This window comes from Lupinus angustifolius, chromosome LG16 (assembly GCF_001865875.1).
Source record: "Lupinus angustifolius cultivar Tanjil chromosome LG16, LupAngTanjil_v1.0, whole genome shotgun sequence".
Lineage (NCBI taxonomy): Eukaryota > Viridiplantae > Streptophyta > Magnoliopsida > Fabales > Fabaceae > Lupinus > Lupinus angustifolius.
Window position 1 is genome coordinate 17,788,347 of NC_032024.1, and position 69,248 is coordinate 17,857,594.

Here is a 69,248-nt window from a genome sequence, read left to right on the forward strand (position 1 = left end):
ATCAAAATTTACCAACAATCTACTTTTGGTTCCGACCACTAGAGTGGAATAACAAGGGAGTGCATGAATCTAATTTCAAGCAGATTTCTTGATTAATCACAAGTTCACTATATATATATATACATAAAGATTCAACTGAGAATAATTCTCATAACAACTGTGAATGATAAATCTGCTTAGAATTAAAAGCTAATTGATAGTAATATGATCTATTAAAAAGTAAAAGAGTCATGTGTAATTACCTTTTAATTTTGACTATTCAAATCAAATCTAATAGTTTATATTAATCATTATCATTTCTCACTACAACAATTCTCACATGTGCTGCTTCCCCTCTCTCTCTATATATATAATATACATTTGGAATTACACAAAATGGATTATAGAAATAAAATGTAATCATATATGCCACAAGTTATACTACTAGTGTGGAAAACAGGGTGTCAGAACCATTCTATCATGCATCTTGGATAGAAGCCTTTATCTGCAGCAACATGGGTGGCAGCCAGTAGTTCTTTCTGAATTTTCCGCCTCTCGTAGAACACCGAGCATGAAATCGACGTGCACTTCACGCTATTTTCCAGAAGCCGGTCCCCGCCACCACAGTGGTGACATATCTACAAGAGAATATGCAACAACTATCACCAGAATAGCATAATATTTAAGAACTTGACAGAGGAACAAGAAAGACAGATTATTGATATAATAGAAACTTGCATCAATCATGACCTGAGATAGCAGAAATTGTTAAACAGGTGATGTAATTCAAACGAAAACTACTAACAATAGTGATGCAAAAGCTTATAATTTTCAATCAGATTTCCTCCATGAATGAAATAACCTATATAATCTCCTTAGCAAAAGAAAGAAAGGAGAAGAACTACACAACCTCAAAAGAATCCTTGATACAATTGATGAAAAAATATAGGAGTATACTTACAGCAACAAGATGTTGCATCTCCTGCTCCAACTTCGAAGTTTTACTAATAAGTGCAGTCATAGCAGCTCCTCCATTTTCAGAACATTGATTGCATAAATGAGCCGACGCCTGGACCAACTCACCACAAAGGACACAATGTTTTGAGAGGTAGTAATAATCAATCCGCTTTCGATGGGAATTTGAAGTGAAAGTATGCTTTACAGAAGCTACCCTAATAGGGCGGGGCATCTCTGAAAACCAGTAGTTAAGGTCAGCACCGAGCAGCCCAAAAACCCGCTGTAGAGCTGGTATTATTTGTTTATTGATGTAATATAAATCATTTATTCTATATGGGGAATCAATTGCCAAAACTTCCAATGGATCGACAACCATATCAGCAAGTCGGGCACCGGGCTCTCCATGGACTACAACATAAGGTATTCTCTCAGCATAACGTGGTCCTGCCCTACGATCAACCCTCATTGCCTTAGTGGCCACAATTGCAGCAGGAGGAAGTGATGAGATCCTAGCACTGTATGTACCCAAGCGAACCTCCTTAGCAAAGACGAAATCTTTAAGGGAGAATCTGCCTGAAAGAATCCTCTTCCACTGACGTTGCAAATAAGTCTTTACCTGCAGGCAGCAAATAAAAAGGTGAATCAAGAAAAATATCGAAATTCTTTATGATGTGATTGCTTGAAAAATGAGGAAAATTAAAAGAGCATGGACCTTTTACTGACATAATTTCCTTTGTGAAACTTATAGCAAAAAAATATATCAGGATGCATGAATACAACATTGAACTGTTACATTTAATGAAATGTAAACAGGAAAGATGAAATCAACAAGCATTTATACCTCAAATAAATCCTGATGCTCAAAAAAACGTCTCAAAGACTTCTCCATTATCTTTGCAACTGCATCACATGTGTCCCTGCGAACTGTCTCAATACCTTTAGCATCAAAACTAGGTTCAATTTGATCAGGGCTTTCATAACTGTAGCCGACATATCGCTTCTTAGTAAGGAGGAAACAAGGGTGATAAACTTTCTCCATCTTCAGGGTGACAGGACTGGGATTCATAGCAGTGATAGCAGAAGCAATCTCATTTCCAATTTGGAAGGATTCTTTGACAGTACGTCCTTTAAGGAGGACAAACATACTGCAAAAAACACAACCACATTACTAATCTGTTTACTTTTCCTGTAAGCCCTGCCACTTCACTAATCATTTCTTGTATAGTAAAAACAATCATGAAAGAAATCGCGCTACAGCAAAAATTAGACATCAATGACTATCATTCAGTTGTTAATGAATCCCATCTAGTTGTGCAAGCACACCTTTGTTGGAATATATTAATAGAAAAGGAACAGACACATTTCATTTTCAAGAAATTACCAGTGAAAAAATGATTTTGCGATCATGCAATTACAAACAATCATCTGTTTTACAGACACAAATATACCCTATATGCAGGCCTTCCATATAGGTGAAAAGTTGAAAATACAGAAAATCGGTGTACTTTGTGAAATAAAAGAAGTATTGGACGTGATTCAGGTAAATCTCAGGAAGTAAGGAGAGGTTTGTATACTTTACTGTAATTAGAGACAATTAGAGATTTTGCACATCTATACCTATCAGTGTCTCCATAAATAACTTTAGCATTCCACTTTTCGTGCAGATTTACAAATGATATAGCCTTTTCCAGTGTACTACGGCCACATTGAACAATACTGTCAGCAAGTTCTGCACAAGGCATGCGACCACTAAATCCAGCAGCAGTGTAACCATAAGTCACATTTGATATGAGCTTCAAAGCAAGTTGTCTCGCATTAAATATCTGAAAAGAAAATTTTACTACTTCGTAATTTCTATTTACATTATGCATATAAACAAACCATATCATACATCACACATGAAAGATGCAATTAAATTTAGAGTAAAACGTTATATTGGTCTTCCAAAGATACAATGACCACAAGTTGGTCCAAAGAAAATAACCAATCAAGTCCCTAGAAGATAAAATGGCCACCATGTAGTGTAAATTTTAGTCCCTGAAAGATTCATATGGTCACCAAATAAGTCCCTAGAAGGACCATTGTGGTGGCTATTTTAATCTTTCAAGACTTATTTGGTGGTCATTTTCTTTGGATGGCTAACTTGGTGGTCATCATTGGAGGACCAAATTGATGTTTTACTCTTAAATTTATAAACTGCAGTAATATATGAACGTAAATATATTTAGCATGAATTCAGTTCGAAAATTTTCATAAAATTACTCAGTCTATCATTTAGAAAAATCCTGGAATTTTTAAGAAATCCCCAGACTGAAATGGGCCATAATTTAGTTAAAAATTAAAATCATTTTTGCTTTATGAAGTCTAGGCAATAAAAAATTTATAAAATATAAAAATGATACGTTAAGAACATAGATCTAAGCATTTTGCATGGTCTTTTGTCCTTACAAATACTAGGAGTATTACAAAAATATACTGGGCAACTAAGTCATTAAATTTTAATTCATATCCCTACCCGCTGAAGAACTTGCTCTGAAGGAGCCAGTTTTTTTATTGCCTGTTTCACCATTATTCTAGTTGACAAGATTTCTTCCAATAAGCGGGGCAACACACCTCTGCGAATCTGTATGAAAGTACAACACAGATTAACATTACTTTTCTCAACTAAGATCACTTGCACAACTACATGAAGGATGAAACATTTACTGTGCATAAAAATAAGTTAAAAAATCATGCTAATGGAGTTACGGGGAAAGGTTGATATAATAGTTTGAAAAGAAACAACTATTTGCACTAATCTTGAGAAAGTGAATGCTGGGAGTGGGTATGGCTTTATGGAAAGTGATAGGCTAAACAGAAACTGGTCTAATAATTTTCGGCGATTTACTGTTATGTACATTGAAATATGAAGGAGATGGATGGTGGTAGGTCAAAACTCAAGACTAATCAATAAATGTAAAAACAAAAAGAGTGACTGAATTACATTGATTGATCAGCTAATGAGGAATTAGCCCCATAATTTACATCAATTTACAGTCATGGAAAATCTGGCATTGATTCATGCTCATTACTATTAAATCCAGGAGTACAAAAAATTAAGGATTTAGTAGACTGAATCACCTTGGATGGTACAAACATAACACCATTTGGAGTCAGCAAGATTTGATCTTTCAAATTCTGCAGAACATGCTGCTCTGGTGAAAATGAACTAACCCCAAGTGTGTTAGCCTTTGATGCCACAACTTTACCAAGACATGTACAAAAGCAAAGGTTGTATGCAATTATCATGGATGGATAAAGAGACTGGAAGTCCAATACAACCACAGGATCTGAATAAAATCCTGATTTTGGTTCCATTACTAGAGGCAGGCACTCCATGGCTGGTTGAGAAGCAACCTAATTGTGACAAAAAATAAGTTGTCAAGCCCTTGGGTACTAAAGAAAAAAAAACATTTACATGACTGAAGATTTCAAAAGAACCCCTGGAATAACTAAACTGCAGCAACTACACAAGTATATGTCTTATTTTGTTTGGTTTTTGAAAGGATCACAAACAATTGACATTATAATTAGTTATCCAAAGATAAAAAGCAGAGGATGGGAATAATTTGTGGGAACCTGTTGCTTTCCAGGGGAGATAGCAAGATAATTCTGTGTATGAGCCAACCTCAAAAACATGGATTCAACACGATATTGTGAGCCTCGAGAGAGAACAGAAAAGAAGTCTATGCCAAAGACACGAGCAAGTTCTGATGTCCGATTCACCTGCAGAATAAAAATAAACAGGAAATGAGGAAACACTACTGAAGTACAACTTATCTTTTGGATCCCAAACAATTTATAATAATGCTAATTAAGTATTCCTAAGAGCCATAGGTTCATAAAAATAAGAGAATCTATTAATGTATCATCCATCAGCTTCAAAGAATGAAGCTTCAAATAACATCAAAACTATGTGTACATGTTTTACAATTTACACTAAACAAACCTAAAAAGTAGAGACTAGGTAGTATAGTCTAGCCAAAACAAGCATCCAGTCTATGTGCATATATATCCTCATCAAGAAAATCCACATTTCGGCAATAAACTTATCATGCAACTGTACCATATCAAGTTGGTTTAATATCTCAAGGTTCAGCTTTGATCTCTCCGTAACATACTTGATACACTGATATCTTGCTTGTCCAGGACCACTTGAAAACCATTTTGTCAGCACTTTGTGGTGAATTAAAGGGATTTTCCGCCGCAGTACCGCTTCAGCTACAGCTTCAATTGAATATAAATTCAGCTTAACTTCTCCACGGATCAATCGCCATACATTAAGGACAATTCTGCCACCTACATGAACTCCACTTGCATGCGTTCGTCCCCATTCATCCTCAATTATTGAATCTTCTTGTACAAAAGAATCTAAAGTAGGGCTATCAGAAATTTCCAGTTCCAAGATAGCTTTTCCAGAAGTTTTTGTAACTTCAGAAGCAACCCAAGACTCACATGGAGTGCGAGACAAACTATTAAGTAATCCTAAACCAAGATGTGAAGCCCTCTCCGCAAGAAAACCAAGAGAACCCCCTTGAATTTCCCAACCCATCAAAATATCTGGGTCAGATGAAGAGACACACTTGATAAATTCTTTTAACAAGTGCTTTTCATCAGTGAAGACCAATACTTTGCACCCTGATAAGCCATCAAAACTTCTGCAAACCAATGAAGAATAAACATGAATAACTACTTTTAAATACATGAATAGCTGCAAGAAATATAGAGTATACCAGTGCATAAATTTTGTCACCAATTGATACAGAAAGATAATGAGTAATAGCTTATAGGTGATACAAAGAAGTGACATTATCATACCTATGACAAGGTTCAAATTTACTACGCAAAAGAACAAGAACTTCAACAGTAGGCTCATTATCATTCTGAAAACCTAGAGCTACAATGTTAATGCCATCAAACTGAGGATCAGGTAAAAACTCTCCTCTTGATTCTGCAAGAACCTACAAATGTTGCAGTCAAGTCAAACCTAATGTTCATTTTGAACAAATAGCTGACAAAAAAACTTAATTTAAAATTAAAAAATCAAAGATTATACTTGCCCTGAAAGAATTAGTACATTTAATAGCAAGCAATAAAAGAAAAAAGAACCCCTAGTATGATAAAGATTCTGATATTGGTCTCAGCAGGTAAGAACAACTTGCCGACTACTAGAATAAGGTTGGTTATTGAGTTATTATTGTCATCACTTTTAAGCATAATCAGGAATGTGGATTGATAATTCAATGCTTTTTGTTTGTGTGCAATCAATAATCACAAAATATTAAGCACCTAATTATTAAAACTCCATATACCAAAAATACTTAAAATCAGAATTCAACATGCAAATTTAAGAGACAACTAAGAAATCTAGAAGATATATACACAATTTAGGAGGAACAAAAGAATCAGGAAAATACTAGCTCCAATACCTCTATACTAAGTAATGTCAATTGTTGTCCACATCCAGCACTGGCAGGGTCTCGAAATCCAATTTGACTTAGAGGGGTAAAACTTGATTTCCTATCGGGGCCTGATATCTGAGAAATATCTTGTGAGCCATCTAGGCATGCCTTCACTCGTTCTGTTTGTCCCCCACTACTGTGTGGAGATTTCTTTTCTGCACCAGCATCTTGATACAGCTTAGGCCCAAGAGGAGGCCCAGAAGCACATTCAGGTACAAACTTGTCCTCAGCATCAGTTTCTTGAAACTTTTGATCTGGAATATGCCCCCCAGGTTAGCGTAAATTAGTATAACCAGATTCAGTAGTATACCCTTGTCAAGATCAACAAGCTAAAGAAAAACCAACAAATTTTTCTGATAAAACAACAAGGAATTGGTCGGCTACATGGATCGAACGACGTCATAATATTCTCTCATAAACTATGTCCATTGACAAGGAATTGATCTCTAAATCTTTCCTAAATATTTCCCTTATGTTTTTTTTGGTCTCATTTTACCTACAGAAATTGGGCTAACCTCCATTTGATCTACTCTCCTTACCAATGCTTCTAACGGTCCCCTAAATACATGTCCAAATCACTACAGGCACAATTCTTCCATCTTTTCTATAATAGGAGCTATCCCAACATTCCCCCTAATGCATTCATTTCTAATCTTATCTTATCCAATGTCCACTCATTCAACACAATATTCTCATCCCCGCTACATTGAATTTATTCTCTTATTGACATTTGGTCTCATATAACATTGTGTATCTTATAGATGTGCAGTAGAATTTCCCCTTCAGCATGAGTGCCACCTTTGATGCACTCCATCATTTCATCCACCCGCTTGAATCCTATGGTTTACATCTCCCTCTGTTTCCCTCTTGCATTGTATAATTGACCCAAGATACTTAAATCAGGTGACTTATGGTATGGTATGGTCTTCCATCATGACCTCTAGATGATTTACCAATGAGTCACTTATATCCCAATTCAAAATTCCAAATTCATTTTTCTTGGAAAAAAATGTTTACCTTTCATATAAGAAGGCTTTGTATTTACCTTAGTGAATTTCCAAGAGCAAATAATATGGGTAAAAACAAATTACGGCCAAGTATGAAATGCAAATATGTTTTAGTGATACCTCTCTCATCTAGCCATCTATGCACACTAACTGCGGAAGGAGGCAAAATATTAGGTGTTAATAGGTACAGGGGAGAGCCATCATTTTGATAGTGAGTGGAAACACCCTCTTTCCCGTGAGACCTAGGGGCTGCAATTGTAACAAACTTGTTCCAAGTTTTCATCTCCTTCCAAGTTTTCATCTCCTTCCGGGACTCCTTTGCAGAAAAGGGGAGAAAAACATCTAGACCATTCCCTTCAAGGAATAAACAAAAGATGGTCAGAAATTTCATTGAACAGCAAAAAGATCAGACCAGAGAACATGGAAGAAGATACAAATTCAAAAATCAGTTTTCTTCTCAAGAGATGGATACTGGTTATCCTGCAGAGACCAGTATTCAATATATACTAACATTCAATGTAGAAAACAGAAATAGAGACAAAAAATATATAAAAAAAACACACAAAATGAGTTAAAGGACATAAGGTTACAACCTGGCATTTCATCACAAGCTTCCTCATCCAAAGAAAAACGGGTATTAGAGATGGTTGGCAAGGACTTGAAACTTTCAAGTTTTTTATCAGCCAAAGGGGTTATCTTGCCTATGGTTATACCCGTTAATTTCACCATGTCATTACCCTTCATGTCATCAACAATGGGTTCTGAGCCAATAGTCTCACGCATCAAATTTTCACCATGCTTTTGATTTTCAGTAAGTAGTACTTGCATGTCACTTGCAGCACTTTTGCCCATAGCATTCTCAAAATATTTTGTCTGATCATGTTCCACGAAAGGCATGCTTCCATGAGAATATTTGTCTACACCATTATGCTTGCCAGAGACTTTATGATTAATGCATGCACAGTGTACACATCTGGAATCTGCACAGTCAGATTGCTGACATGCCTCAGCGCCACTGATTCTATTATCAGCATCAGCTCTCAACAGAACATCTGAAAAGGATTTTGGAATATAGGCATCAGAAGCTACAGATTTTGCATATGCTGTATCAAACATAAGGTTTTTACCCCTGCAACCCTCTGAGTGGTCTATGGAATCAGTCAAATGTGTATTTTCAGGATTGCATGGTCCTTGGCAAGCTAAAGAACTTCTATTTGTGGGGTCCCTTAATACTGAACTTGTTTCTACACTGTCCGTTTCATGTTGACCAAAACAATCATCTTTTGGATTACTAGCCTCAGTAGCCCGTAAGAAACTATCACTGCCAGATGGATGTGGTTTCTCACACATTAAATTACCATGATTGCTAGGTTTAAGATCAAAATTATTCTGAAGTTCTGTTTCATCTCCATCAGTTTGCATTGTATTGAAATCCAGCTGTTTTTTCCAAAGGCATGTGTTTGATCCCTCATGCCTGTCTACAAGAATCTTTTTAGTTCTTCCAGACTCGCATTCAGCTTGTTCAACTCGATGGGATCTCTTTCGCCTCATCAAGTCACGTAAAGAGCGGTTAACCAATTTGTTTCCTTCTTTTAATTCTGAAGCACTCTTGCCCACATATCTTCTAATACAAGCACTATTTCTAATGTCACTTCTCATCGAGTAATCTGAGTCAGTAGAATCTCCAGATTCGCTTTCAAATAGATGAGTCACACGCAAATCAGCAAGTTCTTCATCATTATTAACCTTATTGGGTGTGAAAAAAGGCAATGACCCCCATTGTTTAGTCCTTTTAACTTTACTAGCTGTACTTGTGTCAGTACTGTGCAGTACATGGAACTCAGATGCCATTTTGGATTTACTATTTATCTCTAGTGCAGTAGAGGTTCCAGCCAAACTAGTGCATGGACTTGAGAGCTCATCAGCAGGACCAACATGGGGCATCATACTGATTGATGGAGCCTCAGTAGGATGAGTGAGATCAGATGGACTAGAAGGTTTTTGCACATCATCAATTGAATCTAGAATATCCTGACACTCCTTCTGGGACTCGCTTTCATAAGCCATATTCACTTCCTCCAGCACCTTATCAATAGTTGAAGCAGGTAAGAAGGGACTCAAGATCATTTCACAAGCAAGCTCATCATCAGAGTTTATATCCTCCACAGCTTGAGAAGTTGCAAGCCACTTGAGAAGATTTTGTGCTTCCTTATCTGCAGCCTGAATGGCAAAAAACAGAATTACAGGTGATAATTTCAAACGACAATACTGTTTAAAAGAAAGAAAAGTGAAAGTTGAATATTGCGAGACAAATCAAAAAGCCCTTTGGCTTCATTTTGTCATGTAGATGTTCCTGAATTCTTTTTAAGAAATATTTATAAACAAACACATTTTTCTTATTTCTTTGAAATTCCCTTTCAAAGAAATAAGAAAAATGTTTGTTTATAAATATTTCTAATGATAGAGATCTTGATTAATGATAGAGCATTATGGTGTCATTCAATCCATGTAGCCGACCCCACCTAGTGGGATAAAGGCTTGGTTGTTGTTGTATTTGAAAGTCTAATATGATTATTTTTACAATTCACAATTAAGTATCAGTAGATGCCATTGCAGAAAACCCAAAATATGGAAAAGGTTAATCTTTTAGGACAAAATTTAAATAACTTCCATCAACTTTCATATAGGATGTAACACATGAAATCATTGAGCCTCGTGTTCAGCATTTACTTTTTGAGTGGTGAAAATTGCATTTCCAGCTTTATTATTAATGCATATGAATGAGCATCAGCAGAATACCAAATTCTCATTAAAATTTGCACTATTTTTGTAATCAAGATAAAGACTGCTGTCAATAGGCCACATTAATGGAGATAGGTGATCTCATGCCAGCATTTGAAAAAAATATATGAAGATTTAACAATGAAGAATCCTTCTGATTAGAACTTTTTATAGGATCCTGATTGCAAGTAGAGAAACCGAATAACCGATCATGGCAGGGGAACTGACATTTTGTGGCTGTTTTGAGGGGGGGGGGGGTACTTTTGTTCTGGATAAGGCCACTCTAAGATGAGTTTATTTCTAAAGTGAGAAAGTAAGGGTGGATGGACTTAGAGACAAGCTCCAATTAGAGAAGTTTTTTCATGTTGTTATTTTGTAGATGACAGTGACACTGTAACGGATATAGACATAATAGAGGAGAAAACACTCGGTCTATGAAATAAAACACTAAATAATAAATACTCCAACCCCTGAATAATGTTATCTGCTTAAAAAGGTAATTATTATGAAATGTCCTGTTATTCATAGAAGATATTTTACTACCTTTGTGTCCAACATTCCATTCATTTCAGATGATTGCATTTCATTAACAGTCAATAATTTGAGACTGGTGTCAGTCTCTTCCTCATGGAAGTTGGCACCTTCAGATAATGAACATGGTGGTGATGCCAAGCCTATTATGTCTGTTTCTCTGCAACGATTCAAGGGTTCTCCATCAGTATTATTAGGTTTCACATATAAGACTTACCAAATTTTCAATCATGTAACAATGGCAAACCTCAAATCCTTTTGAGAAGGAGTCAAAGATAAAGAAGTTTCAGCTTCACTGCACAATCGAAGAAGTTTTTGCTCAAAGTCAAGACTACCATGAAGAAATTTCATAACATCTTCTGGGAGTGGTTTCCCAGGATCAGGAGGCATAGTAGCCTCATGGTTCCCAGACCTTTTCTGCTGTTCCTAAAACAATGCAAGGCAATTAATTTAGCTAAAATCAATATAAGATAACATGTAAGGTAGCTGTATAGAATGACAAAGAAATAGCATACCTCCCATATTGGTACAAGTGACTGAACCATTTTGACATCTGAGCATGTCTGTGAGAGAGATGAATATATCTTAAAATTCTGATTAAGAATCTCTGCAAGAACAGATTAAGCCTTTATCATCAACAAAGAAAACATTAGCAGCAGACATCATTACATATTAAAGTATATATGTATGCATGTGCATAGTGATTTGTGTCAGTATTGCCATGAAACCAAACAAACCATCTACAGAAGCATCCCCCTCAAGCTCACAGATACTTTGACGTCTAGGGCAGTGAGCCTTATCATTTGATGAAGCACCAAAATCACTAGTGGTTGGCCACGTCCAATCAGGCGGGACCATAGAAGATATCCACACCTTTGCATCTAACCATACATCAGCCCCTGGATCTGCCTAGTGAAAAGATTGTGATATCAAATTTAAAAATAAATAAGGGATATATCAAAACAGACAATAATTAGGTGGTCAAACAAAAGAAAAATGCATGAAGGGTCCTTGAAAGCTGAAAACATGCAAGTCAACTCACCCTTCTATGATGGTTATTGATATTTAATTTCTTCTGAGAAGAGTCTAGTATGGGAAGGCGGAACTTCATCTTTGATAAGTGCAAATAACCCATGCCATACAAGTTGTAATCAACCTAACAATTTAAAAAAATTAATATATCTGCAAACATGAGACAGAAAAAACTTAACCAAAAATGTGTGAAAGGATTGTGCATTTGGACAACTGCAACAGATAGAGATAAGTATTTAGCAACCAAGTCCCTTGCTATAAGGAAATCAAATGAGAGCATTGATTGACAAGCATTTAGCTTACCTAACTCAAGAAGCCATTTGAAAAGGCATAAAATAAGTTCAAAATTACCAAAATAAAATGTCATGTACTGCAACATTAGCAGAACATCTATTATCGAAGGTTGCATAGTAAAAACAGAAATCTGTTAGTCCATCATTGATTAGTTCTTTAATTGTATCACAACCAATATTTTACGACATGCAAGCACAAGACCACTTACAAACCCACCCAAGCTACCAACCATATAAATAAGGAAAAGAAAACAAAAGTAGATCACATCGAATTCAATAGGTGAATGCAGACAGATTTTCAAATGTCCAGAGAGTGATACGATGCCATGTAAACAACAATAATGATTAATTTAATAGAAAATGCCTTAATAATATTTTCCTCTTGAACTTATCAAAATTGTTCTTTTAACAACAAAAAATAGAAAATCATTTTCATGTTTGGCTACATTGTCATTTAATATACTACAATAAGCTTAAGTTATAACAATTCATACGAGGTACATACCAGAAACTGAAGAACAAAGGGAATGTGTGATTCATGAGGCTGTAAAGTTTTATCAAGAACAGCACCCTCCTGAAAAGGAAATGTCATGATGAAAGCTTGTTCACTGTAAAATGAAACTAAGATGTAATAGTTTCAATGAAGACTTAGGATCCTGAGTGATATTCTCGTATTCTGAACAAACTGAAAACTGAGGTACGAGAAGATTAGCTAAGTATAGGCAGTGTTCAGAAAGTATACCAAGAGAAGATTAGCTGCACGGGCGACGTCTTGTGGATAATATCTTAAGCATCAGTCAAGGCTTCCAATAAATAGATTGTTTTCTTTTTTCATAAAAAGGCTTCGCATAATTTAAACATACAATCATCCTAGCTTGTAGATACTAGTGGCATAAGCATGCAACTATGCATGTGAAAATATATTGCAAAAAGAAAAAAGAAAATGGGGTACAATATCTGGATACAGGTATATCTTCACAAATAACTCCTCGAATGAATGATAACCATAAAATTTCCTTGCTCGTACAAGGCTACAACCATGTACATGTTGTCTTGTGAAACCAGCACCACCTTTAAGCTGTAATAGTTGAAATGAAATTCATTGATGCCACATATTGAATATAATAAACTATAAACTATACCATAAGCATTCAAACAAACACACAAAGCACAAAATAGTTAGTCCAAAACTTATTCTAACTCGAACAAGGATACCTTCAAAGCTTTCTCAAGAGAAGCAGCTACTTTACATGTGTATGCATCACCTGGGCATCAAGAAAAATGAATTCCCACTAGTAAGTCACTAAATGAACTGAGATCTAATTGAAGCATAAATACTAAAGAAACTAAGATAAATAAAAGTCATCAACACAAGAAACTAAAGGAGCGAAAAGTGAAAATTGAGATTTGCACATACAAAAATAAAATATTCAATGTAAGTAATTCATTTGCTATAACTACTAGACAAATGAAATAAAATTCAAACAGGTTACAAAGAAACAGTTAATAGATAGAGAACAGGGTCCATAGATCCACGAATTCTTAACTTGCTGTCTATTACCTTCTTGGTCAAGTTGAAGTGTTATATCTGAACACGGCACATACATATAGGGTAAAGCCTACAAAGAACAATAAGGATAAACAATTTAAGTTTAACTTAACTATACTAAATATGAAAGATTAAGAAACAGTAACAGCATTGTATAATAATAATAACACATAGGAAGAATACAAAATTTCACAGCTAAGAAAAACTATGCCAGAAAATCTAATCCCTGAGAATTGAAGAATCTCACATGGTCCTCAACAATCTCAAAACCCGATCAAATTAGTTTTTCGATGACAAATCTTGGGGACACACTAGTCCGTGCCCGGGGACTACTTTGACCATCATTTGATATTATTACCGACTAAATTCAAATTTCATTTCCTGGAAACAGTCTCTCCACTTGCGGGCTAAAGCCGTATAATATACCCTCCGCGGACTCCAACTATCTGGGAGCTTCGTATACTGGACCGCCCTTCTCGGGGACTAAATTAGAAGTGCGATTTTTCCTACGAAGTTGACAATTTTACTCTTCACTCTAATAGTCTAATACGAAGAACTATAACTTCGATATTCTATTTAATAATTGTTATAAATTGAATTCAGTAGTAAAATATAAACAAACAAAAAATCATATATAACATAATCTCTTACTTTATGTATATGCAAACAAGTTTTTTGGCCAGAAGGAGTAGAACCATAAACTCTTATTACAGGAACCTCTTTCACTTTTCCACCTTAGCATACAAAATCAAACACAAATAAAAAAATCAACTAAACAGAAAAATTAGTGAAACTTCAAAACGCAAAATGAAGACTGAAAATCAATGTCGTTTTGATGTCGTACCATGGAAAGTGCTATAACATATATCCAATTCTGAAATTGGCGGTGCCATGTAATAATCAATGGAAACAATTCGAACACTGAAAATTTCTGGATTCAACTCTGAATCTGACATTTTTTATTTATTTTTGCTATCTTCAAATCATGAAGAAGAAGAAGAAGAAGAAAACATTCATCAAAATAAGAGAAAATTAAAAAGGGAGGGAAATTTAATTTTAATTTATTTTGGTTATAGCTTATTACAACTTAAAGCTTCTCGCTCAAGTTTCTTTTAACGCGACGGAGAAGGTTTGATTTGGGCCTGGAAATGGGCTGGGCCGTTTAGAGCCCAAACTACAATCAATTAGTTATTTGGACCTTTCATTAATGAACAATTTGAGTTTTGAGTATAATATGTATGTATTGTGAGTGTAAAGATTTATACATAATCAATATATTATCCATACATTACTACATAAATATTTTTCTCATAAAACTTTTTCCTCTTACATGAACTTCGCAAGTTCTTTTTTGGAAATTTTGAAAACAGTCATCATGGTTAAAGGTTTAATTCGAGAACAATACTTATTAAAAAAAATAGTCATGCATTCTCGAAAAGAATTAATTATTTACTCATAAGATAGGGTAGTTTTCATGCTTAGTTTCATAGTGGATTTTTTTGAAAAAAATTATTTTTTTCTTCAAGTACATTTTGATTGCCTTCAATTTTTTTAATACATGTGAATTTCTAGTTGGAGCTTGTAGTTTTTAACCTAGTAAATAAGTTATTAGAGTTATTTGATGAATAAAAATTAAATGAAACTTGTATCTTTTAAAAATGAGTTTGAACCGGATTGAGTCATGTTGTAAATTAATCACATAACTTAAAAAATAAGTGATACATATATATTAAATATGATTACAACTTATTCACAAAAAACAATACATAACTTATTTATGATTACAAATATGATAATAAGAAACACACTAGTCACTAGTGTATTTACATTCATTAAAGAATAACTATGCTCTAGCCTATATAAACACAAAAGTGGTACTCCTCCCATAATATAATTTATCTCTCTCGACCAGTAAAAATATAACATGTAAAAAATATTTTTATAGAAAATAATTAAATATGACATGTCATGATTTTAGTAGCCGAATGAGATAACTTATCTCCTGACAATACTTTATTCTCTTTTGTAAAATCACAACTCTTCAAAGTTTAGAAAACATGGACAAGGATCCGCTGTCCCGAACTCTATCTCATTTCCTGTCCCAGCCAATTGAAAAATGACACATACATAAAATAAAAATTAACAATTTTACATTATTAGATGCAATATTATTAGTCAGAAACAAAGAGACATGTGTATTTTTTTGGGACAGAAGATCCCAATCCGAGAAAACATAGGCATAGGTCATTCAAATTGTGACACTGTTAGGAATTCCCATACCAGTTAATCCACCTTCACTTGTAGGATAGAGTAAGGTATATGGTAACTTAACTTGCCCTACTCTATTTTTAAGTTCTTCATCATTGTTCCTTCTAATGATTCTTTCTTCAACTTGTGCTAGTTCTTTTCCAAATCTCTCAAATGCTTCCAATGGAACCAAATCACTTGTCCAATAAAGTGTGTTTCTTTGTCCAAGATAGACCTCATCAGAAGAATGTCTAGACAATATTTCTATAAGAGAAATTCCTATAAGACTTTGTAACTGTGCTGTGATTGTTTTAAGAAAAGCCTTGTTAGGAAATTCAACAAGTTCATCATATTCCGGTGTCCCTTTCGCTGGCATGAATCTTCGGCTTATAGTTGGTCGATTCGGGGCGTAACCCGCATAAGGGTATTGTCCGAAGTTAACTGCAGCATGGAGAGCCGAAGCGATCCATATGATAGTGGTACAAGTTTCTATTAAATCTTTGCGAGTTTGCAACTTTGGCCACCAAGGCTCATTTTTCTTATCACCGTGACCTTCTTCGCGTAATTCTTTCCACCAAGATTGTAGTTCTGAATCTTTCTTGAGTGTGTCATCATCATTGTAGTAAAAGGAGCAATAATCCTTAACCCATTTTTTTATAGCAAACCAAATCTCTAACCCATCAACTGCATAAGGGTAATCCTTAATCAATAGTTTAAGGCCATGTGGAGAAGTTGAATCTTCAACAACCATTCCTCTGAAAAATGCAGCTATATATCAGCTCATTATAATAACAAATTCATTTTGGTTCTATTCTAATGTACTTGATATATTTCATCCAAGTTAATGTTGAACCTGACCGCGATCGGGGAATCTCAAATCACCGTGAAGTTACTTTGTTATTTTTTGGGTATGGGAAGAGTAGAGGGTTACGAGTGAAGCCCCACGTCTTCAACCAAAACTTTTAAGGCATTAGTTTCACGAACCTTTTTCACTTATAAGTTTTTTAACTTTCTTCGCTCGTATCCAATGTGGGACACTTCACACTTAAATAAACCCAACGGTTAAAAGTGAGAAACTTGAGTTTTAAAAATTACATTAGTATTACATGCCACCATTGCATCCAAGGAAATTTGGTTATACACTTATGCTGATATTTTCCAAATTGGAGAAAGATAATGTTACATGTGTTAACATGATTTCGATACTCGTCGAAATTTGGAGCAAAGCTAAAAACTCGATTAAAACGGTTAATATTGAGCAATGATCAAGTGCATGTGTGGGTTTACCTCTTGATAAGATCTGCAGGCAGTGCTTGCTCAGGAAAAATCCAATCCTTATAAAGCACAGATGACATCTCCATAGCATACTTAGCTGGAAAAACTGTTGTCTCGACAAGTCCGCCTGCATTGATTAGGATTTGTCGCGCAAGTGCATTTATATTCATCGTGTCACGAAAGTGAGGATATAATAGTTTATAAATCGGGTGCAGCGCGCTAAGTTGCCTGTTTGCAGCTATAATGAATGGCTCAATCACTGCATGAGTAAGTAGCCTGTGACATATGTAAAGATAGCATCAAATTTTAATTTCGGTTATAAATGAACCAAGTTTGTGTCTAGTTTTTTCAGTAGAGATATACCAGTGGCTGATAAGTTGATGATAGCCCGAGTCGTTAACCGCTACGTAAGCTTTAGCCAATTGCCAGATGGAATTTCCGATGCCTTGTTCATCAGGCGTGTAAACGGTACTAATGACACCTAATTGATCACCTTCCGGATTTGGTAAACTCAACTCAATAGCTAATGGCTTTAAGGTCTCATTCCTTTGCAAGAAAAGGATTGTCCTACTGGCATAAACCTTTGAAGAAGTTGAGTTTATCTTTCTCAAATATGGCATCAGTGCATCATGGTAATCTAATATGAACAATTTCTTTTGTATAATTGCCTAATCAACCAAACACAGATTAATAGTGAATCAGAACACCAACTTAAAAATTAATTGATTTTGTCAAATTGGCTTAAAACAAAATATCATATCAAACTACAAAATTACCTCATCTATGGTTAACCCATCCAAATTGTTCTTAATGTGTTCTTTCCTTATAGTACTGGTTTGATCACCATAGACTTCAGGATCTAACTTTGTTGCTGGTGGGAATTCCTACATTTCAAGGGTGAAATCATAGTTAACCATCCGAGTTCGAAGTTGACTATGACTATATCGAATTCGATTCGTTTCGATTAATTAAAATCATTTAGCTTTCTTACTTCGAGACGACGAATTACAACAGGGTTTACACCAGCTAGCATCTCTCTAGCAAACTCTTCATCTGTTCTCCATGCAGACTTATCCTCTGCTCCAAATCATTAAGAATGTCATTATTTGTTTATTATAAGGAAAAAAAATAGACATGATTTATGTAGGTTCTTGTATGCAAAATAACATGTTAAATACCAACAAAGCCTTGGTCTAGTGATATAAGGCTTCACTAGATGTCGGACTTGACCGCGACCAAGGAACCTCCAACCATCGGCGAGTTCCATTGTCACCAAGATATTGTAAGAATGGAGAGACACAAATAAGACAACCACATTTTGAACCAAAACCTTAAGCATTAGTTTCATAGGCCTTTGCCGCTTATAAACTTTTTCACTCCTCCCCTCATATCTAATTTGAGACTTCACACTTAAATAAATCAAATAGTTTCGATTCCTAAAATAGATTAGTTCTTTACCGATAGGGTGAGTAGATAAGATACTGTTGGTTATACCAAAAAATTAATGAGAATTATGAAAAATACCTTTAATCACTTGAGGTAGTGGATATTTGAGGAAACCTTCACCATCATTTGGGAGAATTTCCTTGAACAACTCTTGAGGAATGTGATCCTTAATGTCCTTAAGTATACCCTTAGGTAACTTAATACCACCTTCATATAGTTTAAGGACATCCTCAAAGGTATCAAAGTCATTAACAGTGTTGTCAAATAGAGATTCTAGCTCAGGTTTGAGAATTTGAACTAGTGATTTTAGTGCATAAGCAAGAAAATCTGATAGTTTCAAGTGACCAAATCTTTCATCCCTTGGAACATAGATATCTAAGCTTTGAAGTAGATTCAACCTACTCTCAGTATTAATGTCTGTCAACATAACAACATAGTAAAGAAAAGGAAATCGAATATAGTCAGTGAAATCATGACATGTGTCATGTTTCATCATTTTTTACAAAAATATTTTAAAAAAATAAACAAAATAGCACACACGTCACATTTTTACTGGCTAAAGGAGATAAATTATCTCCTAATACGAGGAGATACATTATTCTATAAAGAAAAAACACCAAATGAAAATTTCCAAAAATAAACAAAGTATATATTCAAACACTTTTTCATATAACAATGCAACCAATATATAAAAGAAATTTATTATCTTACACTGAAATTTCACACCATATTTGCATCTGATTAATGATGTTTAAAGTTGTGTTTAATCATGTAAATTGTATGGTTGATGGATTAGTCATTAATCACTAATGTAATCATTAAACAACAACAAAAAACATGTAATCATTAATAAGGTTCGACTAACGAGAACAACATTTGTTGAGAGGAGTGGTCACGCACTTCAAAATGGATTAGTTCATCACTACGGTAAGAGAATACTTTTGGTAGTACAAAAAAAATAGTTTCATTTCCACAGTTTTATCCTCACCATAACTATATTAGGAAATGTGTTAAATGTAATACAACCACAACCTTAATTTATAATCATACTCATGATTAAAGACTAATTTGTATGTTATTAATCATAGATAAAATCATGCTATAAAAAAGAGAAAAAAAATATATGCATATATGAGTTTTATATCATTCATATTTAATTATCATTGACTCTCCAATAAAAATAATACAAATGAAATAAATATTTATACACTAACAATATATAGATATTACTAACCCGACTTTGAGGGTGGTCTACTAGTCCTTCCTCTCCTAGGGTAGGGATATTGATTGGACCCTCCTAGAATTGGACGAACATATTGTGGACCTTTATCTGGATCACCCAAATCATTGTAATATGCATAATCATAAACTCTATCCCATTCTTTAAGTTCATCTCTTCCATTTCCTCTTAAATTTTCTAGTTCTTGTTCTCTATACTTGAGCAATGGCATTGGAGTTTCATTTGGAATATATGTCTATAAAACAAAATCACTATCATTAATAACTATGTGTTACTAGTAATTAATATACATGCAAGCAACTTACAGGTACGTGTAGCGATAGAACAAATGTCAAGTATTTGATTCTTATTGGACTAACATCGGGTAGGTGCGATCATTCATGACCCACGATAATAAGAGGATCATTTTTAAGGTTTGGTGCCATAGTTTTACTTTATGTTCATTTGGTAGACAAAATTATTAAAACTTTAGCTCATCAAAATTTAAAATTTATAGATTGATAAATAGTCTCTAAAAAAATCAATTATGTTTAAAAACTGCCACACAAATTAAGTGTGAGAACCATAGCACAATTCTCTAGTACACCCTATAAAATTTTGTTTATAACTCTTTTTAGTAAATTTAGAGCCCATATTTTTTCTTGCACTGGGCCTCAAACATGTTAGCACTGACCCAGTATTTCTGAGATCGATACTTGTTAGGATAGATGAATGAGGATCACATGTCTCCATTTATATTTTACTTAGTGTACCAAGTCAATCACAAAGTTACATTCATTTAAGAAGAAAAATTATAAAAACAGAAATTAATATTTTAATATTATTTTGTGATGTTTGATTGGTCTGGGACAGAGAGACAAGAAAATTATGGGACAAGTGATCCTTGTCGAGGAGGAATAACTACACTCTAAAAGAAATTAGTTTATTACTCATAAAAGATGAAAGATATCATTGGTCACACAAAAAGAACATAACTATTTTTCGCTAAGCAAAAGGAATTTTATTACAAAAGCACAAGGGGTACTAACTCATTACAAAGGAGAAAGAAGGACATAAAAACTAGCAACAAGCTAAAATGCACATGCAAGAATCAATGCACTAGTTTGCGAAAATTAGATTATTAACACCAACAAAAGAAAACCAGGTTCAAGATCTAATATGGATTAAAGAATAACATAATTAAACTTTACAATGAACATAGGTTAAGAAAACACTAGCATTTATAATAATAGTTAATTATGTTTGTATGTTTACCTTATTGGTGAAGAAAATGCGATCTTTTTCATATTTATGTGAAGGGTATACCCAAGAGTTGCAAATAAAGTGAATATCACCTTGGCTTGGAACATTTTCAAGTGTCAAAGTTCTTAAGTAGAATTCACTATGATGATGATTTCTTATTAAAAATGCTCCAATTTTTCCAATATCTTCATCCCAATCAAATGTTACACTCAATGTTGATTCACCAGCTAACAAAGATGTATTATTTGTTGTAATCCAATCTTCCAAATATGCAGGGTTCCCTAGTTTTCCTTTCAAATCATTCCCTTCAAAATTTATCATCATCATCATAATATCATTAGAGAAATTATGTAAAAATAATACCAAACTTAATAAAATAGTTTGATGTTAATATATCCATGATCTAAGTGAATATAATTTTAGTTGATGGGAAGTAAATCAACTTTAAAAAGTGTCAGCATTGGAAGTGATCGGTTGAAAAAAAATATTTAACTTAAAAAATTAATTATTAAATATTTTTTCGACTAATTATTATTTATAATAGATAAATTTGCACACTTTATACGACGATAGATATGTTCTCAACCATGCAAGTCGAATAACTTTAACTTTAGGGGAAATTGCATTTATCACTTGTGAGGTTTGTTATAATGACACATTTATGCTTGTAGCTTAGAAAATGACATCCACCTTTCTTTTATTGCATTCAAAAAAAGGTTTATTAACAATAATTTTTAATGTATTTGTGGCAGATTTAATGTTAATGTAAAAAATAGAGGTCAATATCATTTTCTAAACTAGAAAACTTGTTAAAGTGAGAGAATAGTTTTTGTTATACAAAAAAAATATAAAATTATTAATATTACAAACAATAGGATTAAATTGAAATGGGATCTTATCTGGTCTAGGATCTTTCAGTACTAAAATATGATGAGAGTGATAAATTTATAAGTTTTTAATTTATTTAATTCAAAAAAAAGTTATACCCTTCAATTGTTTTACTGTCATGTGTTAGAATCTAGAGTTCTAGACTCGATACTTAATTATCATGTTTTTGTAAACACAAAAAATCATGTAAAAAGGTTAATTCATGCAAACATCATTCATTATAAAAGCATGTAAAAAGGTTAATTCATGCAAACATCATTCATTATAAAAGCATGTAAATTTAAAACTATTAACAAGTTGAACGTGGCTTTCTTACAAGAAGTCTTAGGTTGCATTTTTATGTGATTGAAGTTCATTGCTTGGTCTCTAAGAATGAGTGGAAAATAATCAAAAATCATTTTCCAAAGTCTAAGATGGAAAAAGTTTAAATAGTTACTCTAACATTATTCACTCAAGTCATACCTAAAAAACTAAAATAATTATTCCCTTCAAATAAAAATCTCTATTTTCGAGTTGAGTTTTCTCGGAAATTTAGAAAAAATAAAAGGCTTCAGATTCATCTTACAAGTTTATTTCATGATTCTAATATCTTTCATTTCAAATTATTTTATTTCAAAACTCAATTCACAAACAGACACTAAGAAAATGAGAAATAGATTATATTCTTCTGCCATAACCAAAGGAGCTAAAAAGTTACACCATCATGGTTATAATAAGCAAGCATGTATTAAAAATAAGAAAATGCTTATTGTCATATAAATATTCATAAGGCATACAACTTAAATAATGTGTTCATCTAAATTTTTTGAATCTTTGCAATTTTTTTATTTATCTCAATAATTCGTCATCTAGCATATGAAAAGATTGTTTCCGTTTAAACAATTAATATCAAATAGTAATTTTTATTTTTATTAAAAATAATATAATAATCATATAAATAACGGGTACACGTGGACACAGACATATCTGCTCATATGTACTACGGATATTTTTAAAACCTCATTTATAAAACATGTGGGTATCCGATTATAACTTGTACTCGTGCTCGTATGGATTTTATCCACGTGTACGAGTTTTTTTTAAGAAATGCTTACCAGGGTCAACATTGACGGCACTTATAAGTTGAAGAGAAACCCTTTTGCCCACAAATTCATGAACATCATCAAGAATAGAGGCATTGAAATCATTGAAATCCAACACATTTTTCTTCATCAACACCATTGTCCCTTTGATCTTCTTTTTCTTATCCTCACCATTGAAACATCTCATTATGTTGTGAAGCATATTTTATTTTACTCCTTTGAGAAACTAACTATAGCAAAATGTTCCTTTGAACTTTAAATAATGAAGAAAACACTTATAAAGTATTTATGTTGTAATGTATGAAATGTGAATGTAGGTGCAATCATATTTATAGAGATGGAAGAAAATTAAATAGAATCAATAACTAGTATAAGATATTAGTTGCATTCATAAATAGGAGGTTTCATGGACGTTAGTTAACATGAGATATTTTTTCTTCCCTTAAGTATTGAGTGTAGTATTCATGCAATGTCAGTATAAAGATTTATACACATTTACTATAATATTTATCATTCATTTATATTAGTCTTTTTTTTTTTGAAGAGTCAATATAATATAAATAATGGGCAATATAATGACAAAATATAAAATTTATAGTATGCATTTTTTTCTCAACTATATCTTTTATGGCACATTACAACTTTGTATTAATTTTCTTATTTTCTTTCTATGATCTCATCCCTTTGGCGTTTAACTCCTAAGGTGTTATATGGTGGTATTTGTCATTTTGCAATATTTTAGATGCAATTGTTTCTGATGAATTAATTATTAATCACTATAATATTTGACAATATTAATATAAATATTTATATAGAGTTAATATATTATTCACCATTTATTTGTATTATTATTTTTTTAATAGTTAACATGAATAATAAATGATGTAATAACGATGTACAAAACCTATACATTAATACCTACATGTTTTTCCTTCTTTGACAATTTGTACTCATTCGGACAGATGATTATTTTTTAGAGAAAAATATACGCGGTGAGTGTATGGATTTTATACACTATTATCGTATCATTTATCATTTATGTTTAATTATTCTTGAGTCTTAAAAAAATACTACAAATAAATAGTAGATGATATATTAATTATATATAAATCTTTACATTAATAATACATAAATATTATACTCTATTATTTAAGTATCCTAAGTTCAAGTGAGTATTAACAATTATTTGTTTAGCTCATCCTTATTTAATATTTTCTTGATTTAATTAAGTCTTGCAAATAAAGTAATTACTATATAAAAATATAGGACGTGTTAAAAAAACAAAGTAAATCTACTAAAATTTTGTATAATTATTACACCCATGTTTTTTTAATGTAACATATAAATAATAACAAAAACAAAGTAATTTCTGTAAAAAGATAATGGTGGGAACTTAATTTATAAGTTGAGTATCTTACACGTTCAAGTTATGTATTTATTGGTATAAACCTACTCTTTCCGTTTGGTGCATAATGTGTGGATACAACAGTGCCACTTTTCTTTTTTCTTAGCCATAGAACTCAATAAAACATGTTAGGTTAATAGGATTAAAATCTGAATTGATAATATGATTAAAGTCTTGGAAGCCGCTTAGCGTTCCCGGGGATGTAGGTACAATTGGTCGAACTTCGTTAACAAATTTTCTTGTTTCTTCTCTTCTATTTATTTTATGCACATTATTTGACTGATTGTGATCAACACTGCACAACGATCGCTTCCACTGCACAACAAGTGGTATCGGAGCCAATGGTTTAATGGCTCAACGGAGTATTGAAGTGACAAGTAGTTGGTAGATCCATGATGGATCCTTGTGTCGAAAGTCTTCCTGACGAGATGTCAAGGTGATGTGTTCTGTTGATGAAAGGATAAGCCAACAACGGTGCAAGTAGATAGAGAGCTGAACTCTAGTGTATCCAATACTCAAAGAAGAATTCACACTTGAGTGGGAGATGTTGGTATTCCAAGTGTGTGAATGAAGAAATATCACATTAAGCAAATATGAATGAGTTAAAGAGCATATAAGTGGATGGACCCATAGACCTAATGTCTTAAGGTTTTTGGTCAAGATGTGGTGTCAAGCTCACTTTTATACTTCTTTTACTTAGCCTATGAATGAACGTTGTAACCCATGGATTAATGTTGTAACTCATGGATGAAGATTCCCAACAACTACATTCTTTGTCCTTCGTATAGAAGTGATTTGACTGTAAAATTATATTTAAGGGTCGCAAGTTAAATTTTAGAAAAGAATGAAAAAAAGAAAAGACTTAAAAGTTATAAATACACTTGTAAGTTTGACGAATTTATTTTACTGATTACAAAGATTTAGAGATGCTTATAACTTTATTGTTTGTGTGCAAAGAAATGTTGTTGTTTTGTTAGATGCGGACAAGTTTATACATATGGCAAAAAAAAAGAGGATTTTAGTATTTTTTGTGGATAACATCAAATTATTAAAATACTCTCATCATCAAAAATCTTGTTACATAATGTTAATCTACTTCTTCTAAAGTAGTGTTTTACACATGTTAACAAATTCCTATAATAAATGATACCTAAATGATTCAAACTTTTAGATAATTTTAAAAATTTATACTCCATCCCTCCCAAAATATATCAAAAAATACAAAGAAAAATATTCAAAAATCAACAATCCTTTCATATAATTCTCATGATGTTACATATATCAAATGATTTGTTAAGTGTCTACAAATAAATGATTTGGGAGATGGTCCTATATACTCATGCCTTGTGGTAGTTGAGTCAACTTGGTTTCATCACTAGCCTTATCTTTTGATAACTCGATTTCTTATCATATTAAACGGTAGTACATCTTCTGTCTCATATTTTGTACCATTCTATGTGTCATGTGCTTGGTCAGAAAAAATATATTTAAGTTATAATTTAATTATTATTTTGACTACTCATATCACATAGAATGATACATAGTGTGAGACAACAAATATATACGCATATCAAACATGTATCTTAACTAAAACAATCTTCAATTCTTAATTACAATTGTTTTACACATCCAAAGTTATATACATATGTTTCATATTTCCCAACTTAATCGACTGAATTGACTTTAAATAATGTGAACTATTATTATTTTTAAAAACCAAACTAAACCTAGTTGAACCATTTGAATTAAAAATGTTACATATTATTCATTCAAATAATGTCTAATTTAACTATAGTCAAGATTAAACTATCTTCAACTTTTAAAACACTATTCTTAGCCAAGAAAGATCATTCAAAACATGCATGGAGGGAGTGTCCTACATTATCGTACTTTTTTCTGAGATTTTTTTAGTATAACCAATGATATCTCCTCACCTATATGTAAAAAACTAATTTCTTTCGAGTTGCGTAGTTATCTAAATCAATATAACAAACACAATCATCTAAATCACTAAAGTATATCTCAAGTACATTAATTAAAATGTAATTCACCAAACATTATCCAAAACTAGTTCCAAAATCTACACACAAAGTAGCTCTAGAACACAACAACAATCTTTTCAAAGATGCATCAAGATTTTAGTTAGAAGAAGTCCCTCCTCATGCATTCCATGCTCCACAATCTTCTCACCTTTCAGAGATTTTGTAAAATTTAACAGAATAACTTATCTCCTCATATCAGAAGATAAATTATATCCTATTGCCAGTAAAAGTATGACATGTGTACTATTTTGTTTAATTTCGGAAGTATTTTTATAAAAAATGATTAAATTTGACACATGTCATGAATTTAGTGGCTAGATAAGATAACTTATGTCCTTATATCAGGAGATACTTTATTCTCGAAAGTTAAACACTTAACATTAACAACATACAACAGAATATATAGGCTATGTAGCTAGCAAGAACACTAAGGTACAAGCTTCATGATTAATACAACATATGAGTAATATGAGGCAGAGAGTAATACTATCTGCTAGTGCAAACATTGCCTATGTCAGAACTCAGAACAATCCGGTGATCACTTTCACCAACCGTGATGATGTCCACTCTGACCGAGTCCATACGCGTTCATGTAATCGGGTTCGTGGATGTTAGCATCATCATGGTGATCGTGACCATGACCATGATGGTGATCATGATCATTATTTTTGGCTTCATCCAACAACTTTTGTATGTGGTCTGGGATGGCCTCTTGCTCAACTTTCCTGACAGACTTCGGCAGCGAGAAGATAAAGTTGGAAATTTTTTCAGCTATCTCATCTGCTGCATCCTCCTGAGGTCACATAAACTGCATTAGTTTCAGTAGCAAAAGGAAAAGAACATCGACATCATGTGGTGAAATGGTGATTTACGTGATACAAAAACTCGAAAGTAGTCGTGGTGAACGGAATACGAAAACAATAAGGGGGGTGGGGAAACATTTAACAGATTTTATTGATTGTAATCCCTAAGTGAGAACAATAATGTTTCATCGGCTGGATACTTCGTTTCTTGCCCATTCCTCAAACAACCTCTTCCCATCTCTTTCCAAGGTGATAAATTGTAGTGTTCGATTCCACAAGAAAAGAAAGCTCTGTTGAAGATTAGAATTCCAACTTGAGATTGAGCCATTAAGGTTATGTTCTCTACATGTAATTGATAGCACTATAGGAGAAGAACATGCTCAATTAAGCTCTTTCCTATTATCACTTTATAAGTAAAGGATTTTGGTGGCGGAAAATGATATATCCTCCTACAAATCCAACTACTACCATACGAAAAGTAACATTGCGTCACAAAGTGATACTTTGTTCATTAATGATTGGCTTACAAGTAACATGTGTCACTTTCTTGTGGGTAGGAGGATTCGGTAGGAGGATATATCATTACTCTTCGGTGGCAAGTTGAGTAGTGGCATCTAGCTTCTCTCACGAGGCATCTAATGCTGGATTTGTAGGCAAATTTTACCCCACACAGCAAAATTTGTACGCATTATGCAACACCTATTTTCTATGCATTCTCAAATCCAAAGAAAACCATACGAAAGAGCAAGAGAAGACCAAAGATGACAAGCGGATCTCTGAAGAAATACATAACTTGTCCACGATTTCAAATCAGTTTCCACTTACAACTATGCAGATGCACATATGCAAGTGCTTTGCATGTGTCAAAGTTGTAGCAATAAAATTGTTCTTCACTTCTTCCTTTGGGCGATTAGTAAAAACTTAAAAGGGAGCACAATCAGCACATGATTCATGCTTCGCCCGAGATTAGGAAAACCCCTTCATGTATTACAATATCCAAATTATGCTTTTCTAGAATGATGTGAAAATAATTGTTGGTCACATAAACTGGTTATGCAAAAAATAAAACATACTAGCTCAAATGCATGCAAAGCTTCATCACTAAGAATATAGGCAAGTTGAAAAGTTAGCGTTGATATTTTGATAGCAGTTTGCAATATTAAAAGCTTATATAGTTCCGTAAAAGCATCACAAGCTTCAGTCTTCACTCTCCGTTAAGTTAAGATGAATGCATCATTGTTACGAGTCACGCACATAATATCTTGAAATCTATGAACATATTGTACATCTGATTAAGGTTTAAGAATTACAAGGTCATGTATAATATCTCAAATTGTAATACTGAACTTATTGTAAATCTGATTAAGGTTTAAAATTCACAAAATGTAATACTGAACTTATTGTACATTTGTAACACAAAAGAGGAGAATCAAAAGTATACATTTTATTGAAGAATTCAGGAGTTAAAGGTGAAAGACGATTTAAAAAGGATGGAGAATGACAAAGCAGTTGGACCGGATAATATACCTATTGAGGCCTAGAAGGTTCTCGGATAGCAGGAGATTAGTTGGCTTACAAAGTTGTTTACCGAGAGTGTGAGGTCTGAGAAGAAGTCAAACAAGTGGAGGAGAAGCATTTTAATCCCTATTTATAATAACAAAGAAATATACAAAATTGTGCAAACTATAAGAGGATTAAGCTCATGAGTCATACTATGAAGCTATGGGATAGGATAATTGAGCGGAGGTTGAGACAAGAGACGCGTATTCCTGAAAATCAATTTGGTTTTATGCCTAGGAGGTCAATCATGGAGGTTATATACTTGCTACGGCGATTGATGGAAAGATACCGAATGAACCAAATGGATTTACACCTAGTGGGACTAAGACCTAGTTTTTGTTGATGTAAGAGTTAAGAACAACAGCAATAACCAGCTCATTCACTAGGAGGAACATGTTTGCTTCAGAATTCCTAAATTAATGTGACTAAACAATCTATTCATGACACAGACACACAAAATGAACAAGTACGGCAGCAATAAGACAAGCAATGATAAATCTTGTGCTCGCTCACCTGAGCCCACCGGCCACCAGAATGTGTAACAAAACTCGCCTGCGGCAGTGCACGAGCAACCCGATTCCCCTCATCACTCCATTCCTTAGACCAACCTTTAGACCAAAGCAATTGCATTGGCATACCTTTCAATCCATCAGAACCACCCCATTCTTCAACATCAAAGCTAGAATTCAACCTCTTCCCGATAGCCACAACCGCTTTTCTCCCGTCCATACCCTTCAAGAGCACCCTTTGCGCATCCGCATCCGCATCGTTCACACCAACCCCCTTTGAACAACACGAGTTCAACACCTTAGCATAAACAAAATTAAACCCCAAAAAAGCTTCTCTAATCAAAGGATACTCCAAAACACAAATAGGCAAAGCTCCTGAATTCGAAGTGTCAATAAGTGTCACACTCCTTACAAACTCGGAATTATCCGAAATCCAATTAGCACTCAAACCTAAAGCTGAATCATGCAAAACCAAATGAACAGGTTCCAAACCCAAAGTATTAATAACTTGCCCCAAAACCCTACCCATATCTTCAGGACCCAAATCAACAGGCTTAACAATTTTCCTCTTTGACATCCTAGCTAGAATCTCTTCATAAGGAATCTGACCAGTTTCCACAATTTGATCAAAAGCCCAAAAAACACCCTTTTCTTTAATTTCACCATAAACATACCAAAAAGTATCAAAAAAACCATTCAATGGTTCAACTGAAACAACCTCCATTGATTTTTCAGAGAACCCATTTCCCGGTAAATCAATTGCAACCACTTGCAAGCCCTTTGAGGCCATAAAGTTCAAAACTTTACGATAAGAGAATGAGCTTAAACCATACCCATGTAAAACGACGACGTTTTCTGAAGCTTTTGTTGAAGGGCTTTGTTGAAAAGTGAAAACTTGGATCGGTGGTTGATTAGGGTGGAGTTGAACCTTGACGGTGCGACCATTTGAGTAGTGGTGGCGGAGGGTGGTGGGTAATGAAAGGAACCATGATTTGGTATCATGGGAAGAGAGAGAAGAAGTGAAAAATGTGAAGAAAATAGTGATGAGTGAAATTGAGAGAGTAAAGTAGAACCAGAAAGAGAATGGGTCATTGGTTGTTGTTTTTGTTGTGGTTGATGATTTGGGTTTGGTTTTTTGTTGTTGTTTTTGATGTTGTTGTTGTGGTTTTGGATCTTGTTCTGTTATGATCGCCATGAACACTTACTCGCAAAGTTCAAGTTTGAAAATTTGTGACTAGTGAGTATTGTGTATAGATCGAAAATAGTGGAGTGTGGGGACACATTAGTATGCTTTTGAGAGAGAGTTCCATTTTTTATTTAGGAAAATGATATATTCTCATACTAACTTCCGTATTAACATTTCTATCCATAAAAGAGTGACATATATTATAGATTTATATTTTATCTCTATTTAATAATGATTGGTTTACAAGTAACATGTGTTATCTTTTCGTGTGTAAGAAGATTAGTATAAAGATTTAACAGGAGAATATAACATTACCAACAAAAAGCTCTTTACTCGCTAGTGAGGCTGATGATACTCCTTTTTTTTTTAATCTTTGCTTTAATATTTTTCTTCTCTTTTAAGAGGAATGTAAGGTAGACTACAATAAAACATTGATGTAGTAGTATAAGATCTAATTAGATCGATAAAAATAATAAAAAGTTAATGTTTGATTCGTGTTAATAACAATTGTTGAGATGAATAATTACATACTCCTTATATGGAGAGAGTAGAGAGATACTATTGATAGTATTAAAAAATAAAATGAAAGTTGAGCCAAATAGAATATTGTTCATTCTTTTTTCTATCAAAAGTAATTAAATATGATTATATCGGACATGTAATTAAATCATTTAAAATTGAAAATATTAGTCAAATAGGTTATATTGTGTTGTATCATATTTGTCAAAATCAATTTATGCATAAAAAAAGTTCATATTTACTAAATTTACAGAATAAGGAATCAAACATCAGATCAACTAGTAAACCATTTTAATATTAAGTTATATATTTCAAATAATAATATTTATATAAATATATTATTATAGATATTTAAGTTTTAACTCATCCCCTTACATCACACGGTGTAGATAATTTAATATAGCATTGCTTTAGCTATAAAAAAAAGTAGAGGGAATTTTTCTATTTATTAGGAGATATGGAGAAAAACTATCATGTCAATTATAAGAAAAAAACATCAATATTATTTAGTCTCAAATACAAGTAAAATTAGTTATATTTATATATTTTGAATACCAAAGCAATTTCCCATATTTTGGAGACTAGTCAAGAAATTATATTTGTTGTGACACTTAAAATATGTTTTTGTATAAAGTTTTATATTAGCTAGTATTTGAATAGAGGAGCGTATCAATATTATATATTGGACTTAAATTCTTTGTTTTAATACATTACACCATCTAGAAACACGCACTGAGAATTTGGGCTCATGAGTGTATTAGGATTTGCAATCTTTATTCTCTAATAATATATTGTAGTTGTTTAACGCTTTTAGGGGTGTAGGAATAGTTGGTTGAACCTCATCAACAAATTTTCTTGTCTTCTTCTCTTTATTCTTATGTTCTTTATTTGATTGCTTGTAATCAACCATGAGCAACATCGCTTCCATTGCACCAATAATTGGCATTATAGCCAATTGGTATATGTCTCTTAGCCTATGCGCCAAATTATGACAAAGGAGGGTGAATGACGTGTTGAATGGACAAGGTTTGTCAAAGACACCATGCGAGGATAAAGGGTGTAACACAGACATTGATATAACACAGAGATTGTAGAGATGCCGGGTCTAACATGTGCATTGGCTTGCATGTAAGGGTGTAACACGGTTACTGGTTGACATTAACGCAAGATCTGTGTTGTGAGTATACTCTTTATGACGAGTATGATAGTTCTTTTGAACTATGACTATTAGATTAGACAGGCTGATAGTGGTTGAGGCTTTCAGATGAAGTTTTATGGTTCAACTAGTTGATTATTTAAGAGAGCGATTATTGGTGAATTTTAGTGTAGATGTTTCATGAAATCGAAGTATGTCTTAGCAATTGAGAGATATGCGACACGTTCCATTCGATGGCGGTATGAGAAGTTGCACAAACAAGTTTAAAGAACTAGACTCTTGGTAACATCGTCAAAAATACTCAGAAAGACTTATGTTGAAGATGAGTATGCTCTTATATGGAGGAGTTGTAAATAAAATTAGGCATTAAGCAATGTGAAATGGAATATCCGCTAAGGTGAAGTTTTTTGTGTACATTTACCAAGAAGCGAGATATTAATCTATTTTAATCAAAATGAAGATTGTTGAAGATGCTTGAAATATATTATTGTATGAAGTCTCATATTGCCTAGTACTTGAATAGAAGAATATATCGATGTTATATATTGAACTCAAATTCTTTGTTATTACGTGCACCACACCAAGGGCATTTGGGCTCATTATTGTATTAGAGCTTGTAATTATTATTTGCTAGTAATATATTGGTAGCATCTCAACACTCTTAAAGACATGGTCACAATTGGCTCAACCTGGTAATAAATTCTCTTATCTTGTATTCTATTTATTATTATGTTATTTATTTGATTGTCTATAGTCAATGTTATGCAACAATCGATTTCGTTATACCAACTAGGGGTGAGCATGGGCCGAGTTGAGACGATTTAAGATTTGTTCTTACCTGACCCTGAATGTTGGTCGGGTCGTTTTTTTGAACTCGAACCTAGACCCGAAGCTAACCCGACTAAATATAATATATACTCATTTTACATAAAGTATTATCAACATTATTTATTATTATGAATATGTAATTTGACTTATAAAATGTTATATATATATATATATCATGTAAATATGATGAAAAAATTAGAGAATCAGTGATACTTTTGACCAAAAAAATATCATTGTTCTATACACATTTGAATAAAGACATATACAAACATAAAGAGTGAGTGACTATGAGAAGGGTCGGACCGGGTCATGTCTGGTCCCTACCCAACCTTAAATATTGTTCGAATCTAATTTTTGAACCCAAACCCAACTCTAAACCCGATAAAACTTAACCTTATTTGGACTCGATCATGATCGAACCATACCAGACGAACAGGTAGGGCCTTATCCTGATCGCCCCTAATACCAACAACATTCTAACTCATAAAATGACATAAAGCACTAGAAAATATTTCTAGATATATAAGTGTTAAGTTTAATGAACTAAAAAATAATGACTTTTCATTTGAAATTATATAATTGGAAAACTAGAGAAATAAATCATAATGATTTGTTCTAAAAAAATCAAGTTTAGACATAAACATTGTGCTATAAATTAACTAATTAACAAAAAAAGTCCATAAAATTATAGAATTAACAAAATGGCCCCGAAATTTAAAGTTAATTAATTCGAAACGTGAACAAAATTTGAAAACTAATATCCTGAACTTCTTTTCCCTCTTCTCTAACGTCTCTCTCTCTCTCTCTCTCTCTCTTCAAATTCCATTTTAGAGAAAGAAAGAGATTCATAGAATTCAAATGCAAGATATTTTCGGATCAGTTCGGCGATCACTGGTGTTCCGTGGTTCGCCGGAGAACGAAGAACCTTTGTCTTCTCTCAGAGGAACCATTGTTGACAAGATCAGTTGTTGCATTCGAAATTCTAGAGTATTTTCCAAACCGTCGTCATCTCCGCCGTTGCCTCCGCCGCCGCCGACTACGATACGATGGCGCAAGGGCGAGTTGATTGGATGCGGTGCCTTTGGTCATGTTTACGTTGGAATGAATCTCGATTCTGGAGAGCTTCTAGCAGTTAAACAGGTCAATTTTTATGTTAATATTTGGATTTGAACTTGTTTTGGTTTCTTTTGTTTGAACTAGTTGTAGTTTTAGCTTTGAACATTAATTCATTTCGTTGTTTTTTAGGTTCTGATTGCGGCAAGTAGCGCTTCGAAGGAGAAGGCACAGGTTTGTTGTTTAATTAACTTCTATGTTCGTGGACTTGTGATTTTATCATTGACTAGAGTAATTTGATGAAAGTCGATTATTGTTAACTATTCATATACACTTGGTTTTAAACTGTGGTTGTGATCATCACGATGAGGATTGGAGCCATGTGGTGTGAATTGTTTTGTGGTTGCAAGTTTGTTTTTGAATCTGATGCAATTTGATGCGGTTTTGTTGCTATGGCATAATTGCGATCCGGAACCACATCACAATTGCAAGGTGATGTGGCCATATTAGTGACTGCAATCACAATATTTGACTGTGGTGGTGGCTGCAACCATGATATTGTGGCTGCATCAGGTGATGCGGTCTGTAGTTTGAAACTTCTAGTCTACACAGTGCCAAATAATTGAAAGAGTAGTTGACTTCTGGACGTTTGGTTTTACTTTTTTGAGATAAGTAGAATTATTATGCTGTTGTTTGATTAATATTCTGCATACTACTAACAGGCTCACATAAAAGAGCTCGAGGAAGAAGTTAAGCTTCTTAAAGATCTTTCACATCCCAACATTGTTGTGAGTATCATAATAATCTAATGGTGAATGATACTGACAAGCCAATTAGTCCACTCAAAGTATCACTTGACTGAATAGTTTTCTTGTGTGTGTGCGCGCTGTAGAGATATTTGGGTACAGTTAGAGAGGAGGACACTTTAAATATTCTCTTGGAGTTTGTTCCTGGTGGATCCATATCATCACTATTAGGGAAGTTTGGATCTTTCCCTGAGGCTGTAAGTTTTACCTACCTAATTAATGTACTAGGTATTTCTATATGCGATATTATTTCCACTAATTCGTTCAACAGGTCATAAGAACTTACACAAAACAAATACTGGTTGGACTTGAGTACTTGCACAAAAATGGAATCATGCACAGAGACATCAAGGTGGCTTTTCTTATTGTAATGTATAGATATTCATGCTAATTTGGTTATTTTCGGTGGCTGATGTTCAAATATATAAATAAATTTCAGGGAGCCAATATCCTCGTAGATAATAAAGGGTGCATAAAACTTGCAGATTTTGGGGCATCCAAGCAAGTGGTTGAGCTGGTAAACTAAGTCGTATCTGATTCTCTACTATTATAAATATTGTTTTACCTTTGTGAAGGCTCTTCTCTTTGCATATTTGTTGAAGATGTGCGTTGTTTTGCTCTAGGCTACTATTTCTGGTGCCAAATCTATGAAAGGTACTCCATATTGGATGGCTCCTGAAGTTATTCTTCAGACTGGGCATAGCTTGTAAGGACATTAACCCTCTTCACATGTTTACGATATATTCTTATACTCTGACATGATTAAAACTGTGGCTAACTCCGCTTTCAAAGTTTCTTGTCATATGCTATTTGAGATAGTTATTTGTCAAATATGAATTTGAGTTCAAAGGTTATACCTTTCAAAACTTACTAATCAGCAGTCTATTATATAGTGTGATTGAGGCCTTGCTTAATTTTTCTTTTATTTAGTTCTTCTATGAATGTGCTTAACATCTTTTTCTGATGTTGTCTCTTTTGAAACTAAATCACGATATTTTCATACACTGATGCCTTTTCAGCTCTGCTGACATATGGAGCGTTGGTTGTACTGTGATTGAGATGGCCACGGGAAAGCCTCCATGGAGTCAGCAATACCAACAAGAGGTATCCCGGATTCTAACTCCTTAAATTCTGTTTGAGATGCTTTCTGAATATATACTAAAATAACAGACCTTCAGGTTGCTGCTCTCTTCCATATAGGGACGACCAAGGCTCATCCGCCAATCCCTGATCATCTATCTGTTGGAGCAAAAGATTTCCTGATAAAATGTTTGGAGAAGTATGTTACTTTTAATTTTCTCATGCTTTCGTTCTATCTTAGTTTGCTCTGATTTGTATAATAGCATAAATGAACTCTCGTCTCTTAAAATACATGCTGGGAATTTGATCACACTAAACGTTCTGGAGGTTTGTGAGGTGGGAATGGGTTTGGGAGAGGAAGTTCTTTAACTCCAAACATACGTTCCATAATATCAGCTGATTATAATATTTTAGAGAGAGATCATAATAAGCATATGTCTACTATTTTTTCCTTTCAAATTTTCTTTACTATTATATTATCTGATTATTTGACTACAAATGCTACATATAAATATATAACCCTTTTGTAGGGAACCAAATTTGAGACCATCAGCCTCAGAATTGCTGCAGGTGATTCTATGTTTATTTCCATTCTGACCGTGCATATGAAAGCTACAACTAGTATCTTTTTGTCCCATTTCAGTTCTGTTTTCACTTAATTGATATCATTTTCTTGCATTAAATATTCAGTTCACCCTAAGATTAACTGAGTTTGTAATTGGGTGCAGCATCCCTTTGTTACTGGTGAATCTGTGGATATTCCTCCTCTGTCATCCACTGAGTTGGTATCTATAATTCAAGTGATATTTAAGATGCTTTTCTGTGTATTTTTATAAGCCAATTTTTAAGGAAAATATTTTTTGCTTCTGACAGGGAAATTTTGAAGCTCCATCATGTGCCCCAAATGTTGAACCCTTGTAAGTATTGGAATGTTTTTTTCTAAGATTTGGCAGTATTCTTCTGTGGCACATTAATAGGTTCTTTATTTTTGTTGTTATTTGTTGATGCTAGTAAAATGGTAATATGATATTGGTTAACAAATGTTTGTCATTTATGTAGCCTTTGCTCAACTGAAGATTCTCAGGACCTGGGAAATAAACAGTTGTGGGGAATGAGCAATGATGATGACATGTGTGTGATTGATGACAAAGATGAGTTCTTTCAGTGTGGTGACAAACAAAAATCATCGATGCCAGAGAATATTGAGGTGCATTTAGGTCCTTAAAGATTGTTATATTTCATATGAAATTAATGACTTTCTCTAACCTTTTTTTTACATTTAATGTAGAGTTTCAACCCAATGTCTGATCCTTCTGATGACTGGGGGTGTAAATTTGATGCAAGTCCAGAACTGGACCATAGAGAAGTTCACTCGGGCATTGATGAAAGTTACATGCCACCCGGTCATTCGGGGGAAAATAACGGGCATAAAGATTTTTCCTTTCCAAGTGTGCCATCTCTGACAGAGGACGATGAGGAGCTCACAGAGTTAAAAATTCAAGACTTTTTAGCTGAGAAGGTATTGGTCCTTCTGCTGTCAACTTTTCTCGATCGTTTTCTCTAGACTACCTGTTGTGTCATGTTACGACTGTATGCATATATTGCAGGCTCTTGAACTAAAAAAACTTCAGACACCTTTATACGAAGAGTTCTATAACACTTTAAATACATCTTGCTCTCCCAATGTGATCAGTAGCCCAAGTGATGAAACTGGTTCCCGAAGATACTTGAAATTACCCCCTAAAAGCAGGTCACCAAGTCGGGCACCAAGTAGCACTTCATCGAAAGCAGTTGACAATGCTGGAAGTCCTGGAAGTAATGACAGGTCCTCATCAATTTTAAGCAATCTAAATGATCATGTTTCAAAGGATATTCCGGCATCTCCCCTTACTGAAAGGAGAAGACTGATAGTTGACTCCCAGCAAGATCCAAGTAGCCCGAGGTTTGTTTGTGTTAATTCTTTCTCCTAAGCATGGGCTATTTTCAGAAATTGAGTAATATAAGTATGTGTGTTGTTCTTGCAGTCTAAGCAATTCTGAGAGATTGAGGAAGTGGAAAGAAGAACTTGACCGAGAGCTTGAGAGAGAGCGAGGTTAGAAGTTGTTTAACCAGTTGCTTTGCTTCTCTTAAGTACTAATTTGATTATTTAATGTAAGCAAGAGACATAGGGAATTTACCTTATATTTGTCCTTCTGTAACATGTAACATCTAAGTTGTCTCTCTGTTGTGCATAATTGAAAAATTAATCTAGATACACCAAACCTAATCTCTTGTTGGGTATAATTCATTAATTTCTGTCTTGGAACAATGTTGCAGAAATGATGCGCCAAACTGGTATGGGAGCTTTACATAGGCAAAGAGAACGGTCGAGATTTGCATCGCCCAGCTAACAAGAGACGAGCACTTTCTCGAGTGGATTAGCCACCGAGACTCCGGGAGCGAAAACACAAGAATTGCTGCAGTTTTGTTGGGTTTGTTAATACTTAATGTTATATATCCAATATGGGTCTTTTGCCATTTGATACGTTCAGATTCTTCAATGTTCTCATATATCCTTTAACTTGTCCATGTTTTTGTTCCATGTAAAGCATTTTATGCAGTGTTGCTTGAAAATTATAACTTTGCTTTGGGGTTAAGAGATAAATGCATGTCTCAAGTTTATACCCAATTGTATTATGAATATAGAAATAATCAAAACTGTGTGGTAGAAGATTGCCTATGAATCAATTGCTTGCTCCTTTTCTTTTTCATTCTAGTAATTTTGATAATTGAAGTTTGATTTCTGAATCTTATTTCATGGTAAACACAAGCCACAGACTGAACCTAGTGATCACAAAAAATATTTGCTTAAGCAACTTAGCCTCTCTATAAAATGAAACCAATACATGAAATTTAAGTCACTTTCTTGTTTCATAGAATTGAAATACAAGACTCATAAACAACAAATATATAACAATGCTTTTTCTTAGTAGAATTAAAAACAATGTCTCACTAAACTAGTGTCATAGTTTGAGGACTAAAGACATTAACATAGGCATAGTTGGTATCCAAAATGTTAAAACCAATCAACATGTTGGCTTGAACTTTTGGGTTGCTTCTTTGGTTTTTGGTATCTGTTATTCTCAAACTTAGCTTTAGTTATGAGTGAATAAAGCATGTCTGCCTCAGCTGATGTATCATAGGGTGCACCTAGTACACTGCAAAATCAGACAAAACGAAATGAGAGATTAATGGAATGGATTGCACAACAAAGGTAGCATTCTATATGTTGAACTCGACCGCGACGCGACCTGAGAGGCTCCAACCACAGGGGAGTCCTATTGTTACCAAAGCATGGGAAGAATAAAGAGATGCAAGTGAGACATAATGTCTTAAACTAAAACCTTAAGGTAATAATTCTATTAGACTTTTCTACTTATACAGTCTTTCATCCAATGTGAGACTTCACACTTGAATAAAGCCAACAATATTTTCCCCTCAAGTGTGGGTACCACATAACTACCGGTCTGCTCCCCCTAAAGTCCATCATATCTCAACTGAACCATCGGCTCTGATACCACTTGTTAGATCCAATCGTGGTCGGGAGCCTTCAATCACAGGGGAGTCCCATTGTTACTGGGGCATGTAAAGAATGGAGAAGCACAAATGAGACACCATGTCTTTAACCAAAATCTTAAGGTAATTGTTCCATTAGCCTTTTCAACTTATAAACTTTTTCGGTCATCCTCTCATATCCAATGTGAACCTTCAAACTTGAATAAACCCAACACTATATGATAGTGAAGAATAAGACAAATGGGAAAATCAAGCAAGACAATTTTGGTGAATAATTAAGGTTACCTATCAAGTAGCTCCTCCAATATAACTCTTTGTGATGGAGTTACATAATGAATGCAACTTCTAGGGCATTGTCCAACAGCACATTGAACTTGGTAATCATCACCATGACCTAAAGTATTCATCAACCATGATAGTATTTATATAACTACCAAAAAAATGTTATTTATATAGAACAAGATAAAATATGTGAAGACAAGACATTATTTACATATATCCCTTGATCAAAATTAAGAAACTAAATCATATATAAGCCAAACACCTTGAGAAGATGCACGTGCTGTTCCAGTTGAAGAAACATATGTGAAAGCATGAGGGGATCTTTCCACACATGAATTTGAACACCCTGCAGAAATTTTAGATTTGACAAATGTAATGGAAGTGAACACATATTTGTTAATTCTCAGTTCCGAAATTCTTAAAGATAATAGAGTTGACATGCTTTCGTGTTAGATCTGTTGTTAAATATGCTAAAGTCGTATTTTAAATTGCAGTTGCAGTTACAAAGTTGTGGTTATTGTGATTGCAGTCATTTCGGCCGTTGCGATGCGCATTGCAGCCGTTGCCTTGTGAATTTTTTTTGCGATTAAAAAAATATTTTTGAACTCGATGTGGTTCGATGCAGACCGATACGGTTGCGCTGTGGCCTGATGTGATCGAATCATTGTGATTTGGTGTCACATCATAATTGCAGTGTGATGCAGTTGCACCGGCCACCGCAACTACAATATTGTGGGTGCGGTCCGCAATTTGAATCACTGTACTAGAGGATATGAAAATTCACATCAAAATTCAAGGGGAAAAGTGGCATAAACCCTACCTTTGCCAACACAGAGAAGCTCATTAACAAAAAGATCATAAGCTTCACACTCCGGTGTATCAAATGGATCTAAGCATTCCCTACAAATGCAATTTTGAATGTTAGTGTTGCAAAAGAATGCATATAGTAACTTTCAAAACATTATGGAGTTGAAATTAATATGGATCAAAGGAAGGAAAACCCACAAAGTTTGAGCTATTTACAATTCTAGTGACTAGACCAAAGTGGAACCTTCTTAAAAAATTTGGCACCATTTACTAGAGATTGTGTTATCAGCTTCTACAGCAGTGATGTGAAACATTTCAGCTCTTGCATGGTTGTTATATATATATAAACTTGATACAAGGTGAAATGCAAATCGGAATGTTCATCTTCTAATATCTATCAGATATTCAACATGATATCAGAGCTAGTTTTTTTCCGATGTACTATTCATTTTTCTCTTGGATTCCTCCATTTTCTTTGAAGTTAATTTTCTACCTCATTGTTCCTCAATGGCTACCTCACAGCAAAAATCAACCTCGTCCTTTGTTTCTCCACCACTAACTAGCTCAAACTATCATACATGAGCCAGGGCGATGTGGATCGCATTGCTAAGCAAGAAAAACTATGCTTTGTTGACGGCTAAACTTTTTATTATAAGCAAATGTTAGTATGTTAGTATTTGCAGTGGGTGAGACTCGATCCTTATCATTTCGTTCATTAAAACCTTCACCCTAAATTACCATGCCTTCTGCACTCAATTCTCTCTATCCGGCTTCGGAATGGTGCAACCCCATGGTCTTAACATGCCTTACATGTTCCATGTCTCTCACATTGGCACCATTTGGTTAGATAAAGCTTCCGATGTTTGCACAAGTGAGATGTTTCTGGCAAGGAAAAGCACTCCACATTGCTCGTCTGCGAAAAGAACTCTTCGCCTTCGCAAGGGGAATATCAGTTACTTTACAGAGATGAAGATTATTTGTTACGAGCTTTGCAGTTTTCTTCGGGTTCCTACTTGTGCCTGCAGAATTCTTGTGCTTGCCATGTTAAGTGCATCATCGAAAAGTTTTGCAACAATGACGAGTTCTCAACAGTTCGCTCGCAGAATTTGTCGAAATTCGATGATTCATGTGGTATTGGTCTTACACTGGAGCACTATCAAAATCTCACCAATTTCACCATCAACTCTTCTTCTAATTCTCATAACTCAAACTCTTTGACTTAAAATTTTCACAACTTGGATCCTAGATTCTGGTGCAACCTATCTATCTCTTTTTACCACACTTAATAAATTTCAACTATTTCTGCTAGTCCTCCTAATAGTTCTCATGTTATTGCATCTTGCTTTCGCACTACCAACAAAATGTTGGTCACTAGATCCCCAGGTAGATCAAAAGGTCAAGTGTTCGATTCTTTGGAGTGACATTTGTTGAGAGGAGAAATCACGCACGCCAAAAGGAATTAGTTCTTTTTCCATAAGATGAGGGGTACCATTAGTTATACCAAAAATCTTATTTTCGCACTGTCTATTTCGCCGATTCCTTAGTTTCATCCAATCTGTTACATGTTCCCCATTTTACACAAATTATCATATAATCCTTTGTGTCTACCTCTCTCATAACATGTGACAATTTCACATTCATAAGAGGATCCATTCCAAGGCCAGAATAAATAAAACAACTCATGTATGAAAATTAGAAAATAAGATTCTGATGTATTTCCTAATTTCAATACTGAAAATGTTGGAATCTAAAAAACTAAAGATTTACCTTTCAATTATCTCTGCTTTGGTGTAGTTGGATAGTATCTGCATCAACACCAAGTATTATGCTGCAAAATTCATCAGTATGCTATGTAGCAGCAATGAATAGAAAGAATGAAACCATAGTAATAGTACTTAGATCATGTTTGAATGAGATTAAAAAATGGTAAGGAAACATCTTCCTTTCTTTGAAAAAAGACAATGATTTGTTTACCAAACAAACAAAACTTTTTTTTGGGTATTACCAAGAGTATCCTCACCTTTTTGTATAAGGAACTAATCTCTTTCGGGGTTCGTGGCTGTCCCTTCCAACAAGTGTCGTTTTCAGGAATCAAACCTCAACCTTGGGATCCTACAACCATTATATATCAAACACATACAACAACCAAGCTTTTATTCCACTAGGTGGGGTCGACTATATGGATTCAACGACATTATAATCTTCTATCATAAATCATGTTCATCGACAAAATATTGACCTTTGAGTCTTTCTTAATCATTTCGCTCATGGCTTTTCTTGTTCTCCCTCTTCCTCTAGTAATTGGACAGCCTCCATTTGATCTACTTTTTTTAGGGGTCTTCTTTGCACATGTCCAAACTAGGGGTGAGCATGGGTCAGGTTGGGACGGGTTAAGGCATGTCCTTACCCGGCCCTAAATATTGGCCGGGTCATTTTTTGAACCTGAACCCGGCGCTAGACCTGAAGCTAACCCGGCACTAAATATCGACTCGGTCAGCCTTTAAACCCGACCCTAAATCCAATTAAATATAAAGCACACTCATTTTATATAAAGACTTCTCAATATTATTTATTATTATGAATATATAATTTGACATATAAAATAATATATGTATATATATATTACTAATCATGTATATATGATTAAAAATTAGATAATCAATGATATTTTTTACCAAAAGGTATCATTACTCTGTACACATGTAACTAGAAACACATACAAACATGATGAGTGAGTGAACATGAGATGGGATGGGCTAGGTCATGCTTGGTCCCCTACCTGACCCTAAATATTGACCGAGTCTATTTTTTGAACCTGAACCGGCCTAGACCCGATCAAACTCGACCCTATTTGGGCCCAATCATGATCGGGCCATGCAGGGTGAGCTGGTAGGGCCGGGTCCTGCTCGCCCGTAGTCCAAACCATCTAAAGCGTGACTCTATCATATTTTCTATAATAGGAGTTACCCCAACTTTATCCCTAATGCACTCTTTTCTAATCTTATCTTCTCATATTAGCAAACACGTCTAAACATAAAAATGATTCTACTATAAACGATCATAAAATATTTGATAAAAAGAGCGGCCTAGAATATAAATGAAAAGACTATTTCTAAGATTTGAACCCTGATCTCGGGTGGCAAGTAACCAGTTAATCCAAACACAATGTCAAAGAAAAGTAATACAAGTAGTAACTAGTAACCACCTGGTATGCCTGAATTACACTGAGAATCATAGCATCAGAATTCCCTTCATCTCTATTAACATCTGGATGAAACTGCTTCACCTTTTTTATTATAATAAGAAAACAGAAACAAACATCAATAAGTGAGGAAAAAAATGAATAAACAGATAATGAAAAAACATCATTTTGATTATTATATAAGTACTTTTGATCTAAAAGCAGCTTTTATATCAAAAGCAGAACAATCAGGATTAACTCCTAGGACATCATAAGCTGAAGCAACAGAAAGTGGAACATGGTCTTTGTCTTTGTCTTTGTTTCTGTAACTGAAACTAACTATTGTTGGGTTTTTGTTAACTTTGGTATAGAATTGAAATGGAGTAATAGTAATGGTAGTTCCAAACCATGATGAACCCATTACCATTATTTTTAGAGAAACACAAAAGCTACTTGTACTTGCTTTATTTTATATGTATCACTAGTTTTTACACTTCATTAGATTTGACTGATTTTTTTTGTTTCAGAGATGTATTCTCGCATCGGTGACAATCCTGTCCGAGCCGATAACATCACATATATGGGGGCTAACTCTTCTAGTGGGTATTTTTTCATCCACTAGATTTGAACCGAAAGAATCAAACATGTACCACTTGAACCAACACATGTTGGAATATAAGATTGTGTTTAATCTTATCCACACAATAGTATGAAGCTATGAATGTCTTGTGTGATTGTGAAATCAGAGGGTAAAAAGCTAGTTAGCAAAAACATACGAATTTGGATTTATCTAACTCAATTTTTTGTGCATATTTCAGTTATACTTTTTTAATCATTGGATTTCTTTTTTAACAGTTTAGATCTTAAGAAATAAAGTTAATTTTATCTCTCCAATTAAGATGGATCAAGTGATTAAAAATAATGACTTTAGAAGATGCATACAAAATTATAAATATTGAGTCAGAGAATCTCTTCACTTAATAATCAGGTCAATGCTAAAGAAGCACAAGAAAAATGTTGAGAATAAGATTTAATAAAATTGAGAGAATGTTACTAAAATCAAGAAAAAGTTAAAAGAAAATATTGGATCATTGATATTAAACTTATATATTTTTTCCAACACTTCTTACTAACCAATTATATCATATTTTTCTAGTTTTATATTACAAAATAATGTTTTATCTATGAAAATGTGAATAAATATTTTAGAGCAATATCCTTAAAAAATGAAAATTTAAATTTATCTAATTTTATTTTTGTAATAATATTAAAAAAATATGGAGTTCCCAAATTCGGCTGTGACCTCCAACAAAAATCAAACTTTAGTTTCATAAGTAAGCTATATGAATTAAATATCTTCTTTAATTGTTTCATTTGCCATTTTTTTTAGCTTTCCTTTGCCTCTAGAAATTGAACTAACTATCATTTAATCTACTTACCTTACCAATATCCTCTGCATATGCCCAAATAACATAAGGCACGGTTCTACTATCTTTTTGTCCAAATCATATAAGGCACGATTTTACTATATTTTTTACCATAGGAGCTATCTCAACTTTATCTTTAATGTATTCATTCATAATCTTATTTTATCTAGTGTATTTCTCCGTTAGTTTATTCCCATAGTTTATCTCCTAACCTTAAGTAAAAATCAAGGTTATTGGGACCGAACGGTCCGACCGGTCCAACCGTCACCCGCTTAAATAAACAGTCACATACACCCTGAAAACCGGGAACCTTTTCCAAGCCGTTTTGGGCCGTGGGAAAACCGGTCCAACCGGGTAAAACCAGAATAACCCAGTTGGTTAAACCAGCCGGCTATAAGAAATAAAAATAAAAAACACAATGCAGTAAAAAAACGTAACTGCACAGTGCACAACAATTCTTCTTGCATTATGTAAAACATGATATTGATAAGTATGTTATTCACGTATTTTAATTAATTATATAATATATGTAAATATATATGATAATATATAATATTATAATGTTGTCCAGTCCGACCGGACGGCCTAACCGGTTAGAACCTATACTTGACCTCTTCCGGTTTGATGTCCGGCTCGGGTTTCATAACATTGGTAAAAATAATAAAAAAGATCTCTCTCTTTAATACATTTGTTAATGGTAACATGCCTTGATCTTTTCACAAAGTTGAGAGAACTATTAACATACAACTTCACAAAATGTTATGTTCTGCATTGTAATTCCAACCATGCAAAGTAACTCTGGGATTAACACCTAAAGGGACCTCAAAAGATATGTTAACAGATAAAGCCTCTCCTGGAACTAGTGAGAAATAGTTATCTGAGTAATGAACAGGTAGAATTCTTGTGTCTTTACCTTCTTTGTATCCAATCTTTGAAGCATCATGAACAGAAAAATGAAGAAAGAAAGCAACACCAACATCATAACCTTTTATTTCTGAAACTTTCAAACCATCACTTTTCCCAAAAAAACTTCTATGTATCCTATTAAACCAACTCAATTCATGTTCTTTATCAGTGCCATTATGTGCAGCTTCCACTGAATCTGTACCATACAAACCATCCATTAGCCTAGCTGATGAACTGTGTTCATATGGTAAATCTTTTCGGTATTGACTTTTAGATGTGTTCTTCACTAGCATTTGAATAATGTAGGTGGAACCTTGTACTGAAACCTTGGATGTTATCATGAGAGGTATATTCTTCTTCCTATATGGTTCCAATAGCTTGTAATCTTCGCCCGAAAGGTGCAACCAATAGAAGTTTCTAGATATGATTCTATAATCTGACATGTTGTATAGTTTGAGGAGAAGAAAGTATGCAGGCTTTGGATTTTCTGACTTTGGATACTTCATCTCAGCAATAGGTTCTACTTTTTTTGGCAGTAAAGAGAGATTTTCATGAACACTGTAGTATGGGCATGTTCCTTCAAGATCCCACACTGAAACTTCAATAGCTACATTAGACAATTCTTCTGATGTAGTATTAACAACCTGTTTTAGGAACACGAAGTTATACGAAACCTTTAATGAACTGTTCTGTAATCAGTTCCAGGGAAAAAATGTGAATCATATTTGTAAAATGAGTCAAATTTGTTTATTATCAACTCATAAAACTAGAACTTTAGTTGGATACTTACCTCGATAAAATATGTAGCCAGATTAAGCTGCACATGAATTGGCTCCGCAGCGCATCGACAGCCGTAGAAACCTGCTGTTTGGTCAAGTAGATGATCATAGAATTGACCTCTTAAACCAGTCCAAGGATTTTGTGTCTTCCATATCAATAAACCTGTATATTTGGTCCACATTCGAGAAGTCCATCCCTCGAGAAGAGCTCTGTATTGTATGTAATTTACAAGTTGAGCCTGAGAAGATTATACGTTAAAACTTAATCGCCAACTTCATCAAAAGAACAACAAAGATAGCAGGATTGGAAAATGCATCATGAATGACCACCAGAATGAAAGTTTCCCTCACCTTCAGACAAAAATCATCGAGATCTTTTGCATCACCATAAAGTTGAATCTGATCATGAACCTTTGCTGGTTTCGAATAAGGAATATATTTATGGTATTCCCATATGGGATTTGGAACTTCTTCTACATATCCATTAGGAAGTTTCTTAAACAATGGTATCTGCCATCCTTCCACAGGCATCGTTGCTCTTATGGTAGATGCAACCGGCATTCCCACTGAACCAACCTCTGGATTGAATCCATATTTATAGAAGTCATCCCTGAAGAAACTTTCGGGATTTTGAATTTCGTAAGGACCATCGGTGAAGTTCCCCTTCCCATCAGCAAACCCTTCCCATAATGAACCTTGTATGTAAACACGAGTACCATCTAGATACTGGCTGGGATCCTTCGACATTGGGGACAATTCTCGTATAGGTTTACCATTTTCATCGGCATGTTCAAAATAAGGATGAAGTCTCAGATCAATTTTCAGAGCAGCATTTATATCATCTGGTGGAATTTGTTCATTTCCACCCACCCAGAGGGCAAGACTAGGATGATTTCGTAAAAGCTTGACCGTGTCTCTTGCACAAAACAAAAAAAGGTCATGATCCTGTGGACCTTTCGGATTCGATACTGGGACACCACGTCCATCAACATCTCCAGTAATCCAGAATTCTTGCCATACCTACAAGATTTAAACCAGCAATATGGTCAATTTTCAAAACCAATACTGTCACTAATGTAGCAGAAACATTGAAAAGCTATGATATTGTATGGGGGATCAAAAATTATCTGGAGAAACTGTATAAGTTTCTAAGCAAATCAAATCTACTGTGACCTTTTGATCTAGATGTAGCAGAACTTACAAAGAATCACTTCTTAAGAAAATAAAAGAACATGACCAGATTTCTACGTCGGGTCAGAACATCCCAATATCATAACCAGCACTACTCAACCAGAAAAGACAAGCCAATAAAACAATAAAGAGGGTCTGTACAGGCCGGGCCACAGCTTACCAGAAGGCCATAATTATCACAACATTGATAAAACTCTGGCCTTTCTGCCAGTCCGCCACCCCAGCACCGGATCATGTTGAAGTTCATATCCGCATGAAACTTGATATCAGTATTATACCGCTTCTTCGATAGCCGCAGTAGCCCATCAGACAATATCCAGTTACCTCCACGAATGAAAATTCGTTCCCCATTGACTTTAAACAACCTACAAAATAAGATGAATGCAGCAAACCATATACATCATCACTTAAGATCTTGAATTAATTCGACTAAGAAAAGGTAGAAATTTATAACATTGAAAACATATAAGAAGTCATCATACCTTCCACCAGTAGCATCATCGATATAGGTCTCAATTTTTCGAAATCCGAAGTGATGGCTCCACAAATCTGACTCACCAAATCCGATAACATCGATGACAATAACAACATTGTACAAAGATTGTTTTCCCATTCCATTGGGCCACCATAGATTGGGCTTGGAGAAGAAAAGCTGTTAATTCAGACTGTTAGCACTTGAACAGAAGCATTAAAGCGCACACCACAATGTATTCAAGTTAACAGGAAAAGTAGTAAAAGGATGGTACACAATATTGTCAATCGAAGATTACATATGTTCAACTTTAAACAAAAAAAAGAGGTATCGCTATGATCACTTGGGCTACGATTTTTTTCTTTTTTCTTTGGATCATATACAACAGCATAACCAGTGAAGGAGAGTAAGTAATAACTTAAAAATCTCAATATGTTGAAAATTGAAATTATATATCGTCATCAAGTTTCCCCCATCAGAACGGAATCTTTGTACCTTAGAGAAGTAAAGAAACATAAGAAACCACTTGCTATGTAGAGTACTTTGAAGCTTAAAACAATCAACGGTGTATTAAAGGCCATCAGATTATAGTCCAAGCTCGGATATGAAAGTTGAGTCCAACAATCATAATCACAGTAACTTAGACATATCTAAAAGTTAGACAAACTTACAAACCTATGCGGCACAATGACATGACATAATCCAGATGGAGATGGACAAGCATGCACAAAAACTGTCCAAGATCTCCAAGAGAAAATGGTGTGAAATTGGACAAATTTCCTCAAAGTACCAAATTTGATGAACAAAATGTCTTGTTAATGATTAAATTCTTCATGTGTTAAAGGTCTTGACAGACAGGACTAATCTTTGTCATAAGCACAATGAATGTTGTCACTGACCTCAGGAAACGTATATTGCACCCGCGATTTTGAAGGAATCGAGAGACTTTGAGTTTGAAGATGCTCTACCAAGCAAATGTCATCCTCAACTTCTGTTGTCACTTGGATACTCACGGAACATTCAGCTGTCGATAAGCTCCTATTTTCTAACTCAATTGTTGTATGCAGATATGCTCTTTTATAATCATCAGAAAATGATGAAACCAAGTGGGGATCAATTATTTTTACGGGCTGCACGAAACACATATTGAAATCATCGTACAAAGGTATCTTAGGAAGCAACACCAACTGTCATCAAAATAAACTCTAAAGAATGCTTCATCATATTTACTAATTGTATACACTGCGCTAAAAGAAAAATATGAAGTAGCAATTCCGATATCTAGCCCAAGCCTCTGTAATATCCTAGTTTGTGTTCCAGACATCCCAATGACTCCCCAAAATATATGTCATAAAGTCAATATATGATTGGGTTTCGAATTCAGCAATATTAAACCATGAACTACCGAAGAATAAGGGCGTACAATGCATCAAATAGAAAAAGATGAAGAAGACAAGAGAAAGATGGAATGAACTTAAAGCATTTAAAATAACTCACCCCAGTAACAGAAATCGAAACCTCATCCCATATTCCAGTATTCCTATCTCTGCGATCAAATTTAACATTTGCATTAGGTATGGATACATTTTATTTCACATGGCCTCTCCGTAGTTGAAATTCTCTTCAAATTCAAATAATCAACAAGCTATGCCCAAAAAGAATGATAGGTTTATAGTTCATGAAATTAACAAAACCGAAATATATTATACAACAGAAAGGTAATTACCACAAAACATTACAAATAATAGCAACGTCACCTTATAGGAGCCATCCAATCCCAACCTTCAACATATTGTGTGGTCACATCCTTTCCTATCTACAAAATGGACAAAAGAAATTGACTTAGATATTCCACAAGCGTTAACTGATTTCGTAAGTCTTGAACCGCTTAAATTGATAATGTAATACGAAAAGAAGTGATTTAAATTAATGGATAAGATTTATGAATTGAATTTCTAACCTCGTGATCACCTCCTTGTCCTCCCTCGAGAGGAATTGTCCCGGGATGATTTGGAGGGTGAACAAGAACAGCAAGCAGGTTATGACCATCAGGATGAATAATATCAGTGACTTCAAGAGAATGCCTTCGAAACATTCCTTTGTCTAAGCTAATTTCATGCCCGTTTAAATACACATCCGCATAGTAATTGATTCCACGGAAGTTCAGATCACAGTACTGATTTTCTAACTGTAAAGTGCCAAGTAATTAATGATGTCTATGAAGAAAACTTCTAGCGTAAACATGGATCGTTCAAGTTTGGGATAGTACGCCAATCACAACATTAATCACATCACTGATTATTAGTTGTTATCTATTAATTAGTAATATGATTTGTCTAATAGACTAATGCACTGAAAATTAGGTGCTCAAGCCTCTCCAAGTTTATGCAAGAAACAATCTATCCATCTATACAGCCCCAAAGAAAGAACATCAAATACGAAACCATTAGAATAACCGAGTTTAACTTCACCTCAAAAACTAGCTTATGGTAAAGGATGACCAAATCATTATAAATGTTCATTACTCTCTTCATAACTCGTATACTCGACCAATTTGAGACTTTAACACTTAACAAGAGCCACATTTTTATATTCAAATATGAAATAAAATCACATTAAATGATGCCATTTCAAAATAATGTCCTAAAGATAAGGAGAATATATACCAAGTTACAATGAAAGAACATCAAATAAGAAACCGTTAGAATAACTGAGTTTAACTCCACCCCAAAAAATTAGCTTATGGTAAAGGATGACCAAATCATTATAAATGTTCGTTACTCTCTTCATAACTCGTAAACTCGACCAATTTGAGACTTTAACACTTAACAGGAGCCACATTTTTATATTCAAATATGAGAATAAACCAAATTAAATGATGCCACTTCAAAATGATGTTTGAAATATAAGGAGAATATATATATATATACCAAGCTACAATGAAAGGTTGTGAAGAACCAGAAGGTGTAATGTTCTCTTCCAGAAACAGCAATATCTATGATTGACTCATTTTGCAATCCATAAAAAGGATCAGGTATTACTTTGTTCTTCACCAATGTCCCTAGAACACTGTCAAAGCCAATCAAGTCAAAGATCAATCAATCAAATAACCGGATTTCAAGCTCTAACTAACCATCTTATCATCAAAATAATCCAAATTCGGTTACTTCAAGTTTTCGCGGAATCCACAATACTGAAAACTCAAACTAATCCTTAAAAACCACAAATGCGGATCAAAGTAGTTTTCTTGTACTAATAAAGGACAAATTTGATATATTTTGATTGACTAATTGAGCTTTTTCAATTTTTCAAGAAACAATGATCTGCAAGAATTTAATATGTAAACACTGAATTTGTAACTCTTTTTTGATCAAATCATATATCATTCATATGTTAATCATCATTGACTCTCAAACAAATTAGACCGAAAGTGCGTAAACTTTAAACTCTAACTACAATCAAAATAGGTGTTAGCTAAAATAATAAATAAGTAAAAAACAATGCTAACAACATACTCTTTTCGACGAGAGCATATCCAGTGTTACTCCATGTGCTAGTGATTAGTTGAAAATAATATATTTAAGTTAAAAAATTAATCATTAATTAGACATCGTGTCTAATTGAGTATTGAGTGAGTCTCATGAATGTGGGACCCACTGAAACAATTAGACATCGTGTCCAATCTATTGAGTCCCATGGATGTGGGACCCACCGAAAACATGGTGTCTAATTGAGTGGGGTGGATCCCACTAAACTGAATTGAGAATTGAGAGAGAGATTACGTTCCAGGGACGAGAGCATTCATCCATGGTGGGATTGGAGAAGTAGTAGGAGGAGGAGGAGGAGGGTGAGTAGTGGTGAGTTGGGTCCCACTAAATTCAACCTCCGTGGACCTGGCTGCCAACCACCCTGAATCCAGTGACATCTTGCGGTGTTGCTCCGCCATGCAACCACCTTCTAATCGCCGGAACTTCAATTCAATACGATCAGATCTTTGACATAAGTGAATGATAGTCATGTATATTATGGAGAGAACACATAGTTACTAAATTGGACACTTCATTAATACACTTGTCAATAAAAAAATTTAGTTTTTCAGAGGCGTTAGGAACATTTACAAGTATGTGGGGCCAATTCTCTTATCGGTATTTTTTTCACCCACAAGACTCGAACTCGAGACCTTATTTAACTTATTTAAGAGAAATCAAATATGTACCACTTTAACCAAGGCTCGTTGGTATTTTGTATTAGAGATTTAACTAATTTAAAAGATTAAATTGTCTGGTTAGACTGAACGACTTTATATATAATTAATAGGTATATATAACATAATTATATATAAATGCAAACTTTTATACAATCAATAATTATGTTAATCATATTTGAATAATATATCTTAAGCTTTTTTTTGCACTGAAGTAAAATAAAATATTAGAGTAGTATTTCATATTTTTATTAAAAAAATATGTGAACTGTCTGGTTTACTTTCTGAGTTATTGCGGTTTAAATGGATTTAACATGGTCAGACCAAAATTTTCCCGATTCAAAATGATCTAATCCCTCATTCTGTTAAGATCGTAAATCAAAGTTGTTTTCAAGTGAAGTCAATGGTTTGACCATTTAGACCACCCACTTCAGTCAAGTTCTCATGATATTGGATGATATACAAAATATTTATATATCTCACTAGGAATATGAGTCTTACACTATGAAATACAAAATACTATTCTTCTCATTTGTTTGTTCATTATTCCTCACAAGTTTATTTTATATAGTGAATGAGAGAAATGTTTTATAACAAATATATGATAAATGATTAACTCTTGTCATATTTTCAAAACACTTCGAAAATGTTACCTCAACTTTCTAGGTTAGACTTTATAGTCTTCAAGGATCAAAGAATAATTGCAAGACGCTGGAAATACCATCACTGTATGTATTTATTAGATCATCTACTAAAGTTCAATAGCTATGTTCTCTCATCAATTAAAAATGATCGTCAACAAAAATAAACACATTCAAATGGGTGAGATTTGTGGGGAGGGTTGAAACCTCTCTTGATAGATTTGGAATGGTCGGAACGAATACAATTCTCTTATTCAAGGACTTGAAGTACATTTTTGAGGTGGAAGAACATTATTTGAATGAAGAAACTCATAAGAATAAGAAAGTTTGAGTTTTTAAATGGAAAGCTATATTGGTTTTATAGTTTTATTAAAATATTTGAACCCAATATAATTGATAATGCAAAATATATACTATAATATCATTTTACAATCGATAAAAATGATGGTGATGACTATTGTAAAATCAATTGAGGTTGTGGTAGAGATAGAGATGGAGTCGGAGATGGTAATTATAAGGACAATACCAACCTCGGAGGTAGTGAGGGCAATGAGCAAGGTGATTATGATGACAATAGTGATAATGGTAACAACGACAATGATAATAATAACAATGAGGATAAATGAAAGAATGACCCGAGGTAACATCAAGTGGCGGTGATGAAGATAATGAGATGAAAAAGTAAATGAATATTGATATGTTATGTTTTATTGTTATAAACAATATTTTATCACATTGTATAGTAAGATTTTTTCTATCATCTATTCAAACAAGATTTTGTTAAATAAATGAGATATAGATAGCAAATTCTTTAGTATTATGTCATTCCATTTTTAACAAACCAATTTCCTTTTTAAATATTGTTAGTATCCATTTGTTTGAAAATAAAAATAATATTAATTAATTCATCTTATATATTCTAACATGTGTTTTATTTCACTTCCTTCTAAAAGTTTTCATTTTAGAATATATTATAAAAAATAAATAAGACATATGTCAAATAATCAATAAATTTAATAACATAAATTATCTCACGATATGAGGAGATATTTTATACTTTTGAAAAAATGAGTAATTTTTATTTGAAAATTGGGTAAAGTTTTCATTCCATGGTTTCCAATGGTTTAGGCCCATAACATCATGATCCATAACAAATTGGGCCCAACTTGTGTGAATATTGAAGAATATAAGTAAACAAAGAATCCACACACATATATATATATTAAAGAAGAAAAAGAAAAACAATTAAGAAGAAGAATAAGAGAGAAAAGAAAGTGAGATCTATCTATTTACTTCTGAAGAGAAGAAGAAGAAGAAAAAATGATGTCAGGGAAGTATCAAACGATTGATAATCAACGTCTTCAAGGCGAATCTGTACCTGTTAGTTTTCTATTTTCATTATTTCAATTTCGATCTTCATTTTCTCTATTTTTTCATTATTCAATTTCTCATTTCATTGTTGTTTTTGTTGTTTCAGGCAGTTTCAGATCCAGATCCAGCTATTGTTACCGTCAAATTCGCAGGTACTATTATTTTTATAGCTTCAATTATAATTTCGTTCGATCCACGTAGCCGACTCGAGAGATAGTTGTAGTCTTAACTGTCGATGAATCATGTGTTTTATTTAAGCAATGTGATAATGCTTGATTATTGTGTACTGTGTAGTGTGAAATTTACTTTGATAGTTTGTATTACGATTAAATAATTTGAATTAATACATTTTCCGCAGTTAGGTTCAACTAGATTATGCAGCATGAAGCTAGATTTTTCTGTTTGTAATTTGAATCTGTTATTAATAGCATGGATATAGAAATCCTTCTATCTTCAGTGTTGTGGAGCTGTTTATTTTGTTGTAATAGTTGATCTGATTCTGATATCAATTTTCTGTTTTTTCCTTTGTAGATTCGAATCTGCAGACGTTTCCTCCATCTGGAGCACAGGGAAAAATTAGCGGTGGTTCTGGACCTCCTCGTGATGCTGATGGTAAGTTCTAGTCAAGATTGTACTCATTTTTTTAATTTTCTGTTTAATTGCAGACTTGTAGTAATTATTTGATTGGTCTTTGTTTCGTGCATGCATACGAGTTGTTTGGTACATACTACATAGACTGTTGTTGATAATATCTGGTAGATTTTAGTTTTCTATTGAATATCTTCTATATAGATTCAAAGCTTGCTAATAAATGTTTCTGTTGCTGTGTGCGGATTAAAAAAGGTGTTCTTCATTTTCATGTTATGTTACTTGAGTGACATATTCAAGTTTTTTTTATCTTGTTGAAAAAAAGAGATTGCTACAACATTAAAGGACAAGGCAGCTAAGACTAGTGTGTGAAATAGTAACGTGATTCATGATTTTTGCCCCCTTCAGTGAACTTTCTTCTGGATCTGTATGTGTGTGGCTATACTCAGATGCATTTGACCAGTATTTTTGTTTATTTACCCAGTATTTTTCTCCGACATATGTCTGGCTTGTTTGTGTTGAATTGTTCCGTTTGTTTTATGCAGATACATTTTCAAAACCTGTTTCTGGTTCTGAAGAACCCCAGCAGAGTGGTTGGCTTCGGACTTTTACAGTTGCTGCTTACAAACCGTACTTCGATGTTGATACTTCAGACGTTGTAGAAAGGATCAGATACTCACTCGTTCCATTTACGGGAACTTTTAATGAAAAAACTGCTAGCAACCCTGATTTGTAAGTTGACTTTGTCTTTTCCTTATTTAATTGACTGATACCGTGTTCTGACATTTTCCAATTATCATGGATATTGATTGTACCGTTTTAATGAAGAAAAGATGTAGCTAAATTGGTGTGGCCTGCCTTGTTGTGCTAATATATATGATGTTAATGAAGCACTATAACATGCTAGTGGTTTTGGTCTTTTGGGTTGTGTTTCCCCCTTTTTTGGGGAGTCCTCTGCAAGTCTTCTCATCACAAATTGAAGACTGATTTTTAAAGTATATCTCTGAAACAAGCATATTAAACTGTTTGTGATAAGCTGTATCACATATAAATTTGTTTGCTATAATATTAATCTGTTCGCTATAAATTATGGAGTTCTGTGCTCACACTTCAATGCTTTTAGCTGCTTCATCTGTTTAGTCCTTTTGCTTTGTATATGAAAGAGATGACATAATGTAAGTAAGCTGTAGGCTTTTCTAGTTGATCCCTAATAACTGGTGGAGAAGTGAACTTAATGATTAACAATAGCCAGTAACATTTATGTGATCTATAGAGCCATTCCTAAAAGCTTCACTGTTACGAGGAGCGAGAGTCGCTACTTTAAATTGGAGTTGAGCATTTTACGCACAGCTGATAGGGACTAACTCTTGCATCAATGCTGTTAGGTTGGAAAGAATGACCCGTCCACAATGGAGGTGGACAATCTGGACTTGTATACCAATTGATGCAGAATAGGAGAATGAAAGGAATTAGGAGTTTTCATGATATTGTTCCAGTAGATGGCTTTCGATATAGTAGTTGACCGATACATTGAACACAAGGAAAATCCTTGAAAGAAAATCGATGACCGGAAATATTTGTTGTAAAATAGCTTATTATAATCACTATGAAAATTACAATAATAGTGTCTTAAAGCCAATGTAACCTTGAGTTCACTATAAATGTACACAGATATGGACCATTCTGGATTTGCACTACCTTAATATTTGTAGCAGCATCTATTGGCACATTTGTGACATACATAGCGCACAAGGTGAAGAACAAGGAATGGGACTATGACATAAATCTGGTGACTTGGTCTGCTGGTTTGTTCTATGGCTATGTTACCATTGTTCCACTTTGTCTGTATGTAATCCTCAAATACTTCTCTGCACCGGCGGGCCTTGTCCAACTATTCTGTCTATATGGATATTCCCTTTTTGTCTTTATTCCAGCTCTGGTAAGTTTGTGCTTCTCAAATTTCCTTCCGTTTATTTGGTTAAATTAATCTTTAGGTCCCTACAGTTTAACTTAATTTTTTTAGTTCTATAGTTTACAAGTTTTTAGTTGAATCCTTATAGTACTTTTTAAAAAAATAAGTCCTCATAGTTAAATAGGTTTAATTAAATCCCTAAAATGGGTGGCCAAGTGTATGAGACTCTCACCTAGCGGTGTTTGGGGTGGGTAGATGTATGCAAAATAAGCGGAGAGACTATTTTAAAGATTTGAACCCTGGACCTCGCGGTAACTAAGAGTCTGTTTGTAAGTTGAGTTTTAGAGGGAAAGAGAAGGGAAAGAGAAGGTTTAGAGTCATCTCACAAATGTATTTCATTTCTCCCAAGTCTTTCTCTCCATTACCCTCTAAAAACCAACTCTCAAACATGTCCTAAACAACAATCTTATCCTCGTGTCGAACCTCACCGTCTTGATTATAAATTAAATCCCTATTAATTATAAAAATTGTAACCAAGTCCCTGCAACTAGTAATCACATGGACTTGTTTAAAACATTTTTGAAATTGAGGGATCTAAAATTTGTCTGTAATCATGATTTATAATAGAGTTATGACGTCATATTTTTCATATTGTCGATCCTGTCTAGTGAGAATAAAGCCTGGATGTTGTTGTAGATACCGAACAACAACGGTAACCCAATGTACAAGGGTCCCATCTGGAGTGTTGTAACCAGCCTTGCTCCTACAATCAGAGAGGCCGTTTGAACTCGGGATCTCGCGGTCATAAGAATGCAACCCTACTCTTCCGTGCTGAGATTCAATTGAAAAAAATTAAACTACAGGATTCTATTTAAAAACCTAATGAACTTGAATGGCCTATAGAATTGATTGAACCCTTTGATTTTAAGGAAGTATGAAATTTAACATTTTCATCTTAATGTATTCTCAAACCCATTGTTTTTGTACAGTGTATGTCAGTTGTGCCGCTGGAAATATTCCGATGGGTGATTGCCGGAGTGGCGGGGTTAATGTCAGCAACATTTGTGGCACTTAATCTCAGGGCACATATAGTCTCAGCAGGTGAAAGGTGGTTCTTTATTGTTGCTGCCATTTTTCTTTTACAGCTTGCTCTAGCTGTTGTACTCAAGATTTACCTCTTCACAGTATCAGTTTAAGAGTTAATTGGGCAACATGAATGAAATATATAATGAAGAAATAGCTTTTTTTGGCTTTTAATGTTTTCATTAAAAACAATTTGTAGCTGAGATATATAATTCACAGATTAATCCACTGTGTATTCTTTCATGTGGCAAATATAGAGGTGAATAACTTGTGATTTTCGTAACTAGAAGTTTACATGTTTGTCTTCTACATTGCAAGTGCAATGTCACACCTGGTGATTTAAATTGCATGCTGCAATTGCGTATGTAGTCATAATGTGGTTGTGGTTGTGTTGGCTGTATTTTCTCACAATTGTGGAAAATGCAACATGATTTCAACCATGATCTCGAGCGCAATTTAAAACTTTGACAATTTTTGTTGCAATTGCTTCAATTTTTGTTACAGTTTATATACACGACTTTAGGCTTCTGTGCCGAACAATTGTTACTGGGACTGAGTTATGCATGGAAGAGTATTTTGCATGGATAATCTCTTCCATAAAATTGAAATCTTTATAAGTCTCTCAAGTTAGATACAGTGGGCAATCACAATATTAATTATAATTATCATTTATAATTAACTAGTCCAGTAACATTGAAATCTGGTTGAAAAGCTTGGTAACCAAACTATATTTGAAAGAGTGTCTATTATTATTTTGGGGTGAGTTGTTTTAAGAGTTCAAATGGCTTTTAAAGCCTCATTATCAATGTTTGGTATGTTTTCTTGCCTTGCTAACTACTTACTAGTGCTTCATTAGCAAATTAACTTTTAGCTCACTCTTTAAGCCATGAACCTAATATTCAAATTTAAACCAACAAAGTGCACAATACTGGTCCCTAGTTACACTAATGTATATGAATTTAGAGAAAAACAGGATATAGGTTTATTAAGTATATTGATCTTAAAATCGTTTTTATATTCAATGGTCTGGATTTACACATTTTAAACAGAAAAACAAATCCCTGAAATTCCAACTCATGAAATTATGTTATGACCATACAATTATGCCTGACAAATTGTCAAATTTAGCAGTATTTTACATGATTTGGTTCTTTGATTTGTCAAAATACAGAGATTAGGCAGAAAATAGGAATATTTTATGTAGAGGTGTAGTTTGACGTTTATTACCACTTTTACAAAAATCGTCATTCATACACACGACTTCTATTTAAAATTTGTGGACACAGTCCACGGTATTACTTTTTTTAATATTTATTTTTTAAAGTCGTGTACCATAAACATAATTTTCATTTGTAATTAATGGTCTAGTAGTTATTGTTTTACATGGTAAGATAGAGATCCAAGTTACAACAAACACTCATTGTTTATTTTTTTTATTTTTATAACTTTGAAATATATTATTTGTACAAGGACTACAATGAATACATTTATTCTTAATATACAATAAAAATTGTATTAATGGTACACGACTTTAAAAAATAAATATTAAAAAAATTAAAATCATGGACTATGTTCACGAGATTTAAAAAAGTAACATCAACCTCCAATTCTATATGAAATAAATTTTTTGTAAAAATACACTATATTGTCAAGCGAAAAAATGTTAAGACATTCTCGGTGTCAATACCGCAGTGTACTTTTATTAGTTTGCTTCAGTTATTCTGAATTCTGAATAATCATTATCTAAGTATCTAACATTAGAGCACCAAATTAACACGACGATTATGCCCAAAAGAACTTGATTCCTTCCAATAGAATTAGGAGTGTGTTTAAGTAAATTGTTTAATTAAGCATTTCTTTAATAAGTTAATTTAAAATAAATTACAAAGATTTCCCCATAAAAATCTTGATGACAACTTACTGAAATAACCGTAAAAAAGATATTTAAAACAACCTAAACTATTCTCTCAAATTCTCCCAAATGTCACCATAATTACAATTATGCAACTTCGCAAATTTAATGAAAAAAACTATAGTCTTGAAATATTATTTAATGAATGAAAATGAGAGTTTATAATTCGATCTACTAATATAGAAGTCCTACATTATTATAGACGGAAAAACAATAGTAGAATGGGGAGAAAATTTGAGAATGATGCAATAAAAATAGTAAAAACAGTTTTGTTAAGAACACATTTATTTTAATAACTGTTTGTGTAAAACATCTTAGAATAACATTTAAGTAAAAAACGTGATATTATAGTAAAGTATTCTTATATCAAACACTGCCTAAATGCTAAATGTCTATAATCATATGTTAAAATAAACCAAGGTAGATATTAATGGAAGGGAGAACCATACATTATTATTTTAAAAACAAACACTTTTGTTTAGAATCTCTTTAATTAAAAGGTAGAAAAAACAAAACAAATTCATAACATGCAAGCTGGTCCATAGTGAAAAAAAACTATGAACGTGAGTGGTTCTCAGTTAAGAACAAAACACAAAATTGGCTGCAAAATGTACTACAAAACATGATTGAATAGTCTAGTACCAATTTTCCAGAAATTTTTCCACTTTTCAAAAAAACTTGTAATTGAAGTCATTGTAGATGCAGCGCGATTAAATTGAACACGTTTCAATGCCCTGCAACACAGAAAGAAATAACTTCAGAATCTCACACCATGGCACAAAATCTCCTAGCATTAAGGTTTGTGTCATTTTCAACCAAAACTAGAACATTGCAAACAAGGTGTTCATCTAGACCACCCTTGAGGTTTGACTTAACTATACCTGACAAGTTTAGGGTTGTTGTTACACTTATCCTCTCGAGATCCATGTTGTCGATACGCTAACCCTAGAGGCCTATGTTTTTTATCACTAGACTTATCTACCCCTTACAACATAAACCTCTAAAGATCTGTTTGCAGGTTAGCTTTTGGAGGATAACAGAGGGAGGGGAAAGGCCTGTGAGCGTTGACTCTGAAGCCTGTCATTTCCCGTCCTATCCCTCCGAATAAATAAATCAACATTAGCTAAGCATGAATACAATGAAGCAAGGAAAAACATTAGGTTTGTAGATTAATGAGATATAGGATATGCCAATTAAAGAAACATCTTGTAAAACTTCTACAAAATAGTCAGTGCAGCTATGTAGTTTGAATTGCAAATTGCATCACTACTATAGATAATTTTACTTGGGAAAGGAAAAGGACTAAAAGGAAGTGAAACAGGTTATAATGGTGAATAACAAAAGGGAACCACACCTAACCTTCAATTCTGAACTAACTCTTTTCATAAATATCATCATTCAGACTAAATATAATGCAACTAGGCCTTTGATTTCTTCCCTTTGGCTTCAGCAACTGGTTTGGACTTGAAAGGTAGGAAGGTTTTTCCACCCATGAATGGAATGAGGACTTCGGGTATCTCTACACCATCCTCCTTCTGGTAGTTCTCTAGTATGCAGCATATGGTCCTCTCGGTAGCCGTGAGAGTAGAGTTCAACATATGGACATATTGCTTTAATTGCTCATTGCTCTGCAGCGCCATAAAAGATACAAATATATCAACAACTAAAACTCAAAGCATAGGTTGAAGTCCGTTAAAGTCGAAATCAAATATAGTTTTGCATAAAGAACAACATGCAGCCAGTGCACAGACAAGGGGCTAAGTTTCTTAAGTTTCTTTGATGAGCTTACTGAACTACATAGGCTACCTTTACCAGCTTCTTTGATAAACTAACTGAAATAAGCTATATTATCATAAGTACAGATAAGCTTTCTATTAAGCTCTTCCAAACACCTCCTAAGTCCCCATTACGCAAACATGTTCGGATGTACCATCATCACTTTTGATCGACAAAATTTTTTGCTTTGGAGATCAGATTCACTTGTCAGCTAAATAGAATTTCGATGAAATCCTTGGGAAATGTACTCTTAGAAATTATAATATAGATTGCATATCAGTAATTTAGATTACTAGAAAAGTATTTTAACATATATCAGGCAAGGGAAAGGAATTGTCATTAAAAAAGTTGAAAACGTTAATAAAGCCATATAGGTTTACAGCTGACCTTCTTCTGCCCGTATCGAGTTTCTAATCTTCTGGATTGATAGTCTGTACAGTTTGAACAGGACACTAGCTCTCGATAAGTTTGAGATGCTGGAAACCATGCTTCCAAATCATACTTCTTTGCTGCAGCATCATTCAAAGCACCAGATACAATGGAAACAACTTGATATGGAAGGTTTAGCTGCACCAATAAAATTTAGTTATCGGAGGGAAACTAATCAAATGGTAGGTAGGTGATAAAACAGTCAATTTAAGTAAGAAACGAACACATTATACATCAATTGATATACAATTATGAGTTTATTAGATACACACTTTTACACTGTAGGTAAAAATAATCCACTATCCATGTGTATGTACTAATCTTAGCCAGGTTTGACTTGTTTTATAGTTCAGCATGTCAAACAAACAAAACATACGCCTATTCCTCATGATAGGATGGTAACCAGGGAGTCATTGGCCCTTTTCAAATTATATAGTTGAAGTGCAGAACTCATATCATCAGAGGCATGAAATTAAACATTTTGTAGTTGCTTAATGAGGGATTGGAACATACTGCTTTGTAGAAATCTTCAGAGTTTTTTAGCATCTCCTCATGCATTTCCCATGATGCATTGTCGTTTGGGCTAGTAAGGCAAAACTGCTCCACTTTCTCAAATTGGTGAACACGGAATATTCCAAGAGTATCCCGGCCATGAGACCCAGCTTCTTTACGGAAGCATGATGAATATCCAGCATATCTGCCGAAAGAGTATTCGCAAAGTTAAAGGCAATGTGCTTTACAGTGTTACATACAACGTCAAATTAATATTACCTTAAGGGTAACTGGGTAGGGTGGATCCAGTCATCTAAATGATACGCAGAAAGGGGCTGCTCTGCTGTTGCAATCAAGTATTTGTCATCTCCTTCGCCAGTTACCTACATATTAAATACTCAACATTACTCGGGTGAAAATTATGAACAGTGTTCAATGTCAGAATAGATTATGGCTATTAACACTAAAAGATTAAACATATTGTCTAACTAGTGGTTCAAGCAATGACGACATGTACTAGTCCAATAAACTTAACATAGACTAGATCACCAAGCTGTGGATATATAATAAACCAATCTACTTAAGAAATCTACCTTGTAAAGTTCTTCATCAAATTGGGCTAGTTGAGCACACTTTGACATGATGTCTTTTCTCATGAAGAAAGGAGTATGCAACAAAGTATATTCCCTTTTCTCCAAGAAATCAAGGCCAAAGTTTATTAGAGCTTGATTAAGACGAACTCCATCTCCTTTAAGATAGAAACCTCTGCCTCCAGCTATGTCAGCTCCTATAATGTATCAACCACCATGACATACAGGATTACCATAATTAGTGAATAAGGAGCCACAACAGCATAAACTTGTGAAAAAACATAGCTTTATAGATGATATGAATAAAAACAATACCTCTCTTTAAATCTGCTATTCCAAGGAGTTCAACTAGATCTACATGATTCTTTAGTTTAGGCTCAACTCTTTTCTCTCCAAAAGTTCGAACCACGGCATTGTTGGCCTCATCATTACTAACAGGAACAGAATCATGGATAAGGTTTCCAATGGTTTCTAATTTAGAATTCAAGAGCTTGAGAGCGTCTCGAACTTCAACCTCTTTTGCTGCTATCTGTTTCTTAGTCTCCTCCGACTCACTACTGAGCTTAGTTGTATCCCCACCAGCCTAAAACAAACACATTGCATAGAAAAATATATCAATGAATCTGAGTAATAAAGACAAGTATGTATTGATTACATTATTTTCGAAAATAGACACAAAATTGTTATGAATTTAGTCTTACGACTTGGCATCTGGAAATCACTGAGGACACTGCCTGGGTGGAAGTTCAGTTCAGAACTTTAGATTAATTCCATATAAAATATAAAATTTTGTTTCAAGTTTAACCTAATAGCAGTTAACTTCACTGAGGACACTGCTTGAGGGCAAGTACAGTTCAAAACTTCAGAATGATTCCATATAAGATAGAAAAAGTGTTTCAAGTTTAGTCAAACATGGTAGTGAACTTTACTAAATTATGTGAAAGCAGTTTCTAAGGGGAAAAGCTGTTTTTAGAGAAATCAATAGTTTTTCAACATTATTCAAAAAATTAAATAAGATTATTTAGAAATCAATCAGATTTTTCAAATGAAAGAACTTTATTATTAATTTAGCTATCGAAAAAATATTTTTAATCTGTAGAAAGACTTCAAACTTTACAAGTAAAGGTGATTTTCTACAGAACCTAAACACAACGTTCTATCTCAAAATTACTTTTTGAGCCAACCAATGACAAACAATGCATCCGGACTACACAATGATTAAGCTTAAAAGTTTGCATAATAGTCAAATACATAATTACATGATTCTCTCATTTAACTTATGTTTATAAATTTCACTAAGTTCGTCATAAAGAATGTATGATACAATTAACGTAAAACTGACCAACCACATATCCAAGTAAAGTGCATCGTGTACTAAGTAAGTATGGTCACATCACTCACATCCCTTAAAAAATGTCACATGCATTTATCTTCCAATTTCGATCATTCAAATAAGATCCGATGTTCAATATTCACTGTTCTCACAATAACAATTGTTCTCGATTTTAAATCTTCCGAAAGCAAACATATCGAAACACTATTATACTAGATTAAAATATATCAGTAATAATTAAATTAATCTAACAATCAATCCAAACAACTTTTCAAGTATATATTGACAAAAAATTCAAATCGAAAAACTGAGTGAATTGAAAGTAAGACTTACAATCTTGATTTTAGCGAATTCCTTGCTAATCCTATTAACGTCTTTGCGTAATGTCTCCAACTCGAATTGACCTAAAAAAACAAGTTCAAACAAAAAACGATCGAATCGAGAGATATATATAGAGTAAGTGAAAGCAAAAGAATTGAAGAAGAGAGAGAGTGTATACGTTTTCGCCATTCTTTGTCGAGGTTGATGACGTCATCGACGAGATCAACGCTAGCAAAACGGCGTCGTTGAGATTCACGAATGAGTTCAGGGTTGTGACCTTTTTCTTCTCTGAATAGATTGATGTCTAACATTTCTTCTTCTTCTTCTTCTTCTCTTTCTCTCTACGCCGCTTCTTCTTTTTCTGAATCTCTTATCTATTGGAGGCGCAAAAGGTTTAATTAGGGTATCCAATGTATCAAATTAAATGGTAACTAAATCAAATAATATTTTGACTTGAACCGAAATTTGAGGTGAATCAAACACGTATCATTTGAATCAACTTTCGTTGGTAAATAATATTTTTTTAGTTAATACGTAGGTTTCCTATGTTTTTATTTTCAATTTGAGTCATGTGTTTTTCTCACTCTCTTTTAAATCCACCACTAGGATATAATGTTCTTTATGACGGACAGTAATATGAGAAAAATATATATATAAATTAACAATGTAAAATATTTTATATTACATTATTCACTATTCATATTTAATTATTATTAGATTATATATTAATTGTGAATAAATTATTACACGAATAATATACACATATTACATTCTATATTATTATTATTGATTGTAAAAAAACTTCCAAAGATAATTTCTAAAAATTATACCCAAATAATTACACCCGTAAAGGTCACCTTCCATGCTTAAGAAAAACAAATAAGCTTATTTAAAGTAAAGACAAAAGTCAAGGATTAGAAAATGAGTCAAAAACTGAGCTGAACCATAGATCAGATTGGTAAGATTTGTTCGACTCAAATCTATACTTCAATTTAAAACAAGTTATATTTCTAACTCGATTTCGAGTCGATTGAAATTCACGAACTGTTATTTCGACTCATCCACTCCAAATGGATTGGTTGATCAAGAGTTTGCGAATTGTTTAGAACATCTCATTATGTCAATTGATTCATTTAAATCGTTCTCTTACCATTTAAATGGACTTTCTTTACCCTTTAGTGTTAGACATTTGTTATATAAGATAATCTATAATTCACATTTCTATATGTTAAGTTCAAAGTGGAAAATCCGAGCTCAATCACATTCAAAGTAGATTTCCCTTTTAAATTCGGGTTATACCAACAAGTTCGAACAAAGTTGCCATCTTTTGAAGGAGCATAGGCATTTTTATGATTAAGAAACCTGAAAATGTTCAATCAAATTTGAAAATTGATACATTTAACAAACTAAGAATTAATATTTTCAGTTTTCCAATAAATACTTCCAACAATTATAGATTCTTAAATATTTCACTAAGATCAATTCATTGCAAAACCCCTTTTTAAGGGGATGAGAATCACATGTGCTCATTCATGTCCCATCTGATATCTTAATCCAATGAGAAAGCTTTGCTCATTTAAAAAGAAAAATCCGAAAAACAAATTTTAATATTTTAATATTATTTCGTAAAGTTTGATTGGTTCAGGACATAAAGACAATAAAATTATGGGACGGGTAATCCTTATCCCTTTTAACTTGGTCCAAAATCACTTTTGGGATGCATAACTACTCTCTCACAACAAGTGTCTGTCAGAGGAATCAAACACTTTCTTTTGGTTATCCTAAAGATCGGGCACGACATACACTACCATATTGCTAATAGATCAATGCATAACAAAACCCTTTTTCAACAATTAATCACAAAAACTACTTATGACCCATCAACTAGAAGCATATTATGTCATAGTCATATGAGAAACCACAAAAAGAGTTACACAAACAACACCATACAAACCAGTTCCTAATTCAAGTTCCACACAACATTTACAAACAAGTAGAAGAAACAAATCCAAGTCAAATTCTACCTAAATAAACAAACCCAACATCAAAAACCCTATCATAGCAGCAACATTACCAAGCAAAGAAGTTGCACCAACAGCATCAGAAGCAGAAGCAGAAAAACTTCCTGTAGTAGTGTTAGTAGTAAGAACAAGAACCATCCAATCATGTTCAGAACCAAGCCCAGCTCCAGTATAAACTGAATTGTTAAGATACCGCGAATATCGATCGGTATGAGTGTAATTCGAAAGCACGATCGTGGGTTCCAATTTGGATACACAAACTGGTAGAACTACACCATCAATAGTGGTGTTAATGTTAATGTCACATTTGTCTATGTGTTTCTCTAAGTTTGGGATTTTAGGACTTGAAGTAAGACCAGGTGCATATTGATTCACATTTTCACATGGTTCATCTTCAAGATCTTCTGCTACTTCTTCAGCTAAACATGATGCTTTTGAAACTTTGATAAAAGGTGTGAGTTTTTGAACTTGTCTATAGCTATTGATTCCCTTGAATACACTATCTTCTTCATCTAATGAATTAATCAATGCATGTAATAAAACCATAGAATAAGATATAAATGAGAATGAAATTGTAAGGGTTAGAATGAAAATAAGTGGTGAATGTTGTATATTTGGATGCTTAATGATGTGTGTAATGGAATAAGACATAATTGAATTCAATGAAATAAAAATAAAACGAGTTTAAAATCTATGCACCGACAGTGTAAAAGTCAGCACATCATCTACCATTGATTGTAATACTTTTGTTTGAAAGTCAATGATAGTTAACATATGAATGATGAAGATTCGCTGACAGTGTAAAAATACTTATACTATCAATGCATACATATTAAACACAAATAAAATTATCATTATCATTTTTTTTTGGACATTTTATAATCAATATGTACATACACCTAACTTCTTTTTCTGGATAAGAAATGAGCTAAATGCAATTTTTTAGAGTAAAGATCTATTTTGATATACCAATTTGGTACTAAAAATTTGAAAAAACTCAAAATTGGTCCCCAACTACATCAAATATAGGTAAAAGGTCAAATTAGTCTTTTTAACATTTTTATCTACCGTAACGATTATTTTGACTCACCTTTACAATATTTGGTACTAGTTTGAGTTTTTACTTTTTCTGAGATCAAATCGGTAGATTGAGAAATACAATGAGTCCGAGCATAGAAGTATATATATCTAACCTAAACTGCTAATGTAGTTTTTTGTTGTTATAATGGAATGAAGTTAAAACTAAGTTGATTTCATCTTATTTCATCCCCACCCCATGCATAAAAGTTTGGAAAATAACAAAAATAAGATACCGAACATTCTATTCTATCTAATATAATTTTATGTTCAAAAATAATAATTAAAACCTAGTATGGTTCTATTCCATTTCGTTACCATTATCAATACAAAGCATAGAGGCATAACTAATGATCTAAATGCATAAGGGCTCGCTAGATCATCAGAAAGATCAAAAGGTCAAGAGGTCAAGGGTTTAATCCCTCAAAGTAACACTTGTTGAGATGAACAACCACACACTCCGAAATTGATTAATCCCTTAACCAAAAAATGTTACAGAATACTCTTAGTAGTAGAAGAAAAATTAACAGTTGAAGTATTATTTGTTCAGTTGGGTTATATATTTCTCGTGCATGCATGTATAACTATTAACTGAAATATAAATGATACATAATATGAAAGATAATTAATAATAATGAAATTAGATTAGAAAGTACAAGAGATATAGAAAGTTACCACCACACTTCACTGGAAGAGAAAGTAAGAGAAAAACAAAGAGAAGTGCAAAGAGGAATAGACCAAGTTTGAAAGAAGCCATGATGAATTTATGATCTGAGTAACAACACGTTTTTGATGAATTAATTGAAGTTGATAAAGTTGAGGAATATAGTTTTTGAAGATATGGACGAATAAAATGGGGTAGTGTGTGTAGTTAAATAGTGACATGTATGAAATGCTTGAT

At 33.6% G+C, this 69,248-nt stretch overlaps 9 protein-coding genes across 25 annotated transcripts; 2 read left to right on the forward strand and 7 right to left on the reverse strand.

Moving 5' to 3' along the window:
• Positions 234-14,646, reverse strand: LOC109329945 (DNA polymerase zeta catalytic subunit). 9 transcript variants are annotated; one of them, XM_019563860.1, is made up of 25 exons: positions 14,475-14,645; positions 14,282-14,364; positions 13,643-13,700; positions 13,297-13,346; positions 13,047-13,159; positions 12,824-12,866; positions 12,587-12,655; positions 11,799-11,912; positions 11,494-11,665; positions 11,272-11,363; positions 11,004-11,182; positions 10,769-10,916; positions 8,396-9,664; positions 8,038-8,332; positions 7,565-7,798; positions 6,405-6,691; positions 5,794-5,936; positions 5,042-5,633; positions 4,555-4,701; positions 4,057-4,332; positions 3,452-3,559; positions 2,554-2,759; positions 1,778-2,081; positions 941-1,552; positions 234-617 (listed from the first exon to the last, which is right to left on the reverse strand). In XM_019563860.1, exons 1-25 carry the CDS (start codon positions 14,584-14,586, stop codon positions 444-446), a joined length of 5,880 nt encoding a protein of 1,959 aa, XP_019419405.1. In that variant the 5' UTR covers positions 14,587-14,645; the 3' UTR covers positions 234-443. The 9 variants fall into 9 exon arrangements, with proteins under 9 accessions (XP_019419405.1, XP_019419404.1, XP_019419403.1 ...); XM_019563859.1 differs by having other exon boundaries at positions 6,405-6,528; positions 6,565-6,691; positions 8,038-9,664; XM_019563858.1 differs by having other exon boundaries at positions 7,565-7,786; positions 8,038-9,664.
• LOC109329108 (probable linoleate 9S-lipoxygenase 5) lies at positions 15,620-23,268 on the reverse strand. The gene is made up of 9 exons (XM_019562776.1): positions 23,063-23,268; positions 21,093-21,385; positions 19,833-20,073; positions 18,677-19,015; positions 18,144-18,229; positions 17,929-18,036; positions 17,516-17,820; positions 17,165-17,428; positions 15,620-16,632 (listed from the first exon to the last, which is right to left on the reverse strand). Exons 1-9 carry the CDS (start codon positions 23,250-23,252, stop codon positions 15,879-15,881), a joined length of 2,580 nt encoding a protein of 859 aa, XP_019418321.1. The 5' UTR covers positions 23,253-23,268; the 3' UTR covers positions 15,620-15,878.
• LOC109330172 (protein AUXIN RESPONSE 4) lies at positions 26,444-30,635 on the reverse strand. Of its 2 annotated transcripts, XM_019564235.1 has the most exons (4): positions 29,374-30,635; positions 26,997-27,290; positions 26,870-26,961; positions 26,444-26,678 (listed from the first exon to the last, which is right to left on the reverse strand). In XM_019564235.1, the coding sequence occupies exons 1-2, from the start codon at positions 30,562-30,564 to the stop codon at positions 27,042-27,044; spliced, it is 1,440 nt and encodes a 479-aa protein (XP_019419780.1). In that variant the 5' UTR covers positions 30,565-30,635; the 3' UTR covers positions 26,444-26,678; positions 26,870-26,961; positions 26,997-27,041. The 2 variants fall into 2 exon arrangements, with proteins under 2 accessions (XP_019419780.1, XP_019419779.1); XM_019564234.1 differs by having other exon boundaries at positions 26,870-27,290.
• Positions 33,819-38,747, forward strand: LOC109330194 (mitogen-activated protein kinase kinase kinase NPK1-like). Of its 2 annotated transcripts, XM_019564267.1 has the most exons (18): positions 33,819-34,198; positions 34,304-34,345; positions 34,834-34,899; positions 35,004-35,114; positions 35,189-35,269; positions 35,357-35,434; positions 35,541-35,623; positions 35,937-36,021; positions 36,096-36,196; positions 36,528-36,567; positions 36,726-36,782; positions 36,871-36,914; positions 37,057-37,204; positions 37,286-37,516; positions 37,605-37,939; positions 38,022-38,089; positions 38,314-38,394; positions 38,430-38,747. In XM_019564267.1, exons 1-17 carry the CDS (start codon positions 33,917-33,919, stop codon positions 38,385-38,387), a joined length of 1,926 nt encoding a protein of 641 aa, XP_019419812.1. In that variant the 5' UTR covers positions 33,819-33,916; the 3' UTR covers positions 38,388-38,394; positions 38,430-38,747. The 2 variants fall into 2 exon arrangements, with proteins under 2 accessions (XP_019419812.1, XP_019419811.1); XM_019564266.1 differs by having other exon boundaries at positions 38,314-38,747.
• Positions 38,942-44,264, reverse strand: LOC109330195. Its single transcript, XM_019564268.1, is given in 8 exon segments — positions 38,942-39,102; positions 39,104-39,194; positions 39,838-39,946; positions 40,097-40,180; positions 40,655-40,734; positions 42,409-42,446; positions 43,847-43,927; positions 44,031-44,264. Coding segments are annotated over 8 exon segments (816 nt in total). The 5' UTR covers positions 44,250-44,264; the 3' UTR covers positions 38,942-38,988.
• Positions 45,902-52,654, reverse strand: LOC109330117 (mannosylglycoprotein endo-beta-mannosidase-like). Of its 3 annotated transcripts, XM_019564152.1 has the most exons (13): positions 52,380-52,654; positions 51,528-51,666; positions 50,558-50,785; positions 50,355-50,413; positions 50,095-50,143; positions 49,497-49,727; positions 48,608-48,777; positions 48,286-48,490; positions 47,286-47,954; positions 46,946-47,173; positions 46,407-46,799; positions 46,367-46,376; positions 45,902-46,321 (listed from the first exon to the last, which is right to left on the reverse strand). In XM_019564152.1, exons 1-13 carry the CDS (start codon positions 52,613-52,615, stop codon positions 45,999-46,001), a joined length of 2,940 nt encoding a protein of 979 aa, XP_019419697.1. In that variant the 5' UTR covers positions 52,616-52,654; the 3' UTR covers positions 45,902-45,998. The 3 variants fall into 3 exon arrangements, with proteins under 3 accessions (XP_019419697.1, XP_019419696.1, XP_019419698.1); XM_019564151.1 differs by having other exon boundaries at positions 45,902-46,799; XM_019564153.1 differs by lacking the exons at positions 51,528-51,666; positions 52,380-52,654 and adding an exon at positions 51,264-51,299 and having other exon boundaries at positions 45,902-46,799.
• Positions 54,670-58,679, forward strand: LOC109330305 (protein YIPF1 homolog). The gene is made up of 6 exons (XM_019564449.1): positions 54,670-54,822; positions 54,920-54,965; positions 55,345-55,425; positions 55,947-56,133; positions 57,073-57,340; positions 58,303-58,679. The coding sequence occupies exons 1-6, from the start codon at positions 54,763-54,765 to the stop codon at positions 58,507-58,509; spliced, it is 849 nt and encodes a 282-aa protein (XP_019419994.1). The 5' UTR covers positions 54,670-54,762; the 3' UTR covers positions 58,510-58,679.
• LOC109330098 (serine--tRNA ligase-like) lies at positions 60,781-65,622 on the reverse strand. 5 transcript variants are annotated; one of them, XM_019564124.1, is made up of 10 exons: positions 65,605-65,622; positions 65,428-65,573; positions 65,262-65,332; positions 63,911-64,178; positions 63,599-63,792; positions 63,285-63,388; positions 63,027-63,210; positions 62,472-62,651; positions 61,746-61,936; positions 60,828-61,042 (listed from the first exon to the last, which is right to left on the reverse strand). In XM_019564124.1, the coding sequence occupies exons 2-10, from the start codon at positions 65,558-65,560 to the stop codon at positions 60,922-60,924; spliced, it is 1,446 nt and encodes a 481-aa protein (XP_019419669.1). In that variant the 5' UTR covers positions 65,561-65,573; positions 65,605-65,622; the 3' UTR covers positions 60,828-60,921. The 5 variants fall into 5 exon arrangements, 3 of the variants coding, with proteins under 3 accessions (XP_019419669.1, XP_019419668.1, XP_019419671.1); XR_002105622.1 differs by lacking the exon at positions 65,605-65,622 and having other exon boundaries at positions 60,781-61,042; positions 61,668-61,936; positions 65,428-65,601; XM_019564123.1 differs by lacking the exon at positions 65,605-65,622 and having other exon boundaries at positions 65,428-65,596.
• Positions 67,107-69,176, reverse strand: LOC109329046 (uncharacterized GPI-anchored protein At5g19250-like). Its single transcript, XM_019562709.1, has 2 exons — positions 69,023-69,176; positions 67,107-67,782 (listed from the first exon to the last, which is right to left on the reverse strand). Exons 1-2 carry the CDS (start codon positions 69,102-69,104, stop codon positions 67,274-67,276), a joined length of 591 nt encoding a protein of 196 aa, XP_019418254.1. The 5' UTR covers positions 69,105-69,176; the 3' UTR covers positions 67,107-67,273.

Excerpts from the sequence above, each read along its gene's own strand:
- LOC109329945 (XM_019563857.1), bottom strand. The coding sequence starts at position 14,586 with ATGTCAGATTCAGAGTTGAATCCAGAAATTTTCAGTGTTCGAATTGTT. Across the intron at positions 14,365-14,474 it reads ATGTTATAGCACTTTCCATG|GTGGAAAAGTGAAAGAGGTT; the intron begins GTACGACATCAA and ends TTGTATGCTAAG. Across the intron at positions 11,364-11,493 it reads GGGGGATGCTTCTGTAGATG|AGATTCTTAATCAGAATTTT; the intron begins GTTTGTTTGGTT and ends CTGTTCTTGCAG.
- LOC109329108 (XM_019562776.1), bottom strand. The coding sequence starts at position 23,252 with ATGCTTCACAACATAATGAGATGTTTCAATGGTGAGGATAAGAAAAAG. Across the intron at positions 19,016-19,832 it reads TAGACCACCCTCAAAGTCGG|ACATTAATACTGAGAGTAGG; the intron begins GTTAGTAATATC and ends TTATGTTGACAG. Across the intron at positions 17,429-17,515 it reads CATCAACTTATCAGCCACTG|GCTACTTACTCATGCAGTGA; the intron begins GTATATCTCTAC and ends CATATGTCACAG.
- LOC109330172 (XM_019564235.1), bottom strand. The coding sequence starts at position 30,564 with ATGGCGATCATAACAGAACAAGATCCAAAACCACAACAACAACATCAA. Across the intron at positions 27,291-29,373 it reads CTGGTGGCCGGTGGGCTCAG|GAGGATGCAGCAGATGAGAT; the intron begins GTGAGCGAGCAC and ends ATGTGACCTCAG.
- LOC109330194 (XM_019564266.1), top strand. The coding sequence starts at position 33,917 with ATGCAAGATATTTTCGGATCAGTTCGGCGATCACTGGTGTTCCGTGGT. Across the intron at positions 34,900-35,003 it reads TTTCACATCCCAACATTGTT|AGATATTTGGGTACAGTTAG; the intron begins GTGAGTATCATA and ends TGCGCGCTGTAG. Across the intron at positions 36,197-36,527 it reads CTGATAAAATGTTTGGAGAA|GGAACCAAATTTGAGACCAT; the intron begins GTATGTTACTTT and ends ACCCTTTTGTAG.
- LOC109330117 (XM_019564151.1), bottom strand. The coding sequence starts at position 52,615 with ATGACTATCATTCACTTATGTCAAAGATCTGATCGTATTGAATTGAAG. Across the intron at positions 48,491-48,607 it reads GATGATGCTACTGGTGGAAG|GTTGTTTAAAGTCAATGGGG; the intron begins GTATGATGACTT and ends CTTATTTTGTAG. Across the intron at positions 46,800-46,945 it reads TGGCTACATATTTTATCGAG|GTTGTTAATACTACATCAGA; the intron begins GTAAGTATCCAA and ends TTCCTAAAACAG.
- LOC109330305 (XM_019564449.1), top strand. The coding sequence starts at position 54,763 with ATGATGTCAGGGAAGTATCAAACGATTGATAATCAACGTCTTCAAGGC. Across the intron at positions 54,823-54,919 it reads TTCAAGGCGAATCTGTACCT|GCAGTTTCAGATCCAGATCC; the intron begins GTTAGTTTTCTA and ends TTGTTGTTTCAG. Across the intron at positions 54,966-55,344 it reads TGTTACCGTCAAATTCGCAG|ATTCGAATCTGCAGACGTTT; the intron begins GTACTATTATTT and ends TTTCCTTTGTAG.
- LOC109330098 (XM_019564124.1), bottom strand. The coding sequence starts at position 65,560 with ATGTTAGACATCAATCTATTCAGAGAAGAAAAAGGTCACAACCCTGAA. Across the intron at positions 62,652-63,026 it reads CTGAAGATTTCTACAAAGCA|CTAAACCTTCCATATCAAGT; the intron begins GTATGTTCCAAT and ends TTATTGGTGCAG. Across the intron at positions 61,937-62,471 it reads CTCGATACGGGCAGAAGAAG|AGCAATGAGCAATTAAAGCA; the intron begins GTCAGCTGTAAA and ends ATGGCGCTGCAG.
- LOC109329046 (XM_019562709.1), bottom strand. The coding sequence starts at position 69,104 with ATGGCTTCTTTCAAACTTGGTCTATTCCTCTTTGCACTTCTCTTTGTT. Across the intron at positions 67,783-69,022 it reads TCTTCCAGTGAAGTGTGGTG|ATGAAGAAGATAGTGTATTC; the intron begins GTAACTTTCTAT and ends TTAATTCATTAG.